This window comes from Zootoca vivipara, chromosome 1, assembly GCF_963506605.1.
Source record: "Zootoca vivipara chromosome 1, rZooViv1.1, whole genome shotgun sequence".
NCBI lineage: Eukaryota > Metazoa > Chordata > Lepidosauria > Squamata > Lacertidae > Zootoca > Zootoca vivipara.
This window is the reverse complement of record NC_083276.1, coordinates 20,582,026-20,653,952: the sequence shown is the minus strand read 5'-3', so window position 1 is coordinate 20,653,952 and position 71,927 is coordinate 20,582,026. Positions and strand designations below refer to the sequence as shown.

At 44.7% G+C, this 71,927-nt stretch overlaps 2 protein-coding genes across 5 annotated transcripts; one reads left to right on the top strand and one right to left on the bottom strand.

Annotated features, from left to right (window-relative positions):
• The first annotated feature begins 29,097 nt into the window (after positions 1-29,097).
• On the top strand, positions 29,098-30,000 carry FAM181A (family with sequence similarity 181 member A). The gene has a single exon (XM_035117517.2). The coding sequence runs from the start codon at positions 29,098-29,100 to the stop codon at positions 29,998-30,000; it is 903 nt and encodes a 300-aa protein (XP_034973408.2).
• Positions 30,001-33,623: 3,623 nt separating this feature from the next.
• Positions 33,624-64,237, bottom strand: ASB2 (ankyrin repeat and SOCS box containing 2). 4 transcript variants are annotated; one of them, XM_035106896.2, is made up of 11 exons: positions 63,905-64,237; positions 62,829-62,914; positions 57,576-57,839; positions 53,181-53,261; positions 51,698-51,864; positions 50,827-50,982; positions 48,888-49,133; positions 44,997-45,168; positions 40,795-41,356; positions 37,516-37,669; positions 33,624-37,217 (listed from the first exon to the last, which is right to left on the bottom strand). In XM_035106896.2, the coding sequence occupies exons 3-11, from the start codon at positions 57,794-57,796 to the stop codon at positions 37,081-37,083; spliced, it is 1,896 nt and encodes a 631-aa protein (XP_034962787.2). In that variant the 5' UTR covers positions 57,797-57,839; positions 62,829-62,914; positions 63,905-64,237; the 3' UTR covers positions 33,624-37,080. The 4 variants fall into 4 exon arrangements, with proteins under 4 accessions (XP_034962787.2, XP_034962778.2, XP_034962798.2 ...); XM_035106887.2 differs by lacking the exon at positions 62,829-62,914 and having other exon boundaries at positions 63,905-64,236; XM_035106907.2 differs by lacking the exons at positions 37,516-37,669; positions 62,829-62,914.
• Positions 64,238-71,927: the final 7,690 nt, after the last annotated feature.

Here is a 71,927-nt window from a genome sequence, read left to right as displayed (position 1 = left end):
GACAACTGGGGGGGGGCTTTTGGGCTCAGAGGAGCCAGATCAATTTGAAAGCAAAAGTAAAAGCTCTGATTGGAAGTCCCTTTCCACAAATCATACCCCACAGAGAAAGTCTTCGTACATCTGTGGTTCAAATTATAGCAATAAGAAAACGCTTTTCTCTGAAACGGAAGCAAAAATGCCAAAGTCGAGAATTTGTTATCTCTCTTTTTGCCAGCGTCATGTTGGCTTTCCCTCTACCCGCCACCCCTGCATTGACAAGAAGGTTTTGACATTTCCACAGATAGACACTCCAGAAAAGAAACAATTAACTGAGGAAGTAACATTTTCCTCCAGCATTATACATTTCTCAACCCCTCCATCTTTTCATGGTTGGGTTCAGTGGCTAATAAAGGGAAAGGGAAAATGTCCTATCTATAATAGTAGCACTTCGGAAAATGGAGATGGGTTTTCCCCAAGTGTTTATTAATAGCGACGGAAGGCCTGCAGAGTCTTCCTACCTTGCCGGTATTATTGGATGCAATCTGCCCAGAGCATCCTTTGAGGCGGGTAGAAATGTACATTCTCCCCCGGAGGTTAAAAGTTTCACATCCAGAAAAGTGAGACCTTTTCTGGCACAGTGCTTACATTTCAAAAATAAGCAAGCGCAGAAATTGTCATCTGTTACAGGAAAGACCATTTTCGTTTTTCCAACTGCTGGTTTTTCAACAGCCCCTACAGTGGTGCTTTTTAAAAGGTCTTGGAGCATAATTGTTAACAGCAGCAGCCGCAACCACCATCATTTATGTGATATTTACGTTTAGAACTTAGCTGCTGCTGTTTTATGCATGCTATTTTTGCTGCCTTTACATTTGTACTATTATATTTTGCTGGTATAGTTTTTAATCTGGAGGTGTGACAATATATTTAGATGTTAAAAGGTGTTTTAGATTATGCTTTTATTATGTTACGATTTATAATATGTTTTTTAAAAAATCAGCCCTAGCATTTTTATCCTGCTATGGGACCAAAAAAGGCTCCCATATCAGCTTACAAGTATAACAAGAGCCTGCTGGATCAGGCCTATGGCCCATCTAGTCCAGCATCCTGTTCTCACAATGGCCACCAAGAGTCCGGTGGGAAACTCTTGAGCCGAACCCAAGCAGAAGGGCACTTTTACCTCCTCTGCTATTTCCAGCAACTAGTATTGAGAAACATTACTGCCTCGGACCACAGAAGCAGGGCATAACCATCATGGTTCAGAGCCGCTAACAGGTTTATCCTCATTGAGTTTGTCCAGTTCCCTTTCAAAGCCATCAAAGTTGGTGGCCATCAGTAATAAGACCCTCAGGTTGTTAATCTAAGAGACACAACATGAAAGGAAGAAGGACTGCTAGGAAGGAGGGGGAAACAAGCACCAGTTTTCAGTTACAGTACTGTACTTTGTTTAATTGTTTAAGCCCTGGTTGCCCCCTGCTGGACACACTCTAGTTTAAGCCATTATTCCAGACAAGAAGCCTCGAAGTTGCCTTAGAAGCAGAGTGCTGCCTGCCAAGCTCAGCAAAGTATCATCTCTCTCTGTCTCTCACACACACACACCCTAGAAAAATTTTTCTTCTTCTACCATGATGCAAGGAATACAGAGCTCACAGAACCAGTTATGACATACACTCGAAAGAAAGCTTGCTAGTGTTCCAGCGAATAAACATTGCATGTTTATATATCATTCTTCATATACAGTGGTACCTTGGGTTAAGAACTTAATTCGTACCGGAGGTCTGTTCTTAACCTGAAACTGTTCTTAACGACTTAACCTGAGGTACCACTTTAGCTAATGGGGCCTCCCGTTGCCACCACACCGCCACCGCAGGGCCGGCTCTAGGCCCGCCCCCGGTGGCGCGGGGTGCCAGGGCGCCAGGCCATCAGGGGTGCCGCTGCGCCTGCTGAGAGGTGCGGCTGAGGCTGCCCCAGGAGCGCCTCTGCTGTTCAACAGCTTCAGGCCGCTCTCCGGAGGCGCTCGGGCCTGGGGCCACCTCCGCCGCGGGCAGGGGCGTCGCAACAGGGGGTGGGCAGCGCCCCCTGGCCCAGGGCCGGCCCTACGACAGGCTGGGTGGCGCAGTGCAGCTGGGAAACGGGGCAGCGGGGCACCAGAGGGATCCGGCGTGCCAGGGCGCCAGGCATGCTTAAGACGGCCCTGCGCCACCGCACGATTTCTGCTCAGCCTGAAGCAAAGTTCTTAGCCTGAGGTACTATTTCTGGGTTAGTGGAGTCTGTAACCTGAAGCACCTGTAACCTGAAGCGCCTGTAATCCGAGGTACCACTGTACAGTATTAACAATTGCCAAAACAGAAACCAAAGCATTTGTAGGATATCCCACACGGCAATAATTTGTGCATTCAAGCTGAAAGCTGAATCTTCCCACTTAACCAAACTTGTATGCTAAATAAACCAGTGAGGTAGCCCCTCATACGGTGAACTGCAGTATTTTTTTTGTTGAAAGTGGGAGCTAAGCTGCACAAACAGGGGAGTCACATGGTGCGACTCTCACTGCCATTTACCACTTTGGAGAGAGGGCAGGAGATTATATACTGTACTACAGTAGAAAACTAGGGTGTCAAGAAGAGGTCTAGCCTAGTCTTCCTCCTGACATACTGGTTTTCTGTGTGCAAGAAGGTTGTTGGGGTTCATTTTCTTTTTCTGAAGAGGAGCGGGATTATTCAGACATGCCATCTCCCATATCTTCCCTGCCTAATAGCAAGTGCACAGTGTAATTCACATTGCAAAGCACTTAACAGCTTTGGCCCTCTATACCTAAAGGAGCGTTTTCACCCCCATCGCTTAGCCCGGACACTGAGGTCCTCCTCCAAGGGCCTTCTGCTGGTTCCCTCACTACGAGAAACGAAGTTACAGGGAACCAGGCATAGGACCTTCTCGGTAGTGGCACCCGCCCTGTGGAATGCCTTCCCTTCAGATGTCAAGGAGATAAAGAACTACACAACTTTTAGAAGACATCTGAAGGCAGCCCTGTGTTGGGAGGTTTTAAATGCTTGATGTTTTTATTATGTTTTTAGATATGCTGTAAGTGGCCCAGAGTGGTATAAATAACGATGTTGTTGTTGTTATTGTTGTTGTTGTTGTTGAATGGAGCCCTCTATCTGTGGTCCATGTTCATTGTTAAGTCTGTTCTGTTCCATTTCTACATCATTGTGCAATTTCTAAAAGCTGCACAAGAAATTGGCATTTTTATTTACAGTGCACATTTTACCTTACAAAACCAAGCATTTTTATAGGCATTCTGTTCTAAAATATGGGATTTTGTGTGCATTTCCATATGCATTTTGTTTTGACTTGAGAATTAAGAACATAAAAAGAGCCTGTTGGATCATGTCAAAAGGCCGCTCCAGTGCAGCATCCTGTTCTTACAGTAGCCAGCCCGATGTCACTATGGGAAACCCATCAGCAAGACCTTAGTAAAGAACCACGCTTTCCACCTGTGATTCCCAGCACCTGATATTCAAAGCTACACTGCCTCTGCCAGTGGAGGTAGAACATAGCCATCCTGGCTAGTAGGCAGGGTAGCCTTATCCTCTATAGAATCATAGAATTGTAGAGTTGGAAAGGACCACAAGGGTCATCAAGTCCAACTTCCTGCAATGCAGGAACTTTTTGCCCAGCGTGGGACTTGAACCCATGACCCTAAGATTAAGAGTTGCATGCTCTACTAACTGAGGTTTCTTGGTACATTGGTCTAGGAAGTGCAAATCAGGTCAGTCCATTTAAAAATGTGTACTGAACAAAACCCTCGAGCATCTCTTGACAATCTCCAGCTCTTTCATAGGACACAATGGAACGAGCAGGATTTGTGCCAGAACTGTGCTCTTAGTTCCCATGCATGCTTAGTCAATTACTACCAATGGGATTTACACCCCACCGTTCACTGCAAGCCCCTTGAAGAGCAGCTTATAGCAAACCATAAAGTACAATAAAAACAATGTATCAAGACAGCAATAACAACTCACAGAGATAAAAGCGCCAAACCATCAAATATTAAAAGACCTCAAATACCACCAAAACCTTGAAAGAATAGAGCAGATTTTGTGTGGCACCTAAAAAAAAAAATAACAGAGATGCAATCAGGCAAACATGTCTAGGAGGAGAGTTCCCTAATTTAGGTGCCATCACAGAAAAGGACCTGAAATCACAGAAAGGCTCCTCAATATTATTTCTAGGCTTTGGGGGAGGATTGTGTGCCCTGCCTTGTCCCTCTCTGTAGGCAGCAAAACAGAATGCCAAATGGTAGAGTCAATTCTGATAGATAAGAGGAATTACATACATCAGCTCAAATTGCAGAATTTATACAGGCTGCAGAAACTACCCTTGGTGCAGAATTTGAGTTTCCCTTGGGGCACATATAGCATGGAGCACATTCTGCCTTCTTACGCCCAGTATGGTTAGTAAATATAGCACTATGTTTGTTATAATCAACAGCTATAAAAACGCTATAAAGGGAGTCAGTTTCATTTGAAAGATTTCTCTCTTTCTCAGCCAAAGTTTCCATAGCTGCTAGCATTGAAATCCAACCCATTATCATTAAATAGTATTACAAACCACTAAACAGCACCTTTTTGGAAACAGAAGTTCTAAGTAACAACAGCAACCGAGGAACAAGAAAAATAAAATCTACAAGGACTCAATGAATTGAAAACAGAGACTTGTATGTACCCTTTGTTAACTATGAAAATCCTTTAATAAAAGCAACTATTTTAAAAAATCAACCTTCCATCAAACACTACAGATAATTAAACTGTCTTCAGTGACATTTGCCTTTAGGGAGAGTATTCCACAATTGTGGCATCATCACTGAAAAGGCCCTGCCTCACTTCATTACCTGCTTTGCGTGCGAAAGGTCATAGAAGCTGGACCAGGGTTTGTGCTGCAGATCTAGAAAAGGGGGTAGATCTGAAATGGAGCAAGCCAACTCCACCAATAGAAAACAGCCTTGCCGAATGATTCACTCCCTGCATATCTATCAGCTTAGTAGGGGGTGATTATTGCTGTCTCCCTCATCGCCTTACATTTTAGGAAAAGCTGTATCATTGCATAATCCCCCCCTCACCCCCAAAAGCTCATCCAGATCCAACTGCCGGAGCAGGAACTTTTCTGAATCTTTGAGCCTGTGTTTATTTGGAAGGGTCTTTGACAGCCGGTGAATTACTGGTGCATGAAAAGCTGACAATTGGCTTTAAAAAAAAATCCCTGTGAATTTCAGGGTCTGTTTCATTGCCAAATAAATCTTAGGAAATGTCCACGGGAGCCGGAGAAGTTCCTCCCCATGGACATTCTGCCGCCCTCTTCTCCTCTTCTGCATTCTTTATAGTGTCCTTCTTCTCTTCCTGGGATGCGTTTATTAGAGAACAGAGAGAGGTGGCTTGCGATAATAGCTTTTTCATGTCATGCAAGCGCCATCTGTATTATGCAGAGTCAGGGATGACAGCCTTTTTGCCCGGAGAAGAGAAATGTCCCTCCTCCACCACAAATCACCGCTGTAGTTGGTAGGAGTTATCTATCCTCCTAGAGCTGCAGGGTTGCATATTTTAACTGCACCTCTGCTTCTGCTTCAGGGAAACTGTATGGTGAGGCAAAAGCTATGAGCGCACAAACCCACACCCACCTCATTCAGCTGTGATTCGCACAGACCCTCCAAGTGTCCCTATTTTCCAGGGACAGACGCAGATTTACAGAAGTCATCGCGGTTTCTGATTTGATACTGGAATGTCCTACTTTTCCTCGGAATGTCCCTATTTTCACCAGAGAAATGTTGGAGGATATGGAGTTATTCACCCCCTGAGCCATGTGGAGGCAGCCCTGTATAGTAATTTTTAAAAAAAATGTTTAATGTTTTGTTATGCTTTTATATACAATGGTACCTCGGGTTACAGATGCTTCAGGTTACAGACTCCGCTAACCCAGAAATAGTACCTTGGGTTAAGAACTTTGCTTCAGGATGAGAACAGAAATCGTGTGGCGGCGGCATGGCGGCAGCAGGAGGCCCCCTTAGCTAAAGTGGTACCTCAGGTTAAGAACAGTTTCAGGTTAAGAACAGACCTCTGAAACGAATTAAGTTCGTAACCAGAGGTACCATTGTACAGTGGTACCTCGGTTTAAGTACACAATTGGTTCCGGAAGTCTGTATTTAACCTGAAGCGTACTTAACCTGAAGCGAACTTTCCCATTGAAAGTAATGGAAAGTGGATTAATCCGTTCCAGACGGGTCCGCGGAGTACTTAAACTGAAAGTACTCAAACCGAAGCGTACTTAAGCCGAGGTATGACTGTATGTTGGAATATTATGGAATAGGATGTCCCTATTTTCAGTGGAGAAATGTTGTCAATACAAACAAGGTACAAACAATAGGGCTGAGGTGGAGCCACTTGGCTTGTGGGAAGGGTCTTGACTCGGTGGTAGAACACCAGTTTTGCATGTAGAAGGTCCTATTTGTAATCCCTGGTGTCCCAATGCAGGGAAAGACCAGGGGAACACCAGAGAGCCATTGCCAATCAGTGCAGAGCTGTGTTTCTCAAGCTTGGGTCCCCAGCTGTTGTTGGACTACAACTCCCATCATTCCCAGCTAGCAGGACTAGTGGTCAGGGATGATGGGAGTTCTAGTCCAGCAACAGCTGGGGACACGTGTTCGAAAAACACTGGTGTAGGCAATACTGAGCGAAAGATATCAGTGGTCTACACTTGCAAAAATGTGTAGGTAAAATTGCGTACAAAATGTGTAGGTAAAAATGTGTAGGTAAAATTGCGTACAAAAAGGCACATTTTTTAAGAAGTCATATAAGTACATCATTTTAATTCTCTCACTTTTTAATTGTATTTTGACTAATTGTTTTTTCTTTGTTTTCAGCACTTCTTATTTTTATCTCAAGGAAAAAAGGTGGGGTGTAAATAAATAAAATAAACAAAAGAAAGTCACACAAAAATGTGTTTCAATTTTTTTGTGTGCACTTAAAAGAAATGTTATAGACAAAACTAATGTGGAAATGAGGAACTGAGAGAATCAGATATATTTGTTGCTCTCTAGCTCTCAAGACGCCTGCTTCTTGGGAGAAAAGCAATGACAAACCTAGACAGCATCTAAAAAGCAGAGACATCACCTTGCTGACAAAGGTCCATATAGTTAAAGCTATGGTTTTCCCAGTAGTGATGTATGGAAGTGAGAGCTGGACCATAAAGAAGGCTGATTGCCGAAGAATTGATGCTTTTGAATTATGGTGCTGGAGGAGACTCTTGAGAGTCCCATGGACTGCAAGAAGATCAAACCTATCCATTCTTAAGGAAATCAGCCCTGAGTGCTCCCTGGAAGGACAGATCGTGAAGCGGAGGCTCCAATACTTTGGCCACCTCATTAGAAGAGAGGAATCTTTGGAAAAGACCCTGATGTTGGGAAAGATGGAGGGCACTAGGAGAAGGGGACGACAGAGGACGAGATGGTTGGACAGTGTTCTCGAAGCCACCAACATGGAGTCTGCCAAGGAGTGTGGTGGAGTCTCCTTCTTTGGAGGTCTTTAAGCAGAGGCTTGACAGCCATCTGTCAGGAATGCTTTGATGGTGTTTCCTGCTTGGCAGGGGGTTGGACTGGATGGCCCTTGTGGTCTCTTCCAACTCTATGATTCTATGATTCTATGATTCTAACATGAGTCTGACCAAACTGCGGGAGGCAGTGGAAGACAGGAGTGCCTGGCATGCTCTGGTCCATGGGGTCACGAAGAGTCGGACACGACTAAACGACTAAACAACAACAACAACAACAACAACAATAACAACAACAACAGCAGCAGCAGCAGCAGCAGCAAGCTCTCAAGTGCCCAAGAGCAATGCAATCAAACACTGTCTTATTTATTTCATGGTGGTGGTGGTTTATATACAGTCCTTTATCCAAAGTTCCCAGGGTGGTGTACAACATTAAGAACATAATTTACACAACATACAAATGAAGACATAATACATAGCATTATAATAAAATAATCACAATCACAATCTGCACCCCCCCCCCACACACACACATTTACGAGGCCATAGATTAATGGCTGAAGGCCTGGGTAAAGAGGAATGTTTTCACCTAGTGCCTATAGATATATAATGATGGCACCAGGCAAACATTTCTGGGGAGAGCATTCCACAGACAGGGAGCCACCACAGAAAAGGCCTTTTCTCGTGTTCCCACCCTTGGAACTTCTCAGAGAGGGGGGACAGAGAGAACTAAGGGCCTTGGATGACAAGCACAGGGTCTGGGTCAGTTTGTATGGGGAGAGGCAGTCCTTAAGGTATTGAGGTCCTGGGCCTTGTAAGGCTTTATAGGTCAGCACCAGCACTTTGAATTGGGTCTGGAAACTAATTGGCAGCCAGTGCAGCTGAATCTTAGGATTTCAATGAAGTCATGCCCTGAGCAGAGAACCGTCTATTTTATTTTAATCCCCTGGGGAGGCATTCAGTGAGGTTGAAAACTGTTGGGGAAAGCCAGGCTTGCTCCCTGACCCCCGGAGAAATGCTTTGGGATAAGTGCTTTGGGGGACTGATTTGTAGTGCATGTCCATTACCGCCGCCACCAAATCCTCTGGGGAATGGGAAATTTACATTCAAGTGACCTAGTTGGGGAAAGGGGTGGTGATGGAGCCATTAATTTTCATTTATGTAAAATTCTATCAATTTGACAAGTGTGGAAAGAGGCGCTGCTTATTTGCATTCACTGCCTGCTAGAAAAGATGAAGTGAAGCCCAACTTTTGGAAATGCAATAGCACTTAAGAGATAGTCTGTTCGTGGAAAAGATTTTTTGTAGTTTTATGTGAAACATCGCCATGGCTGGATCAGAGGCAGACCCATGAACTGAAAAGCTCCTGGTGCAACTTTGGAGTTCACAGGTATGCTGGGAACCAGAAAAGTGTATACATTATTGGTGCAGTTCCAAGGAAGGATGGGAAAGACTCCTGCCAGAGCTCCCGAATCTTATGTGAAGCAGTTGAGGGAGCTGGGTGTGCGTTGCCTGGATAAGATATGTTTTGACTGAGAGATGATATGATAGCCATCTTCAAATATCTGAAGGCATTGGAGAGGGAACAAGCTTGTTTTCTCAGATTTCTCCTGCTCTGGAGGGTAGGACCCAAACCAATGGCTTCAAGTTACAAGAAAGGAGATTCCAAGTCAACATCAGGAAGAACTTTCTAACAGTAAGAGTTGTTCCACAGTGGAATAGACTCTCTCAAAGAGAATGCAGCTCACCTGGGGCCAGTCACTGCATCTCAGCCTAACCTACCTCACAGGGTTGTTGTGAGGATTAAATGGGGAGGGGGAGAATGATGTGGGCCACGTTGAGCTCCTTGGAGAAAATGGTGGGATATAAATGAAATATAAATAAATGAGAGAGAGAGAGAGAGAGAGAGAGAGAGAGAGAGAGAGAGAGAGAGAGAGAGAGAGAAGGCACTTGAGACCTCCTGCGTGCAAAATGCTTGCTCTGCCACTGGCCTATAGGATTTCTACTTTTCACAGCATTTTTATTATTGCTGTAGTGGGTATGAATGCCAGAGCATTAAACACATGTGTAGCATTTATTTATTTATCTACCCAGCAGAGTCTCCTTTAAAATATGGACAGAGGCCCAGACTCAGCCGATTCACCATGTATGCCTATTAGAAAGTGGTCTGTAACAGATTAGCCCCAGGATGGAAGATTTATTACACCCTGGATTAGAAAGAGTTAATCCACCTCCAGCTTAACTGACAATGCATCTTTAGGAGGCGGGATGGTGCCCGGTTTAAAAAGGAGGGAATAACCGTTTTGGCAGTGGGAAGAGGGGGAGTGTGGTGACGAAGAGGGAAGAAGAAGGTTGTGGGGCCAGGATAGTGGTAGTTTAGGTTAGGCTTAGGATAACTTGATGGTGCTGGAGGAGACTCTTGAGAGTCCCATGGACTGCAAGAAGATCAAACCTATCCATTCTTAAGGAAATCAGCCCTGAGTGCTCTCTGGAAGGACAGATCGTGAAGCTGAGGCTCCAATACTTTGGCCACCTCATGAGAAGAGAAGAATCCTTGGAAAAGACCCTGATGTTGGGAAAGATTGAGGGCACTAGGAGAAGGGGACGACAGAGGACAAGATGGTTGGACAGTGTTCTCGAAGCTACGAACATGAGTTTGACCAAACTGCGGGAGGCAGTGCAAGACAGGAGTGCCTGGCGTGCTATGGTCCATGGGGTCATGAAGAGTCGGACACGACTAAACGACTAAACAACAACAACAACTTGAAGTTAAAGTCTGACAGTTAATGTATAACTGTAACTAAGCTTATAAACATGCATCGTTAAGAAAAGAAAAACCTATGTTCTCAAGAAAATAAAATTCAACTTCTTTTTGTGCCAAAGAGTATCATCTTGGTTATTCCAGCAGCGTATTAAAACTCACAGAGGTGGAGACTCAGAAAAGGGCAAAACTTACCTAAGGAAAAGGGGGTAGTTTGTGTCCTAGAGTCACACAGGAAGGGCAGTATGGTGAAAACCTAGAGTGCCACAAGTTTGCCAGGGTGATATGGCAGACTGATACAGTGGGGATCTGAGTTGAGGAAGTTCCTGTTCTGTAGGCAAGAGGTTGTTCATTCAAATAGCCCTGAGTGTTTGTGAAATCAGGCCACGAAAGCTGGAATTAGACTCTCTTTACTGAGAAGCCCAGAATTGAGGGGTTTATTTTAAGGCGTAAGGAATTGAGTGGGGATTGCTTTACCCCTGTACCCTTTAGTCTCATAATCCATTTGCAACGTCGGTGAGGGGGTTCGTCGCATGGTCCATGGTGGTACATACATATCTGCACCTGACATGCTCATGCACAGCACATGGATGTAACAGTCAGATATCTGTACTCAAAGATGACAACAGAAACCAATAAATGTTATTATGGAAGGTATACAGCACATGTCTATAGATGTGGACCGGTCTCCCTTGGGAGGTTGTGGACTCTCCTTCCTCAGAGGTTTTCGATCAGAATTTGGATGGTCATCTGTTATGGATGCTTTAGCTGAGATTCTGGTATTGCAGGGGGGTTGACTAGATGACTCTTGGGGTACCCTTCCAACTCTGTGATTCTATTATTCTATGTGTCTACTCAGAGAGCTTAATAGCATTCACTCCAGAGTGAATGTATATAAAGCTGCAGCCCCACTGTATTATCTGTAAGCCTCAGTATTAGAAATATAATTTTGCATTTTCAAGAACAGTTTGGATCATTATTGGATGATGCTGAAGATATAAAGCAGAAACGCCCCCTACTGGTGATTAATATAACTACCGTTCACTTTGTAAATAAAACAAGGTTCTTCAACACTGAGTCTACAGACATATACACAACACACTCCAGCTGCTTTTATAGGCATTTCCTTTCCCCAGGGAATGCAGGAGCCTGTAGACTCTGAACAGATCATTCTCAGCATGTTCAGCAAACTGCATGTCCCAAGATACTTGAGGAAACATTGACAGTTATATATACATGTATAAAACCAAGATACATTTGTAGTGTAGATTGGGATAAGCAGATTTTAGGATTTGGGGTACTGCCTTCTTCTTTTAAGCAGAACACTGGGAGCCACCAGCAGAAGACAGGTGCAAACTATAGACTCTCCACGTGTCCCTATTTTCCAGGAATGATCCAGGATTTACAGGAGCTGTCCTGGCCTCTAACTTGATCCGGGAATGTCCCGCTTTTCCTTAGAATGTCCCTATTTTCACTGGAGAAATGTCAGATGGTATGGAGTTATCTGAGCCAAGGAGACAAGTAACTACACAACCTTCAGAAGTTTTATTGTTTTTATATATGTTGGAAGCCACCCAGAGTGGCTGGGGCAACCCAGTCAGATGAGTGGGATATAAATGATAAAATTATTATCATTATCATTAGGACACCCCTATTTTCATTGGAGAAATGTCAGAGGGACCCAGGTGGCGCTGTGGTTAAACCACTGAGCCTAGGGCTTGCTGATCAGAAGGTCGGCAGTTCGAATCCCTGTGACGGGGTGAGCTCCCGTTGCTTGGTCCCAGCTCCTGCCAACCTAGCAGTTCGAAAGCACGTCAAAATGCAAGTAGATAAATAGGAACCGCTACAGCGGGAAGGTAAACGGCGTTTCCATGTGCTGCTCTGGTTCGCCAGAAGTGGCTTTGTCATGCTGGCCACATGACTTGGAAGCTATACGCCGGCTCCCTCGGCCAATAATGCGAGATGAGCGCGCAACCCCAGAGTCGGTCACGACTGGACCTAATGGTCAGGGGTCCCTTTACCTTTACCTTTATATATGTTGGAAGCCACCCAGAGTGGCTGGGGCAACCCAGTCAGATGAGTGGGATATAAATGATAAAATTATTATCATTATCATTAGGACACCCCTATTTTCATTGGAGAAATGTCAGAGGTTATGGAGTTATGTGATGCCCGAGTCAAGGAGATAAAGCGATAAGATACAACCTTTAGAGGACATCTGAAGGCAGCCCTGCATAGGGAAGTTTTTTTAATGTTTAATGTTTTATTATGTTTTTATATAGGCCGGAAGCCAACCAGAGTGGCTGGTCAGATGGGCAGGGTAGAGTAAGAATAAGAATAAGAATAATAGAATATGTCCCTATTTTCATTGGAGGGTATGAATACAATTCTGGACATTGATATATACATACAGCTTGTAGGCTTTGCACATACAGATGCAGATACAGGTATATACAACTGGAAAGCATCTCTATTGCTCCAGAAATTCAAGACATAACACAGATTCCTACTCCTCAAGACTGACCCCAACACATGAACAGACTACCTGACTAATGAGATGACTTGCCTTAATCACTTATATTGATGGCACTGGGCTGTTGCCGTGGCAACTGGCTTGGCTGACCTGTTGACTTATCTCCTCTATGGGGTGATTTGTGCTCATGAAGGAAATTAACCCTTTCCTCCATGCCCAGTTCCTCCAGCATCTTGTATTATTTCTTTGGTGTGCATTGCTTTGAACCCAGGACGTTTTGCATGCAAAGCAGATCCTCCCAGCAAACCCATCACAAGGGGAAGGATCATAGCCCAGTGCTTGAACATCTGCCTTGCACGCAAAAGATCCCAGGTTTAATTCTCAGCATCTCCAGGTAGGGCTAGGCGAGACCCCAGCCTGAAACCCTGGAGAGCCACTGCCAGTCAGTGTGTAGACAGTATTGACCTAGATGGGTTGATGGATCTGGCTCAATATAAAGCAGCTTCCTGTGTTCTTGAGAGTTCATTCACTGGTGTTAACCTCTTTTCAAAATCAATGGGGTGTTTTTCACAATACTGAACTTTAGTTTTGTGGCTCTGCTGGTAATCTGCAAATGCTTTTTTCTTTCTTACTTACTTACTTTCAATGGCCCCAAGTAACACATCTCACTACAGTGGAACCTTGGTTCTCGAATTTAATCCATTCTGGAAGTCCGTTCGACTCCCAGAAACCAAAGCACAGCTTCCGATTGGCTGCAGGAGCCTCTTGTACTTAAGCGGAAGCCGCGTCGGACGTTTGACTTCCGAAAAACATTCACAAACTGGAACAGCGTTTGGGAGCTGATTTGTTCAGCAGCTAAGCCGTTCGAGAACCAAAGTACCACTGTAATTTATAAGGTGTTTCAAAATCACAATGCTAGGGGCCTTTTCACACATTACACTGTTAAGTGTACACTTATGATGTGTTAAGTGTCCACCTAAAACGTAAAGTATGAATGATGAAAGACAGTATTGAAATCTGCTCTCCAAGACTGAACATTTCCACTTTTTCTTACAGCTGACAATGGCTTTTAGATTAGTGTTTGTATGGTAAAGAGTCTAGCAATTGTCACTGCAACAGAAAGTCTCAATGTAGGTCCTTACAGTGCCCTCCAGTGGTCCAGAGATTCTTGAATGTTGTCTGAATAAGCAATATATAAAATCCATCAAAACCTGTTTTTATTTAACTGTCTCCATTGGGTTCAGAAGCACGCAAGTTTACTAGTTTTCATATTAAATAAGATGATTTGCAGATGGAATGGATAAATGTCTTCATTCTCATGACCAATCTAAAAATACTGCATGTATAAAAATATAAGGAACGCCCCGCTGGATTAGAATAAAGGCACATCCAGACTTGTACAGTATCCTCTTTCTCACTCTGGCCAACCAGATTCCTATGGAAAGATATCAGAAAGTTTCAGGAAGTGAGAAGTAGGTAAATTTGACTTTATTTTTATTTTTTTTAAATAATTTTTATTACAATAATTCACATACATAAATCCATCCATCATTGTCCCAACATAATTCTCTTCACAACACAAAAAAGAAAAAGGTATCAAAATTTAGCGTACTTAGACCCCCTTTCCATTTTGGCCTAATGGCAGTCCTGCAAAACAAGGTAGCCGGACAAATTAGCCCATGATTTCCCCCAGAGCCAGTGTGGTGTAGTGGTTAAGAGCGGCAGACTCGTAATCTGGGGAACCGGGTTCGCGTCTCCGCTCCTCCATGTGCTGGGTAATCTTGGGCTAGTCACACTTCTTTGAAGTCTCTCAGCCTCACTCACCTCACAGAGTGTTTGTTGTGGGGGAAGGAAGTGAAAGGAGAATGTTAGCTGCTTTGAGACTCCTTCCGGTAGTGATAAAGCGGGATATCAAATCCAAACTCTTCTTCTTCTTCTTCACACACACTAAAAAACAAAATTAACCATTCCTGGCATGTTCCATTACAGATTTTTGCAATATAAATTAGAGCACATACTGCTGCCACAGGGAAGCCATCTGACAAGTAAGCAGGAGAAGAGATATAAAAACTTATTGGACCTGTCCAATGGCCCACCTTATTCAGCATTATCCATACTGGTGGCTGATATTCTGAAGCATACTGTCTCTGACAGTGGAGGGAGAACCTGATAGCCCTAACTTCCATGAATTTGTCTAATCCTCTGTTACAGTTACTGCATATATTAATTTTGTACAGCTTTCTTTGAATGTCTTTTTATAATGTGTTGACGGCTCTAAATTTTATGTATTCATTCATTCATTCATTCATTTACTGCCATTCAACAAAAATTTCCAAGGTCAACCAGAGCACAGTAACATTTTTAATGATTATGAATATAAAACCAGGCACAGTAGTTGTTCTAGACTAAGGAATCTGAGCTGTGATCCTGTGCATTTGTGATTTATTTGCTTTGGGACAAGTCTTTGGACCATAATTAAACACAGGCATCGTTAAACATGATGAATTGTGCTAATGATGCTACTTGCACATGCAAAAGTTCCAAGGCAGACACACTGCTTCATTTCCAATCAGTGTGTGTCCTGTAACTTCCTGCTGAAATCGTGTAGCTTTTCAGATTACAAATGTTCCCAAGATTGGTGGGTTTTTCTTGCTTTTGTTGTGTTACAGTGCAAGAGCATCCCTCCAGGTGTCTGGGACAGGTACCCTGGGGAAGCATCACAAAACAACTAATAAAACAGAATGAAGTGTGGACAGCCCAGTATAAATGCACCACTAATGCACTATTATTGTACCATCAGTGACAAATTGCAGAACACCCCTGCAAACAAATTTCTTCATGTCTTCATTGAAAGTAACAGTGAACGTATGCTTACTCAATCCAGTCACTAGAGGGAGTCATATATATATTTAGCTGGTCCCCAACAGCTAAACTTTGCTACTATGCCATCTCCCGTTACAGACAAATGCTCTAGTTTATATGTAATAACTCAGTGGTGTGCCCACATCTGAAATATTGGTGAGGTGTCTTGGTTGCCCCATTTTTCTTCTCCTTTTAATGTATGCCTGCTTCTTATTCTTCCTTATGGTTCGGGTATGTAAATACAATCTGATATTCAGTGAAGTATGATTGCGATTTGGTAAACTGGTTTGCTGTCATTATTTCATTCTGCAACTCTGTTATTTTTCTTTCTTTTTCAGTGTCTGTATGTTTTTGTATGCAACAAGCATTTTTTGGGGGGAGGGGTAATTTAATGCAGACCTGAAGAGAATATGGTATTAAAATAATTAATATTATCAGAGGTTTGCTCATTAGAAAGCTAATAGGGAGAACCTCCATTGAAACCCCCTGTATCTCTCCCCATACCAGAACTTGGGATTATCAATTTAGGAGAGAAAATTTTTTTTCACACAAGAACAAGAGAAAAATAACATGATGACAGCCACCAGTTTAGATGTAATGGAGAAGAGTTCTAATTCTAATCAACAGTTATTATCTTTATTAGCTATATTAGGTGGGACCTGAAAAATGCCTGGTGGAATGCTCCTGTTCAATGTTCCAGCTAGCTAGTCAGGCCCCATGGATCTGTTTTTGAGACCGAAAGTCCCCACCTCTTGACAGCTATCTAAGTCCCCTCCTCTCCAGGGCTTTTTCTAAGCAATCAGAGACTATGCCTGCATGAAGCCAACCTCTGCTCCGCCCTTTTCATGCATCTTCTGGTTCTGGGAGACAAGGGGGGAGGAGAGCTTGTCACAGTACAAAAGCACCTTGTCCAGATGCTGGATATTTGCAAAATGTCAAAAGCAATGGCTGATTCCCACAGCTGTAAGTTTATGTTAACTGCATTCATCAGGTCCTGGGTGGATGGAGACTGTTGAGGGCTGTCCGTTGGAGCAAGTTGACTTCTGTAGTCACATCTGATATTCTCTGACTCACAAATTATTGCTTTAAAGGTGCTTTACTTTTGAAACAATGCATTGCATTCATGGCATTGCATTCCTATTGTATGTCTGCATTTGGTTATACCATATTAAGGAAAAGCAATTTAACTTCTTTTTGCGATCAGGTGAGTGCTTGTTGAATTTAGTATTGAGTTTTGGGGTTGTAGTCTCATTTTGCTGGGGTTACATTAAGTCCATACAAGTGTGACCAGCTAGTTGTGTACAAGCAGTATCAAGAACAGGACAAGATTTTCCTGCATACTACTGTTAAATACTACAGCTTACTACAGAAAGACCTTGCCCCACCAGGCTCCCAGTTCAGCTCCCAGAATCTCAATAACAGACCTTCTTTGGCCTCTTTTCCCCATTGTGTGCCAAGCCAGACATCGCAATACCTTCATGTAAGCAATGCTCTCCCACTTAACTAGGATAAAATAAACTTCAAGGTGTCTGCATACAGCTTAGGGCCAATGCCGAACAGAACCAAAGATTTAATATCTGTACCACTGGCAAGTTCTGGGCACAGAGCTGGAGGGGAAGTCCCGAGGGACAGTGCCCGGAAGGGAGGACAATGGTATATATATGTAGTACGGATGAAAACTGTAATGGGTGTCACTTCATGGAAACTGTGTTGCATTGATTTGACAGTGTTCTCACATTTGCCCCTACGTAGGAAAGGGGGGGGGGCCAAGGAAATTCTAGGCCTTAGGAAAGAGGCACAATAATCATTGCTATTTAAAGCACCACTAGTGCAATGTATGTCATTCTGATGGATGAAGGAAAGGCCTGTCCATTGCATGCACTTGGCACACAGATCGCTCACTGCACCATCCTGTGAATGCATCTGTTTAAAACTCTCCCTTTCCAGCTTTAGGATCATGGCTTAAAGCAGGCATCCCCAAACTGCGGCCCTCCAGATGTTTTGGCCTTCAACTCCCATGATCCCTAGCTAACAGGACCAGTGGTCAGGGATGATGGGAATTGTAGTCCAAAACATCTGGAGGGCCAAAGTTTGGGGATGCCTGGCTTAAAGGAATAAAAACAATATACTTAAAGCTGTTAATTGCAGCAGGACCTTGGAGGTAACGGGGGGGGGGGGAGCAAATGTGATGGAGCCCTGCATAGGATATTGGATCATTAATTATAGGGATCAAATTATGGGGGCGAGGAGACCACCTCCTACCTTCTGTGATAACCCCTATAACTGCTGTTTAAAGAAGGCATTTCAGGTGGGAGCATAGAATCATAGAATGGTAGAGTTGGACGGGGCCATTAGGGTCATCTAGTCCAGCCTCCTGAAATGCAGGAATCTTTCACCCACCATGGGGCTTGAACCCACAACCCTGGGATTAAGAGTCTCATGCTCTACTGCATGTTCTGCCTAAACCAGGGTGGTGGGGGGTGGTGCGGAGTTGAAGAACTGAGTTTGAGGGTTCTTGCTCACTGCTTTGCAGTCCTGAGTTGCTCCTGAACTAACTACATTTTAGGACCTAACTAGAACAGACACCACTCACTCATTGCATGAATGATATTTCAACAGTAAAGTCCAGGCACAGGGAGATCAATTTCAGGAGCCTGGCAGGCAGCAAGGGGGTTTAACATTTTGCTCTCTGCTGTATCCCCAGTCAAGGGGCATTCACCTGCTACTTGCATTAGCTGGGTTAACCTTCCGTTGGTTCAAAAGGTTTTGGTGAACATGTCCAGGGAAAAGCAGAGAATTAACCCAGGAGAAGTATTTAAACAGTTGACAGGAGAATCCACTTCTCTTGTTGTGGATTAATATCTATTCATGCAATCACAAGCCTTACCTCCACTGGCCAAGGTATTGCATCAAGATGCAATGTTTTTGATGTCTTTAGCTCAGGTATGCAAGATTTAATATAAAAATAAAAAGCTTGTAATGGGAAAGGAAGCTAGATTAGGACTGTGGGCTGGGTGGGTTGTTTTAATTCTTTGCCCCTCATGGTCCCAGTTCAAACCAGGGTGCTATCGGATGGCCATCTGCAATGGGAAGGCAGCACCTATTGGCATCATTACCTGAAAGTCAACTGACAGGTGCCAGATTAGTGAAGAGGAGAAGGGACAGAAAAAAAGAGTACAGTCGTATTCTGGTTTCACCTCAGATCGTATAAATCTTTCGCCTTTTGAAAAAAAGAGGACAGTCAAACCTTGTTTTTTGAACATCTTGGTTGCCGAACGTTTCAGAAGCTGAATGCCGAAAAACTGGAAGTGAATGCTTCCATTTTTTAATGTGCCTCAGAAATCGAATGGCTTCTGAGGCATGTTTCTCAATTTTCCCCCATTGAACTTGCTGACAGTCCTTTGATCCTCGGTTTTTGAATGTTTTGGAAGTCGAACGGACTTCTGGAACAGATTAAATTCGAAAACCGAGGTTCCACTGTAGCAAAGTTGCAGAGAGCAATGGCTCAAAAAAAATTTATAAGCAGACATTGCAGAACTATAAGGGGAGAACATAGGAAATATGCTTTATACTGTGTTAGACCATTGATCCATCTAGATCAGCAGTGTCTACACAGCATCTCTCCAGAGTTTCAGACAGAGGTCTCTCCCAGCCCTACCTGGAGATGATGGGGATTGAACTTGTGACCTTCTACATGCAGGACAGATGCTCTACCACTGAGTCATGGTCCTCCCCCAGGACCTGGCTTGCTGTCTCACCCACTTTAACAGCGTCCTACTCTCTGCGTGTTTTAACGACCCAAACGTTGTTTCTCATGCAGAATGTTAGATGGGAGATTTAGTGGTTTAAGATTGCAAAGCTACAAAATGAGCACAAGCTTCAATCTCAGATCAGAGACTCTCCATTCTACACACAACACACACACACAGACACACACACACACACCTCCATGCTTTCAAGAATAAAAAGAGTTGGTTACAGCCACGATTATGGGATTTGGTTGGCTCTCATTATGTAAGCGCAGTGTTGGCCGCCGTGCATTTCCTCCAATGATTTAGCCATAAATTTTCTGTCCATTAGTGAAACCAGTTTCTTTCTTAAGGAAACAGCTGTGTCCTGCCTGCAGCCTGCAAAAGAATGGCCTTAGTCACATGCCGTCCAACGCAAAGCACAATTGAAAAGTTCGCTGTATGAGACTGACAGCGGCTATTCATATCAAATCATTCCACCATCTGCCTGAATGGCAGGCTTCTGGGTAGAAGCAACTCCTCCCCTCCCCCTGCAGGCCGTCCTCATGGGCCTCAAAATTTAGCTCATAATGTAAATCTCCAGAGTAGAAGAGACAGAGAGGCAAAGAGGAGACGTGCAAGATTGTGAACTCTGCTCTACACCCAGCCCTAGAAAAGCAATGGAGTTGATTACACTAAATACCGTATATGTAACTATATGTGTGTATATGTATAGTCTATCTATCTATCTATCCATCCATCCATCCATCCATCCATCCATCCATCCATCTGTAACTGTCTATTAGTTTCTCCATCCATCCATCCTTCCATCCATCCAGTTTTATGGACACAAGCTTACTTTGGATGAACTGAGTGCTCTAGTGTCAATTTAGCTTCCCACTCATTCATAAGGATGGGAGAGAAGTTGGTCCAGTTTGCATTTTACACTTCTCAAATCTGTGCACAAGAATGCACATATTACTGAAAACATCTGATGAAAATGCACACGAGGCAAAATTGGGTACAAAAATGCACTTATTAGAAAAAGGTGTGTGAGAAAACGCATTCAACTTTTGTGCAAACTTTTAAGCGGGGGAAGCAAATGGATGGGATTATCTGAAATTAGGACCGGAGAAATGATCTGAGAAAAAGCAAATATTTACATCCCACCCCATGAACACCCCTTCACCCTTGAGAGGCCTTCTGCCAGGTTCCCTGTAGTTTCACTTCTTACAGTGAAGGAACTGCCAGAAGGCCCTTGGCGCTGGACCTACATGTCTGGGCTGAGCCAACAGGGGTGGAGACACTCCTTCAGGTATACAGGGCTGAAGCTGGGAAAGGAAGAGGCAAGCTTTGGAGCAACAGTCCCTTCACTAGCTGACAGATTGATATATTAAGCACACAGCCCTGATGCTACCCTCATTCTTACTGTTTTCTCTCTTTACAGCTTTAGACAGTCATTGGAGACAAGTCTCTTTTCCGTGGGCTTTTGAACTCTTATTGTTAGGGCACTTAACCCACTCCAGGACCTTACAGTGAAGATCAGGCAACATAATAAATACTACTATTAGTAGTACAGTGGTACCTCGGGTTAAGAACTTAATTCGTTCTGGAGGTCCGTTCTTAATCTGAGGTACCATTTTAGTTAATAGGGCCTCCCACTGCTGCTGCGCTGCTGCCACATGATTTCTGTTCTCATCCTGAAGCAAAGTTCTTAACCCAAGGTACTATTTCTGGGTTAGTGGAGTCTGTAACCTGAAGCATCTGTAACCTGAGGTACCACTGTAGTAATAATACTAATCTTCCGAGACAGAGACACTGTGGTTTCCAGGTCCAAGAATTTGGGGTTTTGAGTGTCCTTGATGGGGTTGCACAAAGAAGTTAATAGCAGTCACTGAGTGCACTGGAGTACCCGGAAGATAGAGAATAAACCTGGCCATATTCTGTGGTAACCCCCTTGTACCAACTGAGCACATAGGGCGAATAGTTTCTCATCTCTAGCAAAGAGTACACAACTATGACTTCTTATTAAGTCTTGTCTGTCTGTCTGTCATTGTCAGGGGGACTCCCTACAGAGAGCCTCCCCCTGTCATCCTGACCAGCACTTCGCCCAGCGACAGCACGAGCAGCGAGTCAGGGGGAGGGAATGAGGAATTGAGTGGAATGGAGAGAGGGCTCAGTGAGGCGTCTGAGCCCTGGCAACACTTTGGGGAACAGAGCATGCAGGAGGGGCTCAGAGACGCGTCAGAGCCTTGGCACCGCTCTGGTCGAGGGTCAGCAGATGAGGGGCTCAGTGAGACGTCGGAGCCCAGGCGCCGCCCCAGCCAGCAAGAGGGGAGACCTCTCCTTCCGGCGCCTGAATTGAGGCATGCGCCCACACATAGGGCGAAGGGGCGGCGTTTTGGGGTGTCCAGGCTTTTATGCTGGCCGAAAAGCAGACGGCAGCCATTGCCGGGTTCTGAGTCGGACTAGGTGGTCATGTTTTCTGTTATCTCTGCACTGTGAATAGTATGCACAATAAAACTCTTAAAGACATTGCAGACTAGAGCATCTTTACTCGAGAGTAGCCGCAACAACCCCCTGACAGTCGGTATACATACATGTGTTTTTTGTATTATATTTGGATGTGGCCAAACTCAAGACATTATCTTAAGTAGGTAAAGGTAAAGGGACCCCTGACCATTAGGTCCAGTCGTGACCGACTCTGGGGTTGCGCGCTCATCTCGCATTATTGGCCGAGGGAGCCGGCGTATAGTTTCCAGGTCATGTGGCCAGCATGACAAAGCCGCTTCTGGCAAACCAGAGCAGCACACGGAAACGCCGTTTACCTTCCCGCTGTAGCGGTTCCTATTTATCTACTTGCATTTTTGACGTGCTTTCGAACTGCTAGGTTGGCAGGAGCTGGGACCAAGCAACAGGAGCTCACCCCATCACAGGGATTCGAACCGCCGACCTTCTGATCAGCAAGCCCTAGGCTCAGTGGTTTAACCACAGCACCACCTGGGTCCCTATCTTAAGTAGGTTTTTTTGAAATTAAAAAATCCCAACCTTTTCCTCTTTTGAGAAAAAGAAAGAGGTTTTGAAAGATAGGGGGGGAGGTTTGCTGCATTTTAAATGCATTTGCTTTTGTGAAATATTCCCCACCCCTTTCAAACCTTCACATACCAGAACACTCAGGAGGCCAGCTGTCAACAGAGTGACATGTCAGATATGAAGTGGTTCTACAGCTGGTCCCTGTCTGCATGCTGGGAAGGCATGTGGAGGCATTTTTTTCAACTGCTGTACGGCTTTGACAGTCTCACAGTTAAAATGATGTATCATTCTTATGCCTTTCCTCAGTGGGCACTTCAAAGTGCATTAGAAACTCCAAGAGGAGTGCCCTATTGTTAATTGTTTCTTTCAGATGTACATTGGGATGTACATGGCTAAAGGAGAGAGGAACAAAAGGGTTCCGGTGGCCTCTTTGGAAAACCCCTGTGCAGCTCAACCTGAGACTGACCTTGAAAGGTTTTCCTTTATTCAGAAAACCCGTGCTCTTCACTCCATTGCCCTATTGTCATCCAGCGGCAGGGGACGGGGTCTCTAAAGAAGGGAATGTCGGCACATCAAGAACAACTTTCTGCAGCAGCATGGCGTATTTAGCTGGGGGTCTTAAAACATTAAATACATCAGGTCCTAAATAATAATGCAAATGGGAATGTGGTGTTAAGAATATAGTATGGGATTGCATCCCTACTGGTGTTTTTTCATACACATTGCTACTAATAATCACTCAGGATCTGGCATAAGATTTCTTGAAATGACTCTGGGCTGGAGCTCATTTAGCCAAAAGCATTCACTGCTTTTCATGATTCCCCCCCCCCAGCAGAATTGAATGGTGCTCCAGATTTTTCAGTGATTGCTTGAGAAGTATATGTCTGTTTGGAAAGCATTAGTTTGAATTGACTTTGCCCTCTGTGATGGAGACACGTAGCTGAATCTGACTGGCTATATATTTAATGCTGTGATATCATTCTGTTTACTGTGAGATCACCAGGTGACTGGGATCACCCATGTAATGAAATCCAGAAAAAAAGACATTACAGAAGCAGGGAAAATGACACTAAAGAAGCAGCAAACAGGGAAAGCAATAGCAAAGAGCGGGATTTCAAAAAAGTAATTTAGCAGGACGTATTTCTGCCTACTGGAAATTTTGACCTGAAAATCAAAATGAGGTAACATTCTTTGCACAGATTTTATACCACCTCTCTTCCAAGCTACATAGCATGTCCCTCCTCCGATTTCCAGCAACTGCTATTCAGAAGCAAACTGCCTCTGACTGTGGAGGCAGAGTAAAAAAAAAAAAGGTAAAGGTAAAGTACCCCTGGACGGTTAAGTCCAGTCAAAGGCGACTAGGGGGTTTGGCAGCCATCTCGCTTCAGGCTGAGGGAGCTGGCGTTTGTCCACAGACAGCTTTCTGGGCCATATGGCCAGCATGACTAAACCGCTTCTGGCCCAACGGAACACCATGACGGAAGCCAGAGTGCACGGAAACACCATTTACCTTCCCACTGCAATGGTACCTATTTATTTACTTGCACTGGTGTGCTTTTAAACTGCTAGGTTGGCAGGAGCTGGGACAGACCAATGGGAACTCACTCATCATGCAGATTTGAACTGCCAACCTTCGGGTCAGCAACTCCAAGAGGCTCAGTGGCATAGACTACAGTGCCACCCGCTCCCTATAGGAGGCAGAGTATAGCCATTGTGAACACAAAGATAGTGCTAGGCAAACCTATCCGAGAAATATTTTCCATTACTGTACTGAAAAGGCCCTCTCCCTGGTGGCAGGAACCAGAGCAACTTTTGACTTGCATAAGCAAATCAATCTAAATGAACTACCAGCATCTTAAAATAATCTGGCTTCACCTACTTAAAAGGTGCAATGCTTGTTTTCTTATCTGTATGGCATGCTGGTGAATACTGAATTTCTACTTCATGCTGGAGCTCACCTGATCCATACATTTTGATTCAGCAGGGGAGACATAAGCACAGATGGTGCAGATGCATATTGCAGTATTTACCCGGTTGCTACTGAAGTTCATGGATGCATTCTCTGCCTATCATAATCCAAGAACAAAGTTTGTTCGGAGCTGGAATTGTTTCCTTAGAAAACTGAATTATAAGAAACTTTGGTTGCATGTACTGAATTTTAGAATATGGAGAATGAAATAAAAATGTGCAAGTGCATATATTATAAAAAGTATGTTTCTGGACTTTGAGGATGTGTTTTGAAGTTAAAATGTCTTTCTTTAGCTGAGCATATCCCACAGTACCTTACAAATTGCCTCACACTACTCTGCATTTCCATAGTTTGTGTAATATTAACCATTGCCACCTATTTCTATTTCTGTGTGAATATTGGGACTTGATATATGATGAGTCAGGATTATGTGGGATGATTCAGATGACGACCTCCAACATTACATGGTCACAGTTGTACAACTTTTTTGAAGGCAAACTGATTTCTGGGGTAAAGCTGAGGAAAGCTGGGAATAGGTATAGGAACAGCCCTCAAAAACTTTCTGTATGACTCCTAGAATAGTCCTTGATTCCAAAGATCAATACAAACATGTGCCCCTCAGCCACTTTCTCATGGCAGAAGCAAAGGACTCATTGACTTTTTTCTTCAGTTGTGAACAGCAAGAGGCTTTGGCACAGCCTTCCCGTTATTAAGCATCTCAGACGTTTGGCCCCTTGCATAAGCCAAGACAGAAGCAATGAATCATAGAATCATAGAGTTGGAAGAGACCACAAGGGCCATCCAGTCCAACCCCCTGCCAAGCAGGAAACACCATCAAAGCATTCTTGACATATGCCTGTCAAGCCTCTGCTTAAAGACCTCCAAAGAAGACTTCACCACACTCCTTGGCAGCAAATTCCACTGCCGAACAGCTCTTGCTGTCAGGAAGTTCTTCCTAATGTTTAGGTGGAATCTTCTTTCTTGTAGTTTGAATCCATTGCTCTGTGTCCGCTTCTCTGGAGCAGCAGAAAACAATCTTTCTCCCTCCTCTATATGACATCCTTTTATATATTTGAACATGGCTATCATATCACTCCTTAACCTTCTCTTCTCCAGGCTAAACATACCCAGCTCCCTAAGCCGTTCCTCATATGGCATCGTTTCCAGGCCTTTGAGCAGCTGATGTGTCTATTGCTGTTCAAATTGGGAGGCTGAAGGTTATCAAATCTATTGCCTATCCAGTAGTGTAGACTAGCTTCCAGACACTGTTGAGAAGAACTGCTCTGAGCAAGTTCACAAAAATAGCAACCTCTTGTCTGTACTACATCTTCCAGCTAAGGGTCACTGCTGTTGAAATAAATGCTGGAAAAGATTATGGGCTAGGAATTAGAACATTAAAATAACAATCGACATAATTTGAAATTATCCAAGTTAACTTTTCTTTTTCCTTGGTGAGAGAAAATATTATATGCTTCACCAACAGTTTGGGGTCGGTATGCAATTGCACAACCTACTTCTTTACATTCCAAAAAGGTTATGTGAGTTTACCCTTAATTTGTGGTAATTAACTCCAATCCAAACTACACAAATTGCCAACCAATTCACAGCTACACAGTGTTCTAAGGGGACAAATATCAAAAGAAATAAACAGTTTTGACTCAAAGGGAGATGATAAAATTTAATTATCCAAAATCTAGATATATTTTCTAGAACATTTATAAATGTCCATAAAATAGAACGCTACAGTCCCATGCACTTCATTAGGAGTAAGCTAATGAGGAGTAAGCTCCATTTATATCAATGAAATTTGCTTCTGAAAAAATAAGGTTAGGATCTGGATGTTAGTCTAATTTATTATTTCTGAAGCTCTTCTGATATTTCAACTTCAAGTCAATCATATAGTGCTGTTGTTGCTTTTTTAAAACATTGTTTGACAAGCTACTGCCCTGGTGGGGTACAGCTTTTGCTGCCCTGATCAACATCAGTATTTGAGTGTTCATACAGAATTTTATATATCCTGAAGTCCGCAGTGCATGTGCTAAGACTGAAAAACACTTGGGCTCCTGTCTGCTGCAGTCTCAGTTGTGAGTGGACGTACCACATTGCAAGCTGGCTTTATTCCTGAATGTCTAGCATTTCTGAAATTCATTCAGGGTAACTTCACTCTCCCCCCACTGCTATTCTTAAAGATCTCTGTGGGGATAGCACACAGTGTGGGACTCCCAGGTTTAGCATGCTATTAAGTTATTGCCACCCCTAAGGACAATCCTGCAAGGAGGATGAGGACTCACATAACTCTGAATCAATAAAGGAAGCAGCTCAATTAGCATTTCACATGCTTTTCTTCCCTCGCTTCTTACCTTCCCTGCAGTGGGCATGCTTTCCCCTTAAAGGATTGTCCTGTTTCTGCTCCTTGCCAGCGTTGGCAGGGTGACAGTAGTCGAGTGTGCAAACTTGTGCTATTGTCCCTGGGCCAGGGGGAGTCATGGAGACCCACTAATATGACACAGGAAAATGTTTGCTGATGGCAATTCTATGGGCTTTGTCTAACTCTTTCTCCATCATGACGACTCGATTTAAGTCTCTAACTGTTTGACTACAGATGCAAGAGTACTATCCAACTCCATCCTTTTGTCCCCGTGGTTTGAATGGGTAATTCAGCTTTTGTGTGGCTCAATTGAGGGGGCAAACATAAAGACAAGATTCTTGAGCGCTCAAGCTCCTTTTCCATGGATATCTGCACATCTCTTTAGAGATTTGTTCCATTCCTACCTTTTTCTGACATCACCCTCCCTTTGGTGGATTTTTTTTTGGGGGGGGGGCAGAGGCCCTGATCAAGAACAGTTTAAAAAGTAGGCTAGCCAGGTCTTCGAAACTAGCATTGTCCAGTGTTACTCAAGCATGGCTACTGCCAGCCTTCAGACAGCTTTGGAGTAGTTTAGAGGAAAGGGACTCAGCAAACTTGCTTTACTCATCCTCAGCATATCATGTTTGATTGTGTTTAAGAAAAGGGGGGCAGGGGGCTGGAAAGGGGGGAATGGTAGGCATCACAGGGAAATGATCGTATTTATTAGCTGTCTTTCTGTGGCTGTCCCCATGGTGACAATTTGTGATGGCAAAGAATGTGAGAACGGGGAGCCTAATGCCTGATTGGGATGCTTTGTATTTGGCAAAGTGGCTTCTGATTGGCCTGAGAAAGCCTCCTAACTAGAAGGACTTGATATTCATTCAGTTTACTCAAGTGCCGCAAAACACTCACAGGGTCCGGCTGCTTCTCTAAAGGTTGGTAGTGTCTAACCTATGTAACAAGATTAGCTGGTGAGCTTCTTCTCTACCACAGAGTTACAGTAACACTCAATATTTAAGAGACAATCTAGTTGGGAGGGTGTGTGTGTTTGACTTATCGAGTGCCAAGAAAATGATGCATAGATTTCTAATCAATGGTTAAATGCTGCCTGTCTAACAAGATTGACGAGTGGGGCCATAGCAGTAGAAAATGATGACTGTAAGACTGGGAGAGAGGGGAAGGAATATGTCAGATAGGATGTGAGTGTATGCATCAGTGGCGAGTTTGTAAAAGGGTTGCAAAGAAATGTGTGTTTAGTACAGCAGCACCTTCACAGTGGTCCTGAGTCTACATGGGAAGAAACAAGCATGTGAGACAATACTTATATTTGGCTAGTTATTGGGACCAAATGCATGTTTATCTAAAGTTATTGTCTCAAGTGCCGCTTCTGTATTTTGCATAGTGTAACCTGAATGCATGTGTATGACACAATTGTATTTGGGTATAATGGAGCTTTTAACAGCTTTGTGGATAACTATGTGAAGCAGCTATCAATGCCATTAAAAATGTGTGTACACACACACAAAAACAGCTGTGTATAATAGATGTTTGAGACGTGGAACACTTCAAAAATTTGGGCATTTTCATAAGCGACACTAAAAGCACATCTAGTCTCTCTTGCCCTAAGTATACATGTAGATGTCAGTAAAGCAGCACTACAGCAAAATGGGGAGGAGTCTTTTTCGTCCTTTTTAACACTGCAGGTAACATTGGCGGAACCTTTTGTGGGAAAGGATAAAGAGGTCTTTAATGTACATGCAACAGACCTGCAGCACAAACCCACGCCACTTCTTAACATAAAACTAAACACATCTCTACTTTGCATGCGGCTAAAAACAAAAGGGATGCCGCTTTCTATTTTCACACATTATGGGAGACACACGCATGTCCTGAATCCCATCCTGGCACGTGCGTTTGCAGATGCTCCAAATGCATGGTGTGTGCAAAAAGGAAACGTGAAAATGGTGCGTATCGGTTATTTTATCTTTGCAAAAGTTCTCTAGTGTGTCTGTCTTTGTCCCTTCCCTCAGGGGTTTGTGCCAAGAGTGACTCATTGTACCCCTTTAGCCCAGCCTAGTGGTTCCCAAACTTTTCCTCCCACAGACCACTTGAAAATTGCAGAGGGTCTTGGCGGGCCGCTTTATAATTGTTGTTGTTGTTGTTGTTTGCCTGTAGTATCTCTTGCAATGATCCTCGCTCAGTGCTGCATGATTTTTAATTGCCTTTTCACAGACACTCTGCAGACCACTGGGGGTGGTCCATGGACCCCCGTTTGGAAACCACTGGCCTAGCCTGAGCATCATCACCTGCCGTGTAACTCAGGGTTGCCGAGCCTCGCTGTCCGGGGAGCGCGGGAGCCGGATCCCTCCTCTTCATGGACGGGCCTTCCTCTCCGGTCCCGGAGCTGTGAGAGATGGCCTCGGCCGACAGCGAGGTGAAGACGCTCCTCAACTTCGTCAACTTGGCCTCCAGCGACATCAAAGCGGCCCTGGACAAGTCGGCTCCGTGCCGGCGCTCCGTCGACCATAGGAAGTACCTGCAGAAGCAGCTCAAGCGCTTCTCCCAGAAATACTCCCGCTTGCCTCGTTGCCACCATCACCACCACCACCTGCAGCAGCAGCCGCAGCCGCTTCAGCCCGCCAGGGAGCGAAAGGCGCCTGAGGAGAGAGCGCGAGGAGGCCTCGAGGCTCCCGTCGGCCGTGGCGACAGAGACAGCAAGGCCGCAGAGTCCGGCGAGCAGCAGCAGGGCGTCTCTGAGGCGACCGCTAGGCCCGACCAAGTGCCCATGAGGAAAAGGCAGCTGCCCGCTTCATTTTGGGAAGAGCCCCGGCCGGCTCAAGGCCATCTGGGCGGGAACGGCGTCGCCTTCCCGGCGGGAGCCGCTTCCAACTCGTCGTCACCGTCGTCGTCGTCCTCCTCCAAGGACTTGCCCGTCCTTGAGGCAAAGAAAAGTAAAAAAAGCCCGGATGGAGGGACGGTTAGCGCTGCCGAGAGCCCGCCAGGAAGCAGGCCGGACGCTGAGGCCGCGCAGGTGCTGAGCGCCTGGAGCTGCTGTCCATTTCAGTACCACGGACCGCAAGCCTCTCCCGGCGTCTACCCGCCGCCGCTCGCCGGTTCCCTTCCGCCGGTAGGCCCCTTCCCGGGCCTGGGCCTATGGAGGAAAAACGCGGCCTTGCCGGCGGAGGGAGACCCCTTCCGCAAGGCGGGCGGCGGCGGCGGGGCAGGCCCGAAAGTGCACCGGCCGGTGGTGTGGAAGCCCATCCCCACCAAGCCCGCCGCGCCACCCCCCATCTTCGGCGTCTTTGGGTACATCTAGGCCTGGCGGGCCTGTAGTCGCCGCCGCCGCCTTGTGAGGGCCTCGCCTCTCGCTGGACCGTCCGCAGCGCCGCCTCGCTGGCGATGGAGGGAGCGGGGACAAAGGCCTGAAAGAATGGCCGGCCTGGTTCTGCTCTCCCACTCTTGTGTGGGGCGAGAATCCGGACCCCTGCAAGGACCACCCGCGTTCTCCCCCTGGCTGGGTTGGCCAAGGAGGCATCAGGAACAGAAATCATGATGGTGAATTTATTCAGAAGTTGGCTACCTTTTTTTTTCTCCTCTCCCCGTACAGTTGCAGAAGAGGACGTGCAAGGAAAGTGCAAGGCTGTGCTTCTGCAAAGGAGAACTCCGTTCCTTCTGGCATGTAAATACCAAGGGCACTAAAGTAAATAAAAAGGCAATGAGTTGTTTTCTTTGAGCCTCCACCCTTCAACTGGTTTCAGATGGGGAAGTCTTTGCCTTCCTGTCCCCAAAAGAAAGATGGAAGGGAGCTGCTTTGCTTCTCCTGCATGTATGGCAATAATGCCTCTTGCTTGCCTGGATGGAGATCCATGCATGTGTAGAATAACCTGAAGCTTTTGTATTGCTGGAATGCAGCCAACTGGCCCATGGCCTCGCTCACCACTGGCATGCAGCCACCAAAAGGTTGCTCATAAGAGAATGTGGCCCTCTAGCTGGAAAAGGACCCCCACCCCTGTTCTATGTGTGATTCCCAGCTCTGCATGATTCTCTCTGGGTGCTTTTGTCAGCTTGAAGCAAGTGGTCTTGTACTGCTCTCACCAGGCATCCATTACACACTTTGGGATGAGAGACTTTCCATCAGGATATGTGTTAAAATCTTTTTATCACTGACAAGTAACTTACGCCTTTGGAAACACACGTTTGTCACTGTAGGAAGGGGGCATACTAGAGGCAGAGGATGTGCTTTGTATACCAAAACCTAAGACTTAGGATCAGTCCCTACAACTTGCAGGTAGAAGGATCTCATATAGCAGGTATAAAAAAAGATCTCCCGATGCTTGAAACCTTACAGACTGTTGCCAGTCCACGTAGAGCATACTTGGCTAGACCAACCAAATAAAGTTGCTTCATATTTGCAAATAAATGTTTGGGGGAGCAGGGAGGTGGGAGAAATAAGTCATTTATGTAATGTTGCATTGCATGTTATTGGAGAAAGTGCCATGTATACAACCGTTCAATTATTTCGCTGGATATAATGGCAGTGGCAGTGTTGGTTCTGAGTGAGGTTACAACCAGGTCCTGCTTGCAGGCTTCCACTGGGCATCTGGGTGGCCACAGTGAGAAGAGAAAGTTGGACTTTGAGTTGATCCATTGGAGCTCTTATGTTCCCTGTCTTACCTTTTAAAAGCAAGAGTTGCATGGACCAATAAGAGACCAATACTGAAGTTAAACTACTAGCAAAAGAGCCCTAAATATTATGGATTTGGTTTTGCTCACAAGTTCAGTGATATGAACCAGTTCTCATCAAAACTAGACTAGCTTAAACAGATTGGGAGACATGGGACAGATTTGAGTGCCCTATGAAGGATGAATATATTTAAATGGGGGAAATAATGGTGGATATGGAAATAAATAATGGCTACCAGAAATAATGGCTAAATGGAATTCCATGTTTAGGGGCAGTAAGCAACTGGATACTAGTTGCCAAAGAGCAGCAGTTGGAGAGAGCTGCTGCCTTCATGTGCTGCTTGTGAGCTGCCTGGAGCCATCTGGTTGGCAACTGTGAGAAACAGGGTGATGTTAGATGCATTTTTGGTTTGAACTAGAAGGTCTCTTCTTATATTTGAAAGATTATAAGACTCTGGCAGATACATGACCTAGAGGGCTTTTTCTAAGGTGTTCTCTTAGAGCAGGTTTGTAAACAGCAACTTTCTTAATCACCTGTGGCGAGTCAGAATTGGCTATAGGTGACCAAGCAGGGAAACTTAAAAATTGAAACATAGTCTGCATACTCCACTGCTGCACTGCTTAATGTTGAATAAAATAATGGGGTCAAGAGAAATAGCACAGGCACCATTTAGGAAGGGTGATAGGCAGTCCCTTCCCTTTTCGTATTTCAGACCACATGGGATTATTCCTCAGTATCATCTACATGTTTCTGGTTTATTATGCAGTATTTTAAAAAAAGGTTAATGACCACAACCAGTGTTCTTGAAGCACACAGTATTTTTGCAACTTAATCTTTAACATATCATAGACTCTCCATTTAAGCCTTGCTTTTGAAATATCAGAATCATGAAATGATGTCTTAAAGCAGGCATCCCCAAACTGCGGCCCTCCAGATGTTTTGGCCTACAACTCCCATGATCACTAGCTAACAGGACCAGTGGTCGGGGAAGATGGGAACTGTAGTCCAAAACATCTGGAGGGCCAAAGTTTGGGGATGCCAGTCTTAAAGTCTTGCAAATCTCTAATGCTCTTGTGTGTGAAGGTACTTGAAACTTTCCAGGGACTCTATTTGAGAGCATATGTGCTTTAATTAGTTAATTGTTATCTTCTAGATATTAACTATAGTGAAAGTAAATAATAAGAGTCATGCCTTCACTAACACGGGGAATGTAGACTTTACTAGAATGTCATTTATTTACAGAAACAGGACAGTCGAACTGTGACTGTAAGCCAGCCAGCCAGCTCTGCTTGCAAGCTGTTATCCATTCAGAGTAGACTTTAATCACTTACTGCATGCCTCAATGACTGCACAGGTGTCAAATTGAGGGTCAAAATCTGTCTTTTATATTATTCTTCCTGCACCCCTTTTGAAGTTACTTAGCAGGACAAAGCAAGTGTAAGAGCAGGCTTGTAAACAGCCACTTACTTTATCACCTGTGATGAGACAGAATTAAATATAGGTTACCAGGCAGGGAAGCTTTTGTAAATTGAAAGAAACATTTCTATTTCTTTCAGTCTGGCAATGTGCCACAAATGGCTAATGTATGTATATGTGGGCAGGCTAGTAAACATTTGTGGACTGATAACTTTGGGGAATTTATTTCCCAGCCTGTTCCAGCGTGCAAGGAGAATTATATTTCATGCCATAGTATTTTGACTTACCATTGCATCATAAGAATATTTTGCCAGCATGGGGGTGGACATGTGTTTTGAGGAGGAAGAGACTGAGGAACTAGTGTAGGAGGCTTATCCATATCGTTGTGATTCTGGCTTCTGATACCAACTTCAATAAGCTTACCATGACACTTCTTATCTACCCAGTGCCCACATTGACTTCACGTAACCTCATGTACTCACTTCAGTGAAGGAAGCAACTCCTCCTGCTCATTGGTTTGTGCATGTGTGCAGCTATCCCCACTCCAGTGAAGTGATTAGGGATGTTTACTCATGCCAGAGCTCTGTATCAAATGCACATAGAACTCCAGATCAGCCTACAATGCCTCATAAGTTCGTGGTGTGAGGAAAAACAGCAGCACATCACATTTGAAAATGCCGTTTTCTCTGCAGCAATTATTATGGTTTAGACTGGCTCAGATTTCTTCAGTCTAAACTAATTTAGGCCCTTCTTCCATGTGCACCGCCTAACACTGAAATTCCTTATTTAGGTGATTAATAATAATAATAATAAATAGTTTTAAAAATAGTCACAGCAGGTACTTTTACTCATATTTAATGCAAGCAATAAAACCTAAAAATGTAACACTTTTATCAATACTGCACACACCCATCCCTCCCGACCAAACCCCACAGTTTAAAAAAGCTATAGTAACAAAACTGAAGGCTTCAAAAGTCCATTGTGACACAATAATTGCACACATGCCTATGGAAATAATACATCAATCAGGTCACAGAATGCTAGAATGTTAGGCTATTCCTTGAATGTTAAATATATATGTTGACTACCGGCAGGATTTTTTGACCATCTGTTAATGCATTCTACCATTCTATATCCTGGAATTGCAGGACTTGTTATATAAAGTAGTAAATATTTTACCTTTCAAATTTACAACCATTTCTATACATCTCCATTGACTTTTATAAAAGGCAGTTGAGTTTGTACAAATTTGGTATAACTGTGAAATGTGTGTTGTGAAAATTCAGTTTCCCAGATCCAGGAATTCATTGGTGAAGCAGAAAGACATGTACCCACAACTGGGCCTGTGTTTCCCCAGCACAGCCTGCTGCAGGAGGATTTAAGTGGGTTAACTTGTGCCGATTTGCATTCATCATTAACCCAGTTTTCAAACAGTCTTGTCCTCATCCAGTAGCCTTTTTCAACTCCAGTTCAGCTAACCTGTGCATGAAAACCTTTCTGTAAATGGTTCTCTGTTGCTAGATTGGTGTGTGTGTGTGTGGAGTTGGAGAGGTAGCATGCATGCACTATGTGCAAATAAATGTAAACCAACCATGTAAAAAAGATGGCGAAAAGAATCAAGTGAAAGTACAATTGTCAGGGGAGCTTTTAAGCAAACTATTCCCCACCTCCCACCCCAATTTTTGCGCATAGCTAGTGACACCTTTCTCTCCTGAGGTTTGTGCTAACCTTTTGCACTATGGATCCAGTCGGCTCAACTTGGGTTGTTCCTATAATATATGTGCATGTGAATGGGGAAGTCAGATCTCCAGGCTACGTATTCATTTATGATGGGAGAAAAACCGGGAGGGTATTGTCTCTGCTTCTTTTTCTTCAATATCTTGGATAAAAGAGTTTCTTTTTTAAAATAAAATAAAATAAAATAAGGAGCTGACCACACTCCTATATGTTATAAACACTAGACTGTTAGTTCAAGAATTAGTACTGTTGTTCCATCCACAACCAGTTAGAACATTTCAAGCTATAAACAAAACTGAAGCCTTGTTACTATACTGAACATGGGAATTGTGTGTGTGTGTTGTTGTTGTTTTTACTCAGTAGTCAAACCTGGGCTATGAGTTCCTTATTACACCCTACCCCTGCTTTCAAATGTGAAAATCTGATACCATTCTCTCTGCAAAGTGTCATTCATTCTATTTTGGACATCTCCACCAAGCTCTTTTGAGATGTATGTAATGGTGTGCTTGATTCTGCTGTGGTGTCTCAGCTTCAGAGTCACTAGGGTTATTCCTGTTGTCACTCTTCTCAAACAATGACTAACGGCTCTAAAAGAGAACTACAATGAGTGGAGGACAAATAGTATTTACCTGAGAGATCTATTCACTGGTATGTGTTGGTAAGGGAAGGGTTGGTAAAGGAAGGGTTAAAACCTTGACACTTCTTCATGAAAGAGTTCAACATGAAGAGAATGCCAATGGAAGATAATCACAGGCATCAGTGAAAGTGGGTGGACAATTTGCCTCACAATGGCCTATTTAGCTCATTTAAATGCATCTCAGTGAAGTCATGGTTCCACTTTGAAGGAATTGTTCTAAGGTTTAACAACAAACTTAGTTACTGCTTCATAGTCATTCTCTGCTAAAAATATTTTGCTTGGATTGTTGCTCTAGCTAAGCATCTGAGTTTCCAAATCACAACCCAAGTTATGCCAGAGTATTTGATCTGAAGCTGATTCAGTGTTTTTCTGAAGCCCTGCAAATAACGGTCAGTGCTTTCCAGCAACAATACATCAATCATTTTCTTCTTTCCAAAGCAATGCAAGTGCTGAATCACCTCTTTCCTTCATTACTGCTATAACAGAAGGGTTAAATACCATTGGTTCAATGACATAAGAATTGAAGGCTGATGTAGTATAATAAACTAAAACAGAATTCCACCTCATTCCTTTGCCTATTTAATATAATACACATAATTATTGTGGGTTAAATCCTTCAGCTCACACACTTTGTTAAGTCTTTGTTTAATTTTAATTGGGGGTCACAATTTTTTTTACTAGATTCAGTATTTATTAAGTGACTAACGTGGGAACAAAAATATTGTCAAAGACTTTTATCACTAAGGGAAAAAGTCAACTATATATACAGAAAGACCAACTAAACTAGACAAAAATGAGACAGAAATAGCAGCCAGATGGTTTGATCAATCCTGCAAACTAAACTAAACTGCAGCTCAACCAATGAATTGAAACATACTGAAATGTAACCATTCCTGGGGCATTTTAGATCTTTGCATTAGATTGAGATGCTTTTGAGTATAGGACCATTCCAAAAATACATTTGCTGTCCATGTGAGCAATCCTGATTGCTTCTGGTGTGCAACCAGTTATGCAGACAAATACAATGTGTGAACTGGCAGATGATGAATATAGTTGACAATAATTCATGTGATTGCCACAGGTGCAAAAACAAAATAAAATGCCACTAAAGGTAAAGGTAAAGGGACCCCTGACCATTAGGTCCAGTCGTGACCGACTCTGGGGTTGCGCGCTCATCTCGCATTATTGGCCGAGGGAGCCGGCGTATAGCTTCCAGGTCATGTGGCCAGCATGACAAAGCCGCTTCTGGCAAACCAGAGCAGCACATGGAAACGCCGTTTACCTTCCCGCTGTAGCGGTTCCTATTAATCTACTTGCATTTTTATGTGCTTTCGAACTGCTAGGTTGGCAGGAGCTGGGACCAAGCAACGGGAGCTCACCCCGTCACAGGGATTCGAACCGCCAACCTTCTGATCAGCAAGCCCTAGACTCGGTGGTTTAACCACAGCGCCACCTGGGTCCCTACATTTATTAAAATTGTGTGGGATCATCTGGTTTATACATTACATTTGTCTGTGTGACAGCATACTTAGAGATTGCTTGTGTCTTGTGAACTCTTTCATATTCTCCTTACATGTGATACTGAGGTGTTTAGAAATTTTAATGTTTCTCTCTACAAAATAGCATAGTACTTTCTTGCCATGTGCTACCAGAGTCTTTTATCCCAACTTCACTTATTTCCTATACTCTAAATACTGTTTCTGAGTTATCTTATTGCGATTGGGATTGTTAGTCTCCACTGTATCAGAGGAGGTTTGCCGGTCTTCTAAATACTGTTGGATTTGCCTTTTCTGCAATTCTGCTTTTCAGGTATCCTTTTCCTTCTTACATAGCAAAGCTGGCCTTTTCTTCCATTATCTCAGTCTGTCTCCATCTTGTGGCTGTCACTCTAGGAAATGATTGACTGCCAAGTTCACCTTAGGTCAGCGAGTATAATCATATTGTAAATAGCGCATCAGTCTCCCTGGAAGAGGCAAGGTGTCAATAAGAGCAATACGGCTCTTCCCAATCAGACTTCGAATTTTGATCCGGCAGAGGTGAGCAAGTGGCCTTGGTGGCTCTGGAAAAGAGAATATATGGTAGGATAAGTGAGTGAGCAAGCATAAATACATTTTTATGCTGATTTTTGGGTCCTGAAATAGTCACCAGAGAACATTATGAATTTTTTTTTTTTACAGAAGCAAATGTCTTCACTAATTAGTTTTTGAAGTTTCCAAACTTAAACCCTTCAATAAAAAAAAATCCCAGGGTGGTTTGCATAGTTAAGTCTCAGGCTCTCACTTCCCCCTGCCTCTTCTGGTGAAGGAGGAGTTTGAAAACTTTAGTTTCTATTTTAGATTACTCAGAATTATTCTAACCTGCTTTGTATTTAATGTTAGCCCAGTCTTCATAACTGTCAATGTGCTCCTTGAGCCGGGAACAAAGTTGCACATTGCCCACATAATCCAGAAGAACATCGATAATAGGCCCAGCCCAACGACTCATCTCTGGAGTTGATACCATTTCACAAAACTGGGGGCAAAAACAAGATATACAAAATTCGTTATTGTAGGAGAACAGCAACAGACCCCCCCAGCCCACCCTTTCCCCAAATCCAAAGTAGACCGCTAGCAGGCAACCTGCAAAAGAGATGGTGGAAGGTCATGCACTTTGCAGGGAGAGCTCAAGTTTACAACAGATTCACCTGGTTGCCTTACAATTAAGGTGTGGGAAAGCAGGTCTACATGTCATACAGAAGGATATCGCTGAATCCTTGACCCTATCATTTAAAGTTAGAGGTGGGGAGAATGCATTCTGAATGCTTACATTCAGCATAAAGCTATGTACAGGGAACCAGGCAGAGGGCCTTCTTGGTAGTGGTGCCCGCCCTGTGGAATGCCCTCCCATCAGATGTCAAGGCAATAAACAACTATTTGACTTCTAGAAGACATCTGAAGGCAGCCCTGTTTAGGGAAGTTTTTAATGTTTGATCTTTTGTCGCTTTTTTATATATTCTGTTGGGAGCCACCCAGAGAGGCTGGGGAAACCCAGCCAGATAGGGCATAATTTTATTATTATTATTATTATTATTATTATTATTATTATTATTATTACCCATTCCTGCATGTAGCAAGCAAGTATACTGTGGAGAAATATTTAACTTAGCCCGCTCTCTGATGTGCTTGTTTACATCTTGATCAGAGCTTTCAAAACTATGACCGCATATATCCTGAAGTGGTAAAATCTAGAATTCGACCACCTCAATTTGTGTGCTGGGCAGATCAACTCTAAAATGTGACCCTTCGTGGGCGGCCTTTGACAGTGGCTGTAAGTTCCTGTATTTATTGTATGTCTGGCCGTAGGAAACTCTGAAATGCATAGGCTAAATAACTTTTTGTACCTCGTCCTTCACTCCATTCAGGAATGAGGAACTTGTGGCCCTCCAGATGCTGTTTGATCCCAACCCACCTCAGCCCAAGCCAGTGATGCCAAAGCATCCATGTTTCTGCTGCATAGTGCTAACACTATGATTTGTCCACATGCATTCATAATGGATTCATAATGGAAAATGCAAGGCTGCAGAAAATCTGAACATTGCATATATGCCTGGCACATTGCAGCACCCAACTCCAAACAAACCAGCATCATCATTAGAAAATATTGTTCTAGACATTAAATTCAATATTAACAGAAGCATCTCCCAATAAGATTGCCCTGAAAGTAAAATAAGTAATCTGCAGGTGTATGAAGTGTGATTCTGGAAGAAAACAAGAACGAATCACGCTGCTGCTTGCAGCTCTTCTTTCACTCTCTGTGAAATAGTTTAAATGCCCTCTAGTGGCATTTAGTTAAATTACGTCTCAAGATTACATCCTATATACTAAGAGAGCAAACATATCCCCCAAATGCCTATTTTAAAGGTAAAGGGGACCCCTGAACATTAGGTCCAGTCGCAGACGACTCTGGGATTGCGGCACTCATATCGCTTTACTAGCCGAGGGAGCTGGCATACAGCTTCTGGGTCATGTGGCCAGCATGACTAAGCCGCTTCTGGTGAACCAGAGCAGCACACGGAAATGGCGTTTACCTTCCCGCTGGAGTGGTACCTATTTATCTACTTGCACTTTTGATGTGCTTTTGAACTACTAGGTTGGCAGGAGCAGGGACTGAACAACGGGAGCTCACCCCATCGTGGGGATTCGAACCGCCGACCTTCTGATCGGCTCTGTGGTTTAACCCATAGTGCCACCCACATCCCATAATGCCTATTTTACCTTACCCCAAAACAGGGAAGTATCGACAAGCTTTGGTAAGCCCCAGTGTTTGCAGAGGTACAAACAGCTTCAGAAAATAGTGTCCTGGAAGAGGGTGTGGCTAGGTGGTTGGAACTCTGAACAGTAAAATTTCACACTGCAACATTTTGCTGCAGGCCCCACTTCTAAGACAGGCAACTTCTGATTTAGGTGTGTCCGAATGATGCACAATTGCACACATGCAGATGGTTCCAAACCTGGAAGTAGCCCCAAAGTCACAAAAATGTCGCAAAAAGGGATGGGGCGGGCAGGGCAGGGTGGAGTGGGCTTATATGCTCTCCACCAATGTGTGCAGGGGTCTGGAACAGGACCTCCGCACAAAATGAGGGTTGCCTGTATCCTATTAACATTACCCATTTATTTATTTATTTATTTATTTATTTATTTATTTATTTATTTATTTATTGAATTTGTATGCTGTTCTTCTTTTTGAAGGAGTCCAGGGCAGCAAAGAAAGAAAAATATATCTAAAACAGTTAAAACTTTATAAAAACAGTTACAATTCCAAACATTATTTCAGCCACTGATCTCAGATTTTTCCCTGAACTTCAGCTACCAAATGCCTAGGTAAGCAGGAATGGTTTCCACTTCCACCTCCCTGGGCATGTGATTACGGTATTTCAAGATGTTTTGGTCTTAGACATTTCTTTACAGTGCTTAGGACCTCACTTATCTCCATCGTAATCCTGTGAAGTTGGTAAGATTATTATTATTTATTAAATTCATATACTGCCCTTCATCACGGGGTGGGTTACAACATTAAAACACAAAATACACAAGATGGACAGATGTTGCATTCAGTGACCATAGTTAAACAGAATTTTTTATTCAATAGGAAATATTGGTAGCTAACTCGAGAAATATATATATGAGCTATCTAATATGAGCCCATAAGAAGTTTCAAAAACATCCAACACCCAGCAGTTTGGGAGTTTTATCAAGTATCATTGACTTTTCTATGTTGCCTTTTTTCCATAGGATTATGCTGTTCAGCCAATTACTCAGCTAGCTCTCTGCTGTGTTGTCACCCAGACTGGTAATGGTTCTCTCGAATTTCAGAACGAGGCATTTCCCAGACCTACTTTACATACTTCAAACCAGCCTTCCCCATTCTACTGCCCTCCAAATGTTTTGGACTACAATTCCCATCATCCCTAACCATTACCCATGCAGGCTGGCACTAATGGGAACTATAGTCCCAAAACATGCTGAGGGCACTGGATTGAAGAAGGCTGCTTTAGAATGAAAAAGCTGGTGACTGGACCTGAAGCCTTTCCTAAGGAAAGGCCGTAACCACAGTCCTCCAAACGTCATAGAAAATACGAGCTAGTAAGGGAGACTCACCTGTACAACGCTCTGCTCTTTATTCACCTGGGGATCATGATACCTGTCGCTCTTAGCTTCAATGGGAGGATGTGGGCCACACCCATACTGACATTTAAAGCAGGAGATGGCATCGCAACCTAGATCCATCAGAAATTTCAGCAGAGCAAGATACTTCATCGAGAACATGATGGTAGCAGGGAAGGTCGTTGGATGGGAAGCGACATAGGCATCAATATTGGCTCCATAGTCAATAAGCAGCTTTATCATCTTCAAGCAGCCATGGCGGATGGAGATGAGCAGGGGGTTGATGAGGTCAACGTTGGGATTGGCCCCAGCCTCAAGCAGCAGCTGAGCAGCTTCAATGTTGTTGTTAAAAACTGAAAAGTAGAGGACAGTGGTGCGCCTGTCCTCGTAGAGCCGCGAGCGCTCAGGAGAGAGAGTGAAATTCACGTCAAAGCCAGCCTCAACCAGCTCTTCCAAGACATCGTCGCGGTTGCATTCAGCTGCCAAATGCAGAGGGCTGATGCCACTGCGTTTGGTTCTAGTGCGGCTGGTGACCGGGAGCAGCATTTTCACAATCCTAGCAGAAATGAATCAAGGGCCAGACGTGAGCTTAAGCTTGCTTTTCTAGCAAAGTTATTGTTTCTATAGCAGTATCTGGGTGTCCCATTATGATAGGAGCTGCAGGCATATATAACAGCAGTGAAATCATCTCTGCCCTCAGATTGCTTATGATTTATTAAGGCAAGGGGAGAGAGGTGGCCACAGCACCTGAGGAATGATCTTGGAAGCTAAGGCTGGGTACGGGTGGTATTCTTCCTTAGCCTTCAATACGAGGCTAGAATACATACAGATAAAAGCAACCAAAAGTCCAAAATTGTACAATGAAAAATTCCTATCATGCTCATCCAACACCACAACCGGAAGGACAAGTCTGTCTCTGCACCACTGGAAGATTAGCACCACAGCAGACGCCAATTTAACTGACAAAGGCCTGGGTAAATAAACAATGATTTAGCCTGGTTCTTTAAAGATCAACAGTGGAGATGTACATGAGGTGCATTTCCCAGGGGCGATCATTGCACAAATGGGGGCTACCACTGAAAAGGCCTGTTCTTGTGTAGCCAAACTCCATACCAACCTCGGATACCGTAACTTTATTGAATAAAACTAAGCTGTTCCATCCCAGCTTGCAACTCCCCTTTCTTCCATTTTCAGTCCTTATAATCCTGTGCTTTTCTTAAAGTGGCACTCTTTCTAAATGAGTGCCTATATTGATATAGGCTGCCGTGGTGAATGGTTTTCCCCTGATATTTCTCCTTGCATTGCATGAGCATCGTCATTGGTTTTTATGGAGTGAGGCATGTAATTTCACAATGTGGACTGAAAGAAGCTCATCTGGTCCACAGGTAAGCACCCAGTGCTCAAGAGTGGGGTGGGCAGACAGGCAGCATGAGTGGTTCTATCAGAAACATTGTTGAGCAAATCAGTTTGAGACAGGCCTATGGCATGAAGAAGTTCAACATGTGCAGTTAAAGTAGGGGAAAGGTCTAGGCAACAGCTGGAACGGGATCACTAGCGGAAAAGTCTTCAGAACAACAGCTACCAGCCTGCCTTGCATTATCCATGCTCTTGAGACATTATGCCCTCATCAGAAGAAAATAATCAAAGCCACAGGAGGAAATTCATGTGCAGATCATTTCTCAAAGCAGAAAGGGTGACCTCACCCAGCAGTGATGCTCCCTGGAAGGCGGGAAACCTGGGTGCTGTTTAGCTGGCATACATCCACCACTAACAAATGCTTTGTAATAGCCATAATAGCTGAAAAGTCACACACAGTGCCTAAATGAGAGTTTGCCAAGCACTAGCATTAGTCATCCTGGATTCTACTGGGATTTATTAACATTTAAGGGTTGAGATTATTCTGCTGCTCAAGCAAGCTTCTTAGAGCTGAGTTAAAGAGGAACTGCAGGCTTTGTTTTCAGTTAGGGACCTTGTTGAACAGAAAGAATCATAACCTTTATGGGTATTAAAGAACCTAGTCAAATGCAGCTCTGAAACAGAGCAAGCCATGTTCTTTTGGATGTAAATCTAAACTAAATTATGGCAGGCAACTAGATGGGGTGGGATGGAAGGATCAACATCAAAGAACCTTCAGATTACCACCAACACTTATCCACCTGGTTTGTGAAGAAAGGTGCTTTTAAGGGGAGGTTGTTTTAATTAGTTGCTCCTTGTGCCGCTGTGGTTCAATTTTTTAAAGGAATGATCTTAGCCAGCATGGCCAGTGGTTAGAGTTCATGGGAGCTGAAGTCCAGCAACATCTGGACTTCATCCCTTGATCTGAAAGTAAATTCATGCAACTCTAAGAATAACAAGAGAAGAGTATTACACCAACAGTCTAAGGAGAATCATTCCAGCATGACTGTCACTGCTATGTAAAGAATATACCAGTACATAAGTTGCTTCTCGGTTGCTGGATGTTGGAGAGACAGATGGTTCAGTACTTATCTTAAAAGCCAACACTATGCAAAAGCTTGACCTATGGTAGATCAACCCTGTTCCCAAGACTTGTAGTGGATAATTATGAAATTAGAAAGCTAATCTATAGCTCTGAATAATACAAAAAAAATACAGTTTAAAAGGCATTTGTCAAGTAGACTATGCAAACACATCTTCCTCTGTAAACAGACATGGCACTAGAAGTTGCAAAGTTACATTATTTTATTCAGGACTAATTCATACAGCTCTTCTCCCAGACTAGATTGCACTGTGCATATGGTTCCTAAATCAGGGGTATCTGACTCATCTTTACAAACCATGGTTTGGTATGCCACAACAAACCATCATGGCATGAGTTTAGCAGTGGCAATTTGTGCTTTTGAGGAAGAGATATTCAGGCAATTGATCTGCACAACACCAGCATAGAGTGATCATGTGAATCATCATTTGTTAGCCTGTCTGCTCCTTTTTAGTCTGATCCTGCTGTCGGGTTTGCTTTTTAATATTCTTCTTCTCCTCTCCCAGCTACATCGATAGGTTCATCATACTGTTCATCAGGTCCCACTCTTCTAAGTCTTCTAAGTCTCTAACTGCTAATAAAGAACGCAATAAATACAGTACTATATCTGTAAATAGTATATCTAGAAAGGAATAAATTCCAACCACTTCACAGCTACAAACATTCATGATTGTATGAGTTAAAGAATATGCCCCTAAGGTCATGGAGTTGACAATATACTGTTTCACATTAGCCTTCCAAACAGGGTGAGAGCATTAGGTACAATAAACAAACATCAAGCAACAAGAGTTTTTAAAAAATAGAAATGATCCCCTTGGCTTTTTTATATATATTATGGAGGCTTCGTGTCCTGGCAATGAGTCTGAATGCAGAATTCCTGCAGAATTATGTATTAAATCCACATGCTTACAAAGAGAGGTCACTGTGAAGAGTGTTGTTATTCAGAATACCAAAGGGATTTAAATGACTGGCTATGCGGGGGCAAAGTTTGCCACTTGGATAAATATTTTGTCCAAGCAGCTCTTTAATACTTTCACCTCGAAACCTTTTAACAAGTGCTTTGTCTTTACTATGCAGAAACATTGAGTCTTCAACCTAATTCTGATCTCATGTATCAATGCAGTTTTACACTGACAGAGCTTTGCAAAGTAAAAGAATCTACTGTACTTTTTAAATTATATTTTGGGCAGAGCGGAGTCCAATAACTTACTTGCAATGATTATGTTTGGTTATTACATTTCAGCCAGCATCTCAACCACACATCAACCTGTGTGATTTTAGCAAGTGAAGCCTATTGATCTATTTATTTTGGATCATACATGACCCAACCTCTGCTTAAAACTTTCCAAGGCAGCTTAGAAACATTTCAAACAAACAAACAAACAAACAAGATAATAACCCCTCCAATCACAGAGATAAATTGTGCATTAGATGTGAGATTACTGGCAGAAGATGATGGCAGAGAAAATGCCTTCTTAGAAGGCAACATGACCCCAGTGCAGACTCAGACTATTCTAAACAGAACAACTTGTTTTGGATCTTGTCTGTAGTACATTCATTGCTACCCAAATCCCCATGGTAACTGTGGATTCATACACAAAAACATATGGTGGTGTGTGTTTTTTTTAAAGAACCCCTGTTAACCTTTATGCAGAAATGCCCAAATCTGTCAACAACCTGCAGGAATAAAGTAACTTACTCATAATAGCCTCTTTTGGAGGCCACGTGAATAGGCAAGAGGCCATTCTTGTTGGTTTTATTAGCATCAGCTCCTTGGGACAAGAGAAACTCCACAATCTCCTCATGTCCATTTTTACAAGCTTCAAAAAGGGCAGACGCTTTGTCACTGGCTTGGGTATTGATGTCAGCACCTGCAAATGAAATAAATATAAAGCAAGGCTCACTTTCGGAACATTGGGAAATCAACAGCATATGTCTCTATGCAGTGCCGGATTTATGTATAAGCTAAACAAGCTATAGCTTAGGGCCCCACTCTCTTGGGGCCCCCCAAAAAATTACATAAAAAAACACCTGGCTGTATATTTCCAAAATATAATAACATAAAAATATTGTATTTCACTATTAATATACTTCTTCTTAATTGTATTTCAGTTCAACAATTACTTTGATAAAATACATATTTTGTTATCTACAAATGGCTTTAGATATCTATTAGGTCCATAAATTACCATATAGCCTATATTCAACACAAAAAACAGTGACAATTTGTTGTTGACAAAGGACAGCTGGACATATAAAGGGCCCCATTACCTTCAGTAGCTTATGGCCTCATCAAACCTAAATCCGGCCCTGTCTTTATGCCTGAAATTTAGGTAACAAAAGAGGGCCTTAAGACTTGTATATGCCAATGAAGTGGGACAAACCACATGTGCTTGGTTTTCAATGCACACACAGGATTCTTGTATTCAGGCATCATGCTTGTCGCAATGAAGGTTGCAATGGCATGCCCTTTAGAGGAGGGGGCCCTGACACAATGAATTTAGCAGCCACTATGATCTGGGCTCCGTATCTCCATCAGAAGTAGGTTCCTAGGGGTGCGCATTCTAAAACAAACTAGCAATTAGAGAAAGGAGTCTTGCTCAATTCCTCTTACTTATAAAAATGAATGGGAATTCAAACAAATGAGATCTGAATGGGGGGGGGGACCAGTTGGTTCATATTAGCTTCAGTTGTTTCTATTGGGATGAAAAATGGAAACTGTCTGGGACAGCCTGTACAGGTCAGAGAAAGATTACAGGGAGAAAAGCAATGAAAAATATACAGTGGTGCTTATAAAATCATGAGGTTTTTGTACTATTTCTCTGAAATTTGTCAGGTCAGATCCTTTTAGCTGCAACTCCTATTTGAAGCAATGGGCAGCTTAAAGGATGTGTGGCCTTTTAAATTAAGCATCAACCCCTTTCCCCACCTGTCTGAAATGTGGCAAGGGTGATACTTTGAATGAATAGTAGAATTCCTGAAGAGGCTAAGTTATTTGGATGAAAAACACCGGTGTCTTTCTGGCAACAAAAGACTCACTAGGTCTTGCCTTGAAATCAATTGTGGAATCATGAATGGAAATAGTCTGATTCAGAGTAACCTGAATTAGTTATGAAAACAAATGAAAAGCAAATGAATGAATAGCAGAACAAATGGAACTTCCAAGAACAAAATACAGCGGAGTAATTAAAAGTTTAAAAACTTGCACACCCTCTACAAATTACTGGATCTGTACATTCACACTCAGTGTAAAATGAGACTGGATGTACCCACTGCTTCCCTTTGCTACACAATTTCCCTCTCTGTTATGTGTATTAGATGAATACACATAACACAAATAAGCTATTCTATAATGTCTATTCAGACATATGTGTCTCTGACTTCAGTGGGGCTTACTCCTAGGGCTGCCATAAGTCAGGAATTTCCTGGACATATCTGGGAAGTGTTGATTCTTTGGCGAATTTTTAAAAGAAAAATAGCTCCAAAACTTTGGCCAAAAAAAGAGAGAAAAAAGCTCAACAATTGTTGTGTCCGGATTTTCACTTTTTGAAATATGGCAACTCTACTTACTCCTAGGTAAGTGTTTGCGGAATTTCAACCTTAGTCCCGTACTAGGAAATTCTAATGTGCCAGAATTCTATTTGCTTGATTACAAAAACCATGCACACTTAGTTTGGGAGTAAGCTCCACTGAACAGGCTGAGATTTGCTTTCAAACAGACATGCGTAGGAATCAGTTGTGCAAGTGTCTGCCAAAGAAAAGCTTGCTCCTTTGCGGCAAAATCTTTCCATTGCATTTGAAGCTTTAATGTACTTGCAACTGTAACTAGCAACACAATTGCAAAGCCCAACATGGGGCTACTTCTAAATGTGGGAGAGAAACGGAATCTTTATTTTATGACAAGCACTGTGCATTGTACAGATGCAATAAAGTTATTATAGGGGTTCTCAGAGGGGCTTTAAAAGCTTGGAATAGTAGTGCAGTTTTATTGTATATTCCTGTTGCGATTATTATTTTTTGGTTCATAATTGACCATGGGAAATGAAAACCAAGCTCAGCCACTCTTCAATTTCCCCTTAACCTTTCAGATACTGAACTTGTGATTCGACAATGACAATGACAACATTCAGTCCCATACGCTCCAACTGCTCCTCTTTACCAGGGACAACCCCCTTGTTGTTATTCCTGTCTCTGGTAAAGCACTGCTATTATTCTGTCCCCCTTTTTTTGCCTCTTGGAGAAATGTTAAGTCTCTGTAAGATACATCTGAGAGGAGGACAAGTAGGACCTGAAACAAAAGTTGGCCATGCATTTTAATATACATAGAGTTCTCCTGTTCAGGGTCCCTGCCAGCCAGCAAGCCATGGATAAATACCAGGGCCGCCTTGAGCCTATCTGGCGCCGTGGTGCACAGATCCCTCCGGGGGCCCCCACCCCACCCCTACGTTTCCCTCCGGGTAAGCAGCAACTGGAGGGCTGCTCCTCCGGTGGGACGGAGGCTCCGGGCACGGCGTGGCATGGCGGGCGAGGGTGGCACTGCCGGCAGGGCTGGAGGGAAGCTCCTCCGGCAGAGAGGAGACTCCAGCCACAGCGCGACATGGTGGGCGAGAGCGGCGCTGCCGGCGGGACTGGAGGGAAGCTCCTCTGGCAGGGAGGAGACTCCAGCCGCGGCACAGCGTGGCATGGTGGAGGCGGGCGAGGGCGGCGCTGCTGGCAGGGCTGGAGGGTGGCTCCTCTGACAGGGAGGAGGCTCCGGGCGCAGCGCAGCATGGCAGAGGCGGACAAGGGCAGCGAGCTGATGCCAGGAGGCGCTGCGTCCAGCCTCCACCTCTTCCCTGACGCCCTCCAGAACTTGGCGCCATGGTTCCCTGCGCCAGTAGCCTCTATGGCTAAGACACCCCTGATAAATACTATACTATACTATACTATACTATACTATACTATACTATACTATACTATACTATACTAAGCTCTAAGGAGCTTAAGAAAAGCACCACACAGAGAGTTTTTCATTTTTCTTTGCCAACAGACACTCAACATTCCATGGTTAATGAGTATGATAAATCCTAATTTGGTGTTTTATCTCCTTAAGGCTTAAAATAAATTCCTGTACTTCTGTATCCTCGGGGTTGGACTAGAACTTGGAGATCAAGGTTCTAATCCCTACTGATCCAGGAAGCTCACTAGGTGAAGAGCTTGAGACGGGTGGGGAATTGTGTGCACTCCTTTGAACTCCTGAGAGAAAAAGTAGGATATAAATGTGAATCACCATCTTTGAGTAGATTCAAGTATGGGTCTTTCAATCATCTCAAAATCGCCTACTTGAAATCTGGAAAAGGTTCTGCCTTCTTTGTACTATAATTTATGAAAGTGTGGGAAACCAATGTACAATAAGCTACCTCCAACAAGAACTTGTAGAAATTAGAATTTCAGCTGTCTTCCTTTGCAAGTCTGCCATATAGGATGAATAAAAAGCAAATCCAAAATTATGAACTGGCCACTGAAAAACCCAACACACAAAATCAATAGATGGTTTTGCATATCTCAGCCGCTGTACATGAAATGGGCATGCTTCTGCAATTGTGCTTACCACACTTGGCAAGGTATCGCAAGGCTTCTAAGTGGCCACTCTCAGCTGCCACGAAAAAGGAAGTGAGCCCGTAGGAATTTGTGCTTTCGACCTTGGCACCTCCTTTGACCAAAAGGTCTATTATTTCCAAGTCATTCCGAGCGACAGCTTCATGGAGGGCAGTCCACCCCCGATTGCAGCGATGATTTGCGTCAGCATTGTACTCCAATAACACCTGTACAGCTTCGGCATTTCTGCGTTCACAGGCTGTGGTGACAAAAAAGAAAAGAAAAGAAGATTTCGGTTTCCGTATCTGTGCCCCAAAAGCAAGTTTCATTTGGGACAATTTCACCCAGAAGTTGCTCGTTGTCTAAGAAAGGCCTCGTTTTATTCCACATATATTTTCTCCTGCATTTTTAAAATGAATTTATAAAGTCCAGTTTGCTTTGGGGGGTACAAGAGGATTGTTTTCCAAATGTTTCCCCCCACAAAAATGCAAAATACACTTTCAAGATTGTGGCATTGCTTCAGATGCTCACATAAAAACAAGCCCTTTTTAAAAATCTGTTTATAAAAAATATGTACACACCACTTTTCAGCCCCTCCCAAAAGTAATGAACTTGCAACTCTGATGAATATCCATATATAAAGGATATAAAATGACTCCCTCTCCTGTTGATTTCATTATCTCAAATCTCCGTTGTATAGAGTTTCCCCTATCTTCTTTCCTGCTCTGAAAATGGCAGCAGCCTACTAACCACATGGAAGGGATGGTATATTTAGCCTCTTCCTCATCACAAGGCAGTTTCAGGGAAGGGAAAAATTAAAACACAGAAAGCATAAAGCAAATTACAATAATTTAAAAAAAGATTAACAAAGCAGCAACCAGTAGAATAGAAACCATAACAAACCCAGACAAGGCACGAATACTGTACCTTGCAAAAGTCTGACCAAACAAATAGAGAGGCTACATTAAGCAATATGTTTGAACCCTGAATATGTAAGTTTATGTCTAAAGTCAATGGTGAGAACAAACACCATTATATGTACTGCTGGATAAGTGTTTAATGGTTCTTGTATTTGTAAAAAAGAAAAACCCAATAAAAATGTTGAAAAAACGAGAAAAGCTCGTATCACTGGATCAAGTTAATCAGTTTTGTTGACTTAATTGAGCTAAATAATTTTAATTGAATTTGGAATAAATGTACAATTAATTGTTACTGTTTAGAATTTTGTTGTGTTATCATCTTCCTTAGCATGTCGTGCAAACCACTATTCTGAATAATAATAGTTTATTATATTATTATAATTTATTATTGTTATTAGAATATTACTACTACTACTACTACTACTACTACTACTACTACTAACAAACTAATGCTTTTTATAAGGTAGGGGACACTAGGGATGAATTTATGCCACCAAGTGGGAAGAGGCCCAAAAACGTTTGGAAACCTCTGAACAACTTAGACTTTGGGCCTGATCCAGCAGGACTCTTTTTATCTTTTTATTTCAACAGCAGCTTGAAATAAGAGCACTGCCTCCCCAGCCAGATATGCCTACCAGTACCTACTAACAGAGGAGAAGAATCCCTAGGGGACACTTTGCCCAGCGCCTTCTCAAACCTGGAACCAGCTCTGCTTCTGAACTACTGCGGGCCGGGGTAGCGGTGGCGGGCAGTGGGGATGGCGGGGGGTAGCAGCAGCAGTGTGCAGAGCCCCTGGGGAAAATGCAATGTGAAAAAAATTGGGCCTGCGTAGGCCCAGTCCCAGGTTTTTTTTTATGGCGCCGTCACATGCCTGTGTGCGCTGCAACATCATGACGTCACATGACATTGTGCACGACACGCTGGGCACCCACAGTCAGGGGTCCAAGTTCGTGCCCCTGGCACACACTGTTTCCAACTAGAAAAGTAGTCTACTTGTGGGCACTCAAGACCTATGAGAATCAAGCGGCTTACCTTTATAAAGTGGGGTCTCCCTAGCTTTGTTTGCAATGTCAGGTTCTGCTCCAGCCTGCAGCAATAAACGCACACACTCGAGATTCCCTCTATTTGTTGCTAAGTAGAGTGCTGTTTCCTCCTGAAGCGTACGCTGATCAAGTAACCCAGGATAAGCTATGGAGAAAGCGTTGATCCATATTTAGTGAGGCGTGAAATGTACTTGAATAATTCTCACATCATACACTGAGCTCAATATTGTCAAACTTTTATGTGATAGCTAACCACCGACATACAACTTGCAAGTCTCACTCTTTCATCAGGGTTAAAAAGATTCTTGCTCCAATTGTCCTAGAAGACATTTTCAAAGTAAGTTTAGGAAGTCCGATCGCCTGAGTTCACCACCCTCTCCTGCCATTGTTATTGGCGAGGTTTTTTGGTACATTTAAGTGAGATCACAGTATTTCCATTAAAAGCCGCCACAAGAGCTTATTGCCAAGCAAAACTGGGGTGGGGCAGGAAGAGTTTAGAGGACATGCAGAAAGAAACCTTCAGCACATGCAGAGAGAACTCTCCATAAAAAGGCCACCAAGATGTTTAATTTGGGTAACATGCACTCTTGCTTGCTATGCCTGATCCACTGGGATGGGGGTGAAGGGCAGAAGATATGGTGAAAATGCTATTTATGATCAATACATTACCCTTTAACCTTTTTTTGGGGGGGGGGATGTGTATAATCATGAAATTCCCTGCATGTACAAAAATAGGCTGAATAAGCAAGCTTGCATCTTTCAGGGAGTGATATGACTCAATGGGTTACTCTATATCCTGTGATGGTTTTGTGGTTTGATCTTATCAGTTCTCCTCTCTCCCCCCCCCCCCCGATACTTGCATTTATACAGCAGCTTCAAGCAGCGCTCTTGTCCATAGTAAGCAGCTTCGTGGAGGGGCAACCATCCATCTTTGTTAGGCTGTGCAAGGTTTTTTCCTGACTGCATCATTTTAAGAAGTGCGTTTTCATCTCCTTTCTGGATTGCTGACACCACAGGATCCAGCACTCTTTTAAAACAAAGTTGAAAACCCATCACTTTTTGCAGGATTGCTTCTGACATCTGCAATGGCATGCCAGCATTATCCATGCCCTGGCTGTGAAACCTTCCACTATGGTGGTTGAACTTATGGGGCTGTTCTCCCAGCCCCTTGAAGTCACTCATACAGTCATACCTCAGTTTAAGTATGCCTCGGTTTGAGTACTTTCAGTTTAAGTACTCCCTGGACCCGTCTGGAATGGATTAATCCACGTTCCATTACTTTCAATGGGAAAGTTACAGGTAGGTAGCCGTGTTGGTCTGAGTCGAAACAAAATAAAAAAATTCCTTCAGTAGCACCTTAAAGACCAACTAAGTTTTTATTTTGGTATGAGCTTTTGTGTGCATGCATCTGATGAAGTGTGCATGCACACGAAAGCTCATACCAAAATAAAAACTTAGTTGGTCTTTAAGGTGCTACTGAAGGAATTTTTTTATTTTGTTTCAATGGGAAAGTTTGCTTCAGGTTAAGTACGCTTCAGGTTAACTACGGACTTCCAGAACCAATTACACTCATACTTCGGGTTAAGTACGCTTCAGGTTGAGTACTCTGTGGAGCAGTCTAGAACAGATTAATCCACTTTCCATTACTTTCAATGGGAAAGTTCGCTTCAAGTTAATTATGCTTCAGGTTAAGTACAGACTTCCGGAACCAATTGTGTACTTAAACCGAGGTACCACTGTATTTTATGTGGCTGAATAAACTACACAGAGGCCCAGACAAACTCTCCCACCCACCTGCAAGCCAGCAAACACAGAGGGCTATATATTCCAAAAGCGACTGAGATCAAATCCCTGTGTCCCCATTTTCATGCTCTTTAGAGCATTGGCTCTCCCATTTTGCACACTGAAGGCACGCATGGCAACACAGCTAAAAATAATTCCAGTCAGCTTTGTTTACTATTTTGACATGGGAACTGGTTGATCTAACTAAATTGCTAGACGAGGATCCTGTTTCCGCTGAGTCAGCCACTCCAGTGCAACGGAGAGAGTCCTAAAAGATGGGGTTAGAAAGGGGCGCTTTCAAGATCAGCAGACCTCCAGGATGGATGGAAGGGGGGGGGAGAGAAGGGCAGGCAGGGAGAGGGAATACGGAAAGTCAGTCCCGTTTCCCTCGGCCACTTATGCAAACTCCTTAGAAGACGTAAAATGACGCTACCTCTGTCACCACACGCCTCCCCTCCCGCACAAAAAAACCCTTCTAGCTGTTTAGTCAAGCCAACACATGACAACAAATGTAGCCTAATAATGAAAAAAAGAACAGGAAAGAAGGGAAGGAGGACTTACTCTGGCTGGGATGTTTTGAACAGGCTGCCATCGTACCTCCGTCTGACCCCTGAACTGGCCGCTTGGTTCTGTGCTGATCGCCTGGAGTGATGACGGCACGAATGAAATAATGAAAAATACTCCGAATAAGAAAAGCAGGTCATGTCTTGGGTGGCTTAGCAGTGGGCCTGGGGGCTGAGGAAGCCACTGGAGGAGACAGTTTCCAATGGACCTGCAGCCCCCTCTGGGTCTTTAAACAAAGGCAGGCTTGTCCTGGCTCAGCTGCTCTCTCGGTTCTGGATTATTTTTGGCCTTCAGAGGAAGTGTCAGGGGATTTGAATGACCATATAAGACAACAGGGGAGATGAATCCCTCCATCCCCACACAGCAGGCAGAGAAAGGGTTTGAGGGCCTTCTTCCCTTCAGGGAGAAGGGTGGCTGGATAGTTTTTGTTGTGAAACAGCTGTGGGCATGAAAGCTTCGCAAGAACCTTTCAAATCAAGGCCAAGAAGAGATCGCTGGGGTTGCCAGGTCCAAACAAGATGGCTTGCTATATCTTTCAGAAGTGCATTGAAGACAGAATTTCACCAGATGCATAAGTGTGTGAAGTGAGCTTCATAGCTGAGCAGGGATTTGAACCCTAGACTCCCAAGGCCCAGTCCAACACTCTAACCACTACCCCAAACCAGCTGTGACCACTGCACCACGCTGTGGCAGATTTCCTATCACAGATCTACAGTGAAGGGAGAGGTTTCCCTTGGAGCTCTGTTTTAAAAAGCCTGTTTAAAACTGGTTTTCCTTTCCAATCATATAAAAGGCAAGACATAATCAACAGAGGAACAGGAATATTAAAATACAACTTAATAAAATAGGAAACAGAGTGGGAGGCACTAGTTACCCTTTTCCTGGGCCATTAGATAAAAACATCAGACAAGAGAAAAAATGAAAGAGAGTTTGTGCCCTCCCCCAAAAACTTGTAATACATGATCTTAATATGGTCTGATGAAGTATTTCCTTTAAGAAGGAGGGGTAAATGCATATTGCTTTGAATTTATTGGATCTTAGCATAATATCGATCTCTATCAGCATAATATATTATGAATATGTCAAACACTTCCTAAGCCATATGCAACTCAAGAATGGTCTTGCATTGAACTTTGCAAATCTGGAAAACAGAGTACCCCCCCCTCCCCACAACTGCTCAAATGACTCTGCTATACTTTCCTGGGTCATGCTGCTCCTAATTTTGCAACTGCCAAGTCAGCAAATTTTAAAATAATCATGTTTACTGTGGTCAGTGGGGATTTCCCCAAAGGGTGATTTCATACATCTATGTAATTGCTACTATTAGCCAGTCATCTGACCCAGTTTGTAAACTAACACGGTGAAGTAACACATAAACATAAGGTATTGCACAAGGTTACAGATGCTTCAGGTTACAGGCGCTTCAGGTTACAGACTCCGCTAACCCACAAATAGTACCTCGGGTTAAGAACTTTGCTTCAGGATGAGAACAGAAATCGTGCGGCGGCAGCAGGAGGCCTCATTACCTAAAGTGGTACCTCAGGTTAAGACAGGGGCGGAGCAAGCAGGGGGCGGGGGGTGTCCTGCCCGGGGCACCGCCCTGGAGGGGGTGTCACTCGGGGCTGTGCCCCTGCCCCTCACCTCTGCATGGCAGCCTGGGGGGGGGAAGCTACAGGCATGCCAGCCGAGCGATTGGGCGTCACGCGGGTGCCTGCTGGAGGGGGGGTGGCACACGATCGGCACCTGAGCCTGGACGCTCCGTTTAGGCTCCGTTTAGAAGTCGCGGGGTGGGCGCGATCTCCCTCTACCAAACCGCGCCAGTGGGCTATCTACCTGGAGCCTGGACACTCTGTTTAGGCTCCGTTTTGAAGTCACCGGGGTGTGTGTGATCCCCCTCTACGTAGTGACGCATGCGTCATTACATAGCGACGACGCCCCCCCCCCCCCGGTAGCATGGCAATTTGCCGCCCCGGATGTCACAGCGCCTCGCTACACCCCTGGGTTAAGAACAGTTTCATGTTAAGAACGGACCTCCAGAACGAATTAAGTTCTTAACCCGAGGTACCACTGTAACACTTTTAAATGGTACTGACATAAGGGTGTTCAGACACACGTGGAAAAAACTATTCTCAAATGTGACATTTTCTGTTATTTCTCACCCAAAGTTTAATCAAGAGGACAGGACTGGGTCCAAATGTTAGTTTCACTGGGGAAAAGTTATATCAACGAATAATTTCATCTTAACCAGTAGCAGCTGCTGTATACTCATTGCATACATGTAAGCTCTAGTTGCACTTTCCTTTTACTCTGTAATGCTAAGATGAATAAGTTCTACTGCTCTGAAGGGTCATATTGCATACATCTAAGCTCCAACTGAATCGTCTCAGGCTGCAATTTGTGATTCCATTCTGAAGGAAAAGCAGCTATGGAGGGCTTCAATCTGGATCATGCTTGAAAGTGTGATCCAGACTGCAGGTTCATGCACTGCTTTTCCTTGAAAATAAAGCGGCACTCTAAAAGCACACTTTAAAAAATTGTGTTTAATGTAATGTGGTTTAGTCCTGTGTATTCAGTCAAATATTTTTTTGCCAGAAAATTCAAGTAATAATTTCAGGGCTTGGCAGCTAATCAATATTTCACTTGACACCAAAATCTGACATTTAAAACATCACCACCACATTTCTGCCCTTCTCTTCCTCCAAGGATTTCAGACAAATATAAGACATATCCTGCTGCATCAGAAAAATGCTCCATCTAGTCTAGCATCCTATTTTCAATGGCCTGTAGAAAACCTGCAAGTAGGAGATTAGCAGAAGAACCCTCTCCCCTTCTGTGGTTTCCAGCAACTGATATTCAGAAGCATTATTGCTTCCAACTGTGGAGGCAGAGAATAACCATTGTGGTTAGTATAGCCTTTGATATCATTATCCTCCATAAATTTATCTAATACTCTTTCAAGGCCGTCCAAGTTGGCGGCCATCACTTCTTGCAGGAGCGAATTCCATAGTTTAACTTTTTCGGACCATAAAACGCACCTTCCCCCCCCCCTAAAATGGAAATGAAAAAGTGGAGCGAAGGCAGCAGCTTTCGCACTGACCGCTCCTCGACAAAGGCAGCAGGGGAGGAGCTGGGGGGAGAGGAACGAGCAGCTCTTCCTCCTCGGAAGCCGCCGCCCGCCGCTCGCAAAAGCGGAGTGCACTGGCAGCAGCTTCCGAGGAGGAAGAGCTTCTTGTTCCTCTGTCCCCCACAGCCACCAGCGCGCTCCGCTTTTGTGAGCAGCAGGTGGCGGGGGCAGGGGGGGCAGGAGAGGAACAAGCAGCTCTTCATCTGAAGCCGCCCGACGCCGCTCGCAAAAGTGGAGCGCGCTGGCAGTGGCTTCCGAGGAGGAAGAGCTGCTCGTTCCTCTCTCCCCCACTGCCGCCAGCACGCTCCGCTTTTGCAGCAGCGGCAGGAGGGGCGGACAGGCTTGCCCCTGGAGAGCCAGCAGCGGCATCAGTGCGCTCATTTCGGGGCTCTGGTGCTGCCACTCTCCCAAGAGTAGGGGGCAGACGGGCTTGCCCCTGGAGAGCCGGCAGCTCCTCCCCCTTTGCCGTTGCTGTCAGCAAAGGGGGAGAGGGAGGAGTGGACAGCACGAAAAGAACCGCTTTCCCGCTGCCCGCTCCTTCCCCTTCCCCGACAGCGATAAGGGGGAGGCAGCAGCAGCCCGAAATCGGGCTGGTGCTGCCTCTGCAGCCAGCAGCTGAGGCTTGAGAGAAGCAGCCAAAATGGTGCTGCTGCTGCTGCTGTTGCTGCCGCCTCCCAGCCTTTGAGAGAAGGAAAACCAGTAAAATATTTTTCTTGTTTTCCTCCTCTAAAAACTAGGTACGTGGTATGGTCTGGTGCGTGTTATGGTCCGTAAAATACGGGTAGGTGCTGTGTGAAATATTTTCTTTTGCCTGTTCTGAATTTTCCAGCTTCGCTGGATATGTCCCCGAGTCCTCGTGTTTTGCAAGAGAGAGAAAACCTGTTTCCCTAACAACTTCCTCCAGATGCATCGTTGTATAAACTTCTATGGTGTCCCCTGTTACTCCCCTTTCATCATAGGGGACTTGCTCCATCCCCTTGATAATTTTGGTTCTCCTTTTCTGGAACTTTCCCAACAATAGAATATGCTTTCTGGGGACATTGCGAGGTGTCTTTCTGGACTATCTCCAGCCCGGTTACTAGTCAGGGTAGGACATGCGTAGCCCCAGAGCGGCAACCATATCAGGCAACAGAGCCAGAATTATCATCTAACCCAGCTAGAACAGAGTAATCACAGAAGCATTAACACAAATGTTTAGGACTGGGCTGCAGAACATGCAGTGAATTTACAGTAGGAAGGGGTGGGGTGTTTTATGTTTGCTTTCTTACCTTTGCCAAGGGTAAAGGTAGAAATTCTGACAGTAAGGGTCGTTGTGGGTCGGCATGGTTGTCTTCTGTGTAGCTGTTTGCTCTGCAGGGTCTTCCGTCAGGCTTTGCTCGATAGCTAACTGAATGAGCTCATCTTCACTCATACTGCTATAGAGGCTGTAGTCCTCATGTCCTATAGCTCCCGTCTGCGAATTCCTGGCCACCGTGACCTGTGTCGCCATCTTCCGCTTCCCTGTTAAGTCGGGAAGAGATGGCTCCAAACACCTGGAATGCACAGAAATGAGACTTAGGCTGTGTCTAGATGGGGGCGGCTTTATCTTGCAAACAGGCCGTGTAGATCTGATATTCCTGTGTGCATGACTGGCAGGCAATCGATCGCACACTCCTTTCTTTTTCCAGTCGTGGTCGTCTATTGAAGTTCTACTACTTGCCCTCACACTCCCAGCTACAAAAGGACTCCTGTGGCAGTGCCTAGAGGGTGGGGCTGGACTCATTTGGAACAAACTCTTGGGGAAGTGAGGGGTTGTTCTGCTTTTGCTTCCCTGTTCCAAGTGTCTAATGTGTTTAAAATGTCCTTAAGCATTTTAAGTTTTTTCTTCTTCTTTTCCCTTTTTGCTTTGTTGGGGGTGGGTGGTGGGTGGGATGGATATCTGGTTGGGGATTAATTTTATTATAACCGTTCTGCTTTTGTTTTTGTTCTGCTATTGGTTGTTGTATAGTTTGTGTTTTGTTTTTAAGGGGCAGGATCAGGGCTGCCTGGGAGTGGGCCCCAGCCAACAGAATGGCTGGGGCAAGTTCCACAAGGGGGGATGCACTGGGACATCCAATCTCAGTGATCATGGGCAGGAGGAGGAGTTATGCTAAGACCAGACCATGTCATTACTGAGGAGGCAGGCTTAGTCATTGTTTGAAGACTTTCCCTGCTTCCGGGTCCAGCCTTGACCGGATGGATACTGGAATCAACAAGGGAAACCCACATGACCTGAAGGTGTTGCTGTGCAATGCTAGGTCAATGATTCATAAGACCACTGTCATCCATGACTTGATCGTGGATGGAGGACTTGACCTGGCATGTGTAACAAAGACTTGGTTGGATGAAGCAGATGGGCCTGTCTCAGCTGCTACTTGTCCACCAGGTTTCTCTTACGCACAGCAACCCAGGTCATGTGGGTGGGGAGGGGGTTGCAGTAATTTCTAGGAAGTCACTAGCTTTCATCAGGCGTCCTACTGGGAAGACCTAGTTCTCTGAGTGCATGTTCTGGAAGTTGGGCAATAGGGAAGTACAGGATTCCTTTTGGTGTACCGACCTCCCCGCTGCACCAAGGATTCCCTGCCTGAGCTGATTCAGGTCATGGAGACACCTAGTTTGGTTGTCCTAGGGCAGGCATGGCCAACAGGTAGATTGGGATCTACCGGTAGATCCCCAGGACGTTTCTGGTAGATCCCGGGTAGATTGTGGGTTCCTTAGTGATCGCCAGCCTAAAAGAAAAGAAAGAGCTCTCCCCCTAAAAAAAACCCCTCAATAACTCTTGTCTCTCCCCCACAAAAAAGCTCAATAACCGTGAGCAATTGCAGGGAGAGCTCCTTCCCTCTTCCCAATACTGAGCTTACCAGTATGTGTTAGTGCGTTGCACAGAATGGCTGGATTGCTCCCTGTCCCTCTTGCCTGCCTAGAGCTCCCCGGCTCCTCCTCCCTCATGCCGGCAGAGAGGGAGGGGTGTGTGTGAGTTTGCGTGCGTGGGAGGAAAGCGGGAGCCGCGACTCACAGAGGGATTTCCCCCCTGTCCCTGTCCCTGGAGCCAGAGAGAGAGAGAGAGGTGGATGGGTTGCCCTAGCTGAGGGGGTGGGAGAGAGAGAGAGAGAGAGAGAGAGAGAGAGAGAGAGAGAGAGAGAGAGAGAGAGAGAGAGAGAGAGATGGATGAGTGCCCCTAGCTGAGGGGGTGGGGGGAGAAAGAGAAAGAGAGGGGGGGAGGTGGATGGGTGCCCCTAGCTGAGGGGGTGGGGGAGAAGAGAGAGAGAGAGAGAGAGAGAGAGAGAGAGAGAGAGAGAGAGAGAGAGAGAGAGAGAGAGAGAGAGAGAGAGAGAGAACAACGTTCAAACATGACAGATGAGCACCTTAAGGATTCCCTGAAGCTGGCCCTGACACAGTACCTGTCTGATATTGAACAGTTGGTTACCAAAATGGTGATGCAGGTGTCACACTAACAATGGATGAAGGCATGTATTTTTTCAGAAATCTTGATAGGTAGGTTAATGGAGTTGGTAAAGGAGTTTGTGCGGCGTACAGTTTTGTGAGTGTTACCAAATCTGGTCACCCCCCTTTCCTTCTCCCTAAAAAAAAGCTCAACAACTTTGAGCCGAATCCCCCAAAATGGGGGTAGATCACCGCCAGATTTTGATTCTGAAAGTAGATCACAGTCTCTTGGGAGTTAGCCACCCCTGTCCTAGGGGATTTTAACATCCATGCCGACACCACCTTACAAGGGGCTGCTCGGGACTTCGTGGAAAGCATGGCCTCTATATAGTTTGGGTAGTTCTGTCCCTATAATTCCCTTTCATTTTCCATTCCGGGCATCCACACAGGTACAATAAGTTTGCAAGAGCACAAGAGCAAAGGTTATAAAAATTGTCCACAAGGGAGGAAATGGAGGGTTGTGCTGGCTGCTTTCCTTCAACGTAACCCCACTTTCCACACGCACACGGAAGTCTGTTCATATATAAATTGGAGTTGGAGAGGTGACACCTTATAGAATCACATTGTAGAGTTGGAAGGGACCCTGTGGGTCATCTAGCTCAACCCCCTGCAATGCAGAAATATGCAGTTGTCCCATGTGGGGATCGAACATGCCACCTTGGTGTTATGAGTACCACGCTCTGACCAACTGAGGTTTAAAAAAGCAGCCTTTCAAAGAGCACCTCTCCTTCGTGTTCGCTCACAAAGCTTTGCCATTTTGCGCAATTTTCTTTCTGCCCTCACTTCTAGTAGCAAAACCAAACTGAGAGTGAGGTGGGATACTTTTTTATCATGGAAAGCTGATTATTCCCAGTAGTTGGTGTTAAGTTTCAGGCCCCTATATGCTTTTTTGCAAAACCAAAAAGAGACTCTTGCTAGAGTTGTCACATACCAGCTCTCCCCTCCTCCTACCTCCCAGGTCCTCCTTTCCTGAGTTGTGTCACCCTTTAAAAATACTCCAGTAGAGATCAGGTTGCAACTTGACATTTGCCAAGTATTTCATATGACACATAAAGGAAAATAAACAGCTCACAGGAGGTCACTGTGTGAGGAGGAGCATTGCAGGGAAGAACATTTCCTTCAGGAGGGCACAGCGTGAATCGCAATTGGTGTTTGTGACAGTACTAAGACAATTGTCTGGATATACTGGAAGAGGGTTCAAAGTTCTGTACACACACACACACACACACACACACACACACACACACACACCATGGCAGCCATTTTGTTTTCTAAGCTTCTGAGGTTAATATACTGACTGTTCACAATGAGGTAAAGCTGAACTCATGCTGAATTTTTAATTCAACTCCCGTTGCCTGTCTAAATTTCACCCTCTCTGCTCTTAGCATATAAGCCAGCTAACCAGTTTGATACAAACTGGTCACTGGCACACAGACAGAAAGAAGTGATTGCTAGAAACAGTTCCAACATAGTATTCTACCAGGAGGGTCTTGCCTTCCACCTGACGGCCATTTCACACATTACCCTGAGGGAAACCTGAGTATACCCAAGAGAGAGCTGCCACCATCATGGTTCCCCTGTGGAGTGTATGCATATGGCACACGCATCTGCCACATTGGACACTTTTTTCAAAGAGGGCCAGATTTGATGAAGTGATGGGCCGTGGGGGCCCACCAAAGGGCCAACCACAGTTGTTGACCTTTTTTTAGGATTGAAGTTGTTGAAGCTTTTTGGGGGATTTTTACCCCAGGAAATAAACTGCCACAGGGGCCGGATTAAACCGACCGGCAGGCCGGATTAGGCCCCCGAAACGGACTTGGGACATGCCTTCACTGTAAGGCAACCCCAAGGCAGACATTGGTGTAACAACTTCAGGGAAGTTTGCCAGGGCTGCATTTTCACACTTGCATTTGCCTATCTTTGAACACATATCTAGACTTCCCCAATCCCACGTCTTGCTGTGGAACAGAAGAGAGAGGAATCAATCAAATTATTGGGATTTGCTTCCTCAACTCAGCTACCTGCCTCACGGCCATGTGTTAAGTGCCAAGCCTTACTGGTGTTTCTATCAGCTGTAGGGTTGCCATATGTCCGGGATTTCCTGGAAATGTCCTGCTTTTGGGGGGGGACAACACAGCACCCCCAATTGGGAGGATTTTTGCATTTTGGATTAAATGTCTGGCTTTGCGGTTTTTATTTTATTGATTGTGTTGTTGTTTTTTAAAAAAATGTTTTTGGTTTTAAAAATATTTTTTGTGGGGCACACACATGCTCAGAAGGTGCTGTGCCCCATAAAAAGAAAGCACACTTCGGGTGTCCTGGAGCAGCCTGTCGGGGGTCGTGCTAGGTCTGGTGTTGTTCCTGGCTGCCACCAGGCCTTGCACGACTTTCCCAGGGCCATGTTAGGCCTCGTGGTGCTCCCAGCGGCCACCAGGCCTTGCTACTCCCCAGGGCTACTCAGCCTCCCATCAAGAGCAGGTGGCTGAAGACAACAAAAGTAAGAGAGGGGAGGGAAGAAGTGGGGGGAGCTGGCGGACAAAGAACGGGTTAGCGGCAGGGAGGGGGCGAGCGAGGGAGATGTGAGATGGCAGGGTGCACCAATAGCGGGGTGTGTGTGTGTGTCTGGGTTCTTGATCACCAGAATATGGCAACCCTAACCTGGTGATCTTTATCAGACTTCCCCAACCTGGTGCCCTCAGGATGTTTTGGACTCTCCTAATCTCTGCCCATTGGCCAGGCTTGCTAGGGCTGATGGGGGTTGTAGTCCAAAACATCTAGAGGGCACACACACACCGCTATCAGCACAAAATCTCACGAGAACACGGTGCCCAAAATAACCACCGTGCGCTCGCAGAGCGGAAACGATGGCCCTTTCTTCTGGGACGCTTGCAGGGTTTGTGTTCATTTCAACCACAGGATTAAATGTGCAAATATATTTACAATAATAAAATGCACACGCATTCCTTTCAGAGGCAGGGGGTTCAGATTGGCCACCTTTAAATTCTATCTCCTTGCCCTGTTGTTGTTGTTGTTTGAATGTTTTTCTTGGTTTAGCTCACCAGCTGCTTTTGTACAGTGGGAATCTTCTGGTTTGTTGACCACAATTGCCTGTTGTAAGATCTGTAAGTTTCCAGCCACCCGAATCCTAAAAACGTAAGATGGAACGTGCAGACCTTGAGAGCTAATATTTTTAGATCAGCTACATAGGATGTAGGTCAGGCAAATATATTTTTGCCGCAATGATTACTGCAATCTGCTAAAGCACGGGGAACTAAGCTTCCAGATGATGAAACATTTCTGAGTAAATGAATCCCGCCAGTCCCCAGCTGCCGGGATACATCAAACTGTTTATGAAGTTGCCTTGGCACATCTTGGACGCCAACAACAACAGTTGCCAACCACATGCTTATATGGGAACCCACAAGCAAGATGTGAGCACAGAAGCACTCACTCCTCCTGCAGTTTCCAGAAACTGGTATTCAGGAGCATAATGCCTCCAACTGTGAAGAGCAAAGCCATCATCGCTAAGAGCCATTGATAGTCATTTCCTCCATGACTTTGTCTAATCCAAAGTTGATAGCCATCACTGCCTCCTGTGGAAGCAAGTTCCGTCGTTTAACTATGTGCTGCACAAAAAACTGCTTTCTTTCATCTGTCCTGAATCTTCCAACATTCAACATTCATACCACTTGGCATCCATCATCACAATTGTTGTATCTTGCCATAGCCATGGAAATAATAGAAACAATCTGAATGAAATAAATGGTAACTTAAGATGGATTTAGCATTTCCCTGTAGGGTCTGTTGAAAGATCAGGCACTACAGACATTCAGATTCCTCTTTTAATATCAATTACTTCTGCATATAATATTTCAGAAGTAAAGAAATCAAAACATTCCTTTTGAATGGATGCATATGCAGTGGTGGAGGAGTGTATCAATTACATATTTACATTTTAGTGAACCACTTAGGATGCAAAGTAAATTCTGTTTTAAAAGTCCTTTGTCTTCCAAGATTTCCCATAGTTAATTTAATGCATTCCTACACTTGGAGAAAGGAACGGTTATGCACATTGTAAACAAATTACAGGTTCTGCACCCAACCAATACATTCAAAGCATGCATAACTGCATTACCTTATAGCTTCTGTAGCTAACAAAGTTTACCCCGAAGTAATTTTGCTTGGTGAACTCTTAATTCAGAAAATCCCCTTTCGGGTGCATCTCTCTCCCATCTCTGTGTGTTGATAAACTGCAGAGCAGCTCTGAACTCTCTCCCTCTTTGAAGTGCGGAGTTTATTTCTGGATCACCCCATGATCGACGATTACAAGCCAAAATATAAGTTGCTCTGAATCTCAGATTTCCTGTGTGAAGTCTGTGGCAAAGCGACTTGTTCCCCTCTCAAGTTTTCTCCCTGCAGCATTATAATCTGTAGAACTTTGCTTTCTGCAACATCCCTTCCCGAAATGACATAAGCCTGACCTTTTTGTTACATCATTATTTATTTATTGCCCTGTACAAGTAAACCATATATGGCTATGTTGCTGAAAGTTGGAAAGGAGTTTACAATGGCCATGCAAACTTCAAATGACTATGGCCGGACTGATATTTTTCAAGGGTTGTTTTTAGCACATGTAATCTTATTTTTTTATCCCATACTTCCTCAAAAGAGTTCAGGGTTACACACACACAGTTACACACATCACACACACACACACACACACTTTTTAAACCACCAAAACAACATTGTAAAGTAAACCATTCTGGGTGACACTGGCTTGGTTTTGCAACATGGTAAGCCAAACTATGGCTTACCAGGATTGTGCAACCAGCATGCTGAGTCAAGTGATGGTTTGGTTTTGTGTGATGTACAAACCCAGGCTTATGGGAGAGCTTCCTACTCACTAACTATGAACTGTAGTAAAAACAACAACAACAACAACAACAACAACAACAACAACAACAACAACAACAGCTTTACTACAAACCTGAGTTCAGACCACTCACTAAGCCATGGGAGCAAAAAACAAACAAGCAAAAAAACTTAGGGGATGAGCAAAGTTTACACATTTGCATAGTCCCAGTAAACTATGGTTTGGTTTGTGTATCATACAAACCAGACCAGTGGAAGGCCGAAAGGTACCCAATGTGTTTCATGTCTAAGGCAAGGATTTGAACCTGAGTTTACCCACTTTAAGTCCAAGTGTCTGTCTACTATGCCCTAGTTTAGCAGCTAACTTTTGTCACAAGTAAGGGAAATCCAAACAGGACAACCTATTAGGCTGCAAAGCTGGACTGGCTACCGAAATGCTACATTCGTTCTTTAGACATCAAAAGATGTAGGGTAGATACTTGTGCCTGAACTGACTTCTTCCAGGGAGAGAATTAGGGTTCTGAGGGCAAACAGATGTGTTACCTTGGCTACTTTCAATCTTCCGTTACAGAGCCCAACAGGGCCGTCTTAAGCACCTTTGGCGCCCTGGCGCCGTGGTGCGACAGATCCCTCCGCCGCCCCCCGCACCCCCCGTTTTCCAGCGCGGCGGGCGGGCCCAGCACGCAGCGCGGTCGCCGAGGGCACTGCTGCGCAACGGGTAGGCGGGCTTGCTGCACGGCGGAGCGGCTGGCGGGTGGGCAGGCGCAGCTGCGTGGCGCCCCCCCTGGTGGCACCCCCCCTGCGCCACCCAGCCTGGCCGTAGAGCCGGCCCTAGAGCCCAAGTCTCAGAGCGTTACGTATCTTGAAGATCAGCAATTTCATATTTGAGTTCTTTACAGTTGTGTACATACCACACCTTTAAAGCACATTTGAAGCACATTCTTTCCATCAAAGAATTCTGGGCACTGCAGTTTGTCAAGGGCTGCAAGGAATTATAACTATGTGAGGGTTAAACTACGATGCCCAGAATTCTTTGAGGGACAGAATGCGTTTCAAATATGCTTTGAAGGTATACACAGCCTAAGAATAGCCAAGCTGGTGACTTAAAAAAATGTTTAGGGGTAGGTACTCTCATTTTCCTACTCTGCCCCTCAGTGAGGCCAAACTTAGATTCACAAAATGTTTAGGGGTATGCGTCCCCCTGCATCCCCCCCCCTAGAAAAAAGCACTGCTGCTATCAAAGGGTATTTGTGGAGGTGGCTGCGAGCTACGATCCAGGATCGGGGCAGCATCCCTCAGAAGATCAGCTGCTGGGAAACATGAGCAGGAAAGTGCTATCACAATCACACTCATGTTCTGTTTGTGGGCATTTGGTCAACCACTGTGGGAATAAGGAAATGCTTAGTACTGCCTTCAAACAGAGAAAGAAGATGAATAACTTGTTCTAAGTCAAGAGCAGAAGGTAATTGAGCTGCGGGACAGCCTCAAGCTGCAAGAAGCACACCAAACTGCCACACCTACCGGTATGGTCTGTGATTTTCTAAAGCACCTTTGGACCACATCAGCGAAGCCGAGAGAGGGGTCTTGTCATCTGGGCAGCCCAGGGCCTCCATACACACTGCCCAGGATTGCATCGCAGGGAGGTCACTTCAGTGCTGCTAACGCAGCAGTTTTACTTCACCGCTGAAGGAGCACTTCATTGTCTCTCAAGACAGATGGATGCCAACAATGGGAAACAGGAAGTTGGACTAGCTGAGCCTTTGCTCTGATCCACCAGGCTCTTCTAAAATACTGGTGCCTTGTTAATTATTACATTGTCAAGAAACCCTAGAGCTGCATCTCTTGTCAGACGAGGACTCTGGTAGGACAAGGAGGAGACTTTAACCCTTTGTCCCCCCTCTGTAATCCCAGTCCCGATTAAAACATAGGAAACTTAACATGGAACTCGGAAAGATTGCAGTCTCAAGCTGCAATCTTTTAACCTGGAGTAGGGGAGTGGAACCTCTGGCCCTGCAAATCTTCCTGAACTACAACTCCCATCAGCCCCAGCAAGCATGGTCAATGAGCAGGGATGGTGGGAGAACATAAGAAGGTGAAGATTGCCAATCTAGTTCAGAGTCCTAGCCTAGATCAACACTGACCTGTTTAACATTATATCCCCCTATTAGAATATTAGATATGTCGTTCTAAAACATCACAGGGCATACTTGTTAGTTAAAATGTATTTTACCTTGTTTCCCGCCGTCCAATGTAAGTACTTTAATACCACACCATTTTCCAAAATGGTTTCTTTTCCTGCTGCTGGTCGCTGGTTGCTCCGCTCTGCCCTCTGGTGCCACATTTTAATTCTCCCTCCCTCCCTCCTTGTCCTTTGTTGAATGGACTGCAAAAGAGAAACCGGAAATGAAAACAATAAAATGAAAACAAACAGCCAGGGCAGTCTCGAGCAGGCCGGGCGCCCTGGCGCTGAGGGGTGGAGATCGCTCCGGCGCCCCCGCCCTCATAGGGTGCAGCATGGTTTCCGCGCGGCTTTACTGCACAGCGCCCCACCTACCGGCACGGCGCCCTGGCACACCGCGCCACCGGGGCTCTAAATAGAGCCAGCCCTGCAAACAGCTAGGATGGAAGAAGCAAAAGGCAGGAGGAGAAACTGAAAACTGCCCCTTGAATACCTTTGGAGAGGGGTCGGAGTTTGAATACAGTAAAAAAGAAAAAGAAAAAATGCTACATAGAGACATATGGGCAGTATTTCACCGATACAGCTGCAGAAAATGATAAAAAAGTGATAAAAAAAAGACAAGGTAATAACGCTTTATGAATGTAAAAAGTAGGACTTCATGTGTCCATCTGTGTTATCAAACCCCTTCCTTAATGTTAAAAAGCATGAGTGTAGATCCGCCCCTACTTTCCCAGGTCAGCAACATCTGGTGGGCCAAAGGTTCTCCACACTTACTATGTGCACTTACAGGGGAGTAAGAACCTTCAGATTCATTGACACTTACTTCAGAGTAGGTGTGCACAAGATTGTACTGCTGGGTTGCAATGTTATTCTACAAACTTACCTGGACGTACATTCAATTGACCTCAGCTGGATGTACTTCTGAATTGACGTGTATAGGATTGCACAGTAAATTGATGAGGTTCTTTCAGGTGCTGTCCCAGGTGTCCTAGATCCACCTCTACTTCGTTTAACATTCAGTTCAATGAAGCATTTTGTAGAACTTGAAAGCTCACTCAGTAATTTGTGACATTTTGGTTCGCCCTAATAAAGTTTTTGTAGTCATGTAAAACACCTCTTCTGTTGTTTTATGTACTATGTTTATCAAAATTGCTGTTTAAAAAAATCCACACAATTTGGAGAAACAGTACATAAAACACAGGAAAGGACATTTGTTAACACTCTTGTCCATGTTAATTTTGTTGTTGCTGTTAAGTCTTCTGCAAACCTTGAGAAGACTAACTGCAATGCAGTGTCTTAGACATGACATTTCCTGCCATTCCTAGAACAAAATATAGCTCATCATTTCTGCATTCAAGGCATCTATCAAGGAGAGCATCTGTTTGTGCTATTCTTTGAACTCTGCAGGCTGCTGCGAAGACACCATTGGTTGTATCAAGGAACGCAAGGACATTGCTTTCCTTAGAAATATCAGATGCAGCTGACCATCATTCGTGGCGAGACTTCATACTATGGGAATTATTTGTCACTCCTAAGACAAGACCTTTAGGCGGTGATAAAGAACATTATTCTGACTGATCTACTACACCAACAAACATTATAAAAATCTGGCCACTTGTTTTGAAGAGTCACTGTAATAAATAGACAGGCAGGCAGGCAGACAGAAAATGCCTAAAGGAGAACTTTAAAATGATGTTTCAGGTTGCCCATATGACTTTTGTCCAATTTTGTTTTCTGGCTTCAACTATCTGATTGCCATCCATTTGGTATCTGCTGACATTAAGAAAAAAAACTGAAAAGAGGGAGGTTTAGCAAGCAATCTGAACCCCAGATCCACTAGGATGAGGCGTCAGGCGTGGAGAATCCTCCCCTCCCTTTGGTAACTTCACAGATAAGAATTAACAAGCAGTTGATAGATTTATAGTCCTTTTATTACAGCATCATCTGATACGTTTGGACCTCCGAGTCTGTGGTAAAGGCTCCCCCACCCCACGCTCTCAGCTAGCTTCCTCCTCCCTTTTGGTTCTGTTGTGTAGCAATGCCCTCCGATCAGTGTAATAATGACACGTGACACAGAATTTAAAGGTTAATTGGGTGGTTCAGGCCACAACTTTATTAAATATGCATGTTGAGCGGAATTGGCTTAGGCGTTGGAACCTATCAGACTAAATCCGACTCCAACCCGTGTGTTGAAGTCCGTGAGAAGTTAACCACCAGTAAGGAACCCGGCGATGCCGATCAACCGGAACTCCTTCTGTGGCCACCGTACGGGGCGTGCCTTACGGCCCTGGCGACTCCAGGCTCTGGACCAAGCCTCGCCCCCGGAATCCTTTAACGGAATTACTTCTCCAAATTTGGGCAGGTGATGACGCAATCTGCCCCTCCTCCATCTTATTGTTATGCAAATTTCCAACGCCTAACCGCCTAAACTAAGTTGTGACGACATGCTACGAGGTAGGCGAAAAACCCATCATGGCTAGCCCAGTATGGGAAAAGTCCTACCCGGTCCACTGACTAACCAGGCAACCGACTAGGTCCGTAGCAGCGCCCCCTATTCTCTTTTTAAGGGGCGGGTGGGCGGGTGCTTCTGCTCGCGCTGGCGAAATAAGAGGGAGAGAGCGAGCTCCGGCCGCGCAGTGGGGTTTAAACCCCGCGGCCCCGCCCCCTCGTCCCTATTGGACAAGGGCGCGGGTGACGCAGGCGGGTACTTCCATTGCGTGGGGGCTGACACTGCAGCCCCCACGCAATGGACTCGTCGGGCTGCCCACAACTCCACCTCCGGCAAAGGCACGGAAGTGGTTTTGTGTAGCAATGCCCTCCGATCAGTGTAATAATGACACGTGACACAGAATTTAAAGGTTAATTGGGTGGTTCAGGCCACAACTTTATTAAATATGCATGTTGAGCGGAATTGGCTTAGGCGTTGGAACCTATCAGACTAAATCCGACTCCAACCCGTGTGTTGAAGTCCGTGAGAAGTTAACCACCAGTAAGGAACCCGGCGATGCCGATCAACCGGAACTCCTTCTGTGGCCACCGTACGGGGCGTGCCTTACGGCCCTGGCGACTCCAGGCTCTGGACCAAGCCTCGCCCCCGGAATCCTTTAACGGAATTACTTCTCCAAATTTGGGCAGGTGATGACGCAATCTGCCCCTCCTCCATCTTATTGTTATGCAAATTTCCAACGCCTAACCGCCACTCGAGCCCCCCCAGGCTCGCCGCCAATCCGCTCACATGTTATGACCACCTAGATATTGATTTCAGCACAACCCTAGTTAACAGTTTAGCACTCGATTGATTCGTTATAGGGGATGAATCCAGTTATTATCGGGGAAGTGTGACCCTACTCTCTTATTCGCCTAATTAAGATCTACAATATCCAGGACATCTCGAATGGCAGCAATAACGTTCAGTAGCCAGGCGTCATTCCCGATCGGAGAAAGGTGAACGCCATCATCGCGATAAAGGGCTGCTTCACTTCGTTTTAAGGTGGGATGCTGTATAACCCGGCCATTCAAGGATAACACTCTGCGGGCCACGACTGAGTTCAAAAGCCTCCTGGATTTGTTCAAGGCTTTGGGGCACCGGCCATCACGCCAACAGCGCCTTTCCAGCAAAGAGGACCACAGTAACGTCATCCGCGGGAAGCTCTCCCTCATAACGTCAAAATCTTTGAATATATGTTTCCTCAAATCGACCGCGTTGCGATAAGCCAGGTCGTTTTCACCGAGTTGCACAATCAGGACATCTGGGGGACCAAGTGAAGCAGCCCGAGCCTGGATGATCGGCAGCAACTCGATCCAGCGCATACCCCTTCTGGATATCCAGGAAACCTCCACATTTTCTGGGAGGCCGAGCCCGCATCCCAGACCAACTTCGATTGCTCTTCTCTGGGCCCAGTGCACTATGCTGTGCCCCGCTATCCAAACCCGGATGAAATGGTAACCTGAAACATAAAGATGAAAAGTCGGATCAGCACTGCCAGCAGAGTCACCAGAGTCAACCTACGTACGAATGTACCTTTTGTAAGCATTCGACTTCCATCTCCCTATCTCCTGGATCCTTTCCGATGACAAGCCTAGGTGCATAGCGGAAGTGGCAGCGCCAATTCTAAAGGAGTGGGCAGAAAATTCGGTGGGGTTGTACCCGCAAGCCGCAATGGCTTTGCGAAGTACCCTGGTAAACTGTTGACGAGTGAGCCGAGCACCCTCATGGTGAATGAGTAACGGGCCAGGACCCGGCGGACGGAGATAAAGATACCGTCTAGTGTCCTTCACTGGACAAGGACCAGAAGCGGCTGTTGCCGGGAGGCGAATGCTAGCGCCTCTCCCCCTCTGGTCCGTCTTTGAGTGGCGGACGTGCACAATAACTTGGGTTTCGGACAGTGATAGATCCTGCAATAATAGACCCCGGGTGACACCATCGGGGTGGTCCTCACACACCACTTCCCCGACCCTAAGGGCCCCGAAGTAAGCTATCGAAAAGGCTGCGGAAAACAGTCGTGCTTCAAACTTGGACCAACAAAGAGTTCTCAATTGCCTGTGGATTTGGGTAAGCATCTCAAATGTGATGGGCCGCCTGGAATCGGCAACGGGGGGCTGCAGCCTACGCCAGCCTTCCATTGCTCTACGCAAATGGAAGTTGTCGCACGGGTCGGTGAGATAAAGAGATTTCGAGAAAAAGGTGATAGCTGCAGTGTGGGTGCCAAGAGTCTTGGCGGCGCGACCCAGCCCTCTGAGGTATACCACGTATTGCATAACCTCCTCGGGGGTTGGTGGACTCTCGAGGCGCACACCAGCGCCCTTCTGCCGGAAGGCGAGGAAGTCCGCCCAAGCCCGTTTATAGGAGCTGAGGGTGGCGGGGGCCACGGAAGCAAATACTCCCTTTAGGATCTCCCGTTTCCAAGGTTCCATAGGTGTTCCGGGAACCTCTCTGGACACTGCTGCGCATCTGGTGCTAATGAGCGGAAGCGGTCCATCTGGAAACGAGACAAAGCATCTGCGATATTATTATTCTGCCCCGGCACGAATTTGGCTGAGAAGTGCATATTTAACTCGAGACTGCGCAGCACAAAATGACGTAGGAGGGCTGACACCCTCTCCGACC

What these genes read in the sequence shown, in the direction of transcription:
- ASB2 (XM_035106896.2), bottom strand. Translation starts at nt 57,796, where the DNA reads ATGGCGACACAGGTCACGGTGGCCAGGAATTCGCAGACGGGAGCTATA. An exon ending in GGAGACCCCACTTTATAAAG is followed by an intron (nt 49,134 to 50,826) that starts GTAAGCCGCTTG and finishes TTGTCACCACAG; the next exon opens with CCTGTGAACGCAGAAATGCC. An exon ending in GCGATACCTTGCCAAGTGTG is followed by an intron (nt 45,169 to 48,887) that starts GTAAGCACAATT and finishes TTTCATTTGCAG; the next exon opens with GTGCTGACATCAATACCCAA.
- FAM181A (XM_035117517.2), top strand. Translation starts at nt 29,098, where the DNA reads ATGGCCTCGGCCGACAGCGAGGTGAAGACGCTCCTCAACTTCGTCAAC.